We start from the raw sequence: 71,424 nt of genomic DNA, 5'->3' as shown, positions 1-71,424 counted from the left end.
CAGCTGTAGTTCATTACCACCTTAGTCATTACTTTGCAAATATTTGGACTTCTGCCAGAATTCATCAACATATTTCTGGATTCAAAGAGTGTCAAGAATTCATACCAGCTGTTCATTAGTCACTGCTCACCACTCAACTTGCTCATGCAAGGGAATGTTGGTGTTTGCTTAGGGACTCAGAAACCACACTGGCTCGCCCACAAGGCACCCCGGTCACAAAGGTTCATTAGTGGAACATGGTAGACAGCATTTTGTAGGACACCCATAGCTGGAAAATTATTTGCCCAGATATTCAGCTAATATTTAAAAAAAACCCAAATGCTTCAGACTTATTTCCCAAAACTACACACTCTCTGCTGCGTGACTGCCCTGAGTGGTTCTGACCAGGGGATCTGCAGAGGGGATCTGTACTAGTCTCCTGCCTGTCACTTAATTGCTGCTCAAAGCCTTTTTGAGTGGCTACATGGCATTTCAGGGGTACTTCAGGGTCTAAAGTCCACATTGAACAAGACTCTGGAGCAAAGCCCCAGAATCAGCTCCTGCTTCATTGCATTGCTGTATCTGGCTCTGTCTCATGAGGTGACCTGACAGCCTCACCCAGGTTCACTTGTCCCTCCTTGAAGATGAGGCTTATATGCTGAGGTGGCTCTGAGCAGGAGCCAGCTGCTTCTCAGCAAGGACTCCCATTTGATCAGACCAGTGTCAAAGCTTACCATCACCCGGTGATGGGGCCAGCAGTCTTTGAAAGGAGATGGGAGAAGAGGTTATCAATGTGATCAAAACAGGGTTCTCCGTTCGCCACAGAAATACATCAAAGCCCCCAGTATGGGACTCGACGTGCAAGCCTTGCACAGACATATTCCTCAAAGACTTGCACACTCCTGCAAGGCTTTTCTTGGAACCGAAGAGGCTGCAGCAGCTGCTTCTTTCATGTTTTGATCTGAAATGGCCATATCCCAGAGACTGCTGTGTGCAGCTTAGCCAAAGCTGCTGCCTGCCTTGAGTCACCACAGAGTGGTAACATCAGCTTGGACACAGCCTCTCCCATCAACTGGTCCTGATGCATTCCCTGCTCAAAGACAGCCCTTCACTGGCTTTCTTTAGTGGCAGCATCTGCTTTCTCCTGTTTCACATGCTCCTTCAGTGTTACGGATGGAAGTGCACAGCCCTAGCTTGCCACTGAACACTGCCCAGGGGCATAAAACTTTGCAAATGGGCAGGTAGCCCAGCTCAGCTTTGTTACCTTTGCTCTGGGCATCCTTGTGCCAGTGGGATGGCACCTTCTGCCCTGGGCCTCCCGAGGATATACAAGAAGGAGAGTAACATCCAGGAGATCTTTTTGTGTTAGGAGAATCTGCTCCAACAGGCAGCGTTATCTGGTTCTAGTATTTCAGGTTGGAGGTTTGTAGATGTTGGTCATTCACAGGAGGTGGGTTTGGCTCTGAACCAAATGTCCCCAGCATCTAGAAGTCTTTTGCATAAGCTCACTCATGCCCATCTTTGCTAAAAGATCTCAAATGGGAAATTACTGAGGAGAAACTAAATGGTAAATGTGGAGTCCACTGTACTAAATGTTTGTGCAGATGAAAGGAAATTGCTTCTACTACAGTGAGATAAAGAAGATACAAATGTAGAATTTAACTAAATGGTTGATTTTCTCCAGTCAGTCCAAAGGAAAGCTTTACTTTCCCTAGAAAGGACAAAAGAAAGAAAAAAGAACAGCCCAAGGGAAGGGAGGAAAGAAAGACATTAAAAAACATAAGACAGTATTTCCCATTATGAAAGGGGCTTTTTGGAGACATAATGCTCAGAACTACATTATTACAAGATTTCTTGTGATTTATGACAAATCTTATAGTTGACAGAAAATACTTGACATAAATCAGTTAATATTGCAAAAGGTTTTTGGAACAAGCTAGCGCAAGCTTTAAACTTTTAACTTAAGATAAATTAAAATTCTTACACCAAGAGCCCGTAAAGACAGCGCATGTCACAGCAACATCATGAATGTTACAGTTGTTATATGGACATTTGCAAACTGGTTGCTGGGTTTTGGGGATTGTTCTTCAGTCTTCTTTTTTAGAATTATCTTGAAAATTAACTAGCGAAAAGAAACCCAAAGTGTGTTTCATATCTGTTCTTGCTTTCAAAAATACAAGCAATCGCTGTTCACTGAACACTAAAATCTGCTGTCAGACAGTTCAGTGTGAACCCCACCGGACATTGCTTTTCACAGAGCTTCTGTGCGTAGGAGGCCACAGACAAACCCACATAATTACTCACTGAAGAAAAACATTGTACCAAGATAGAAAATATAAATCACTGCACTGAAGATGAAGACTGGGAACTAACCCTCCACAACTGCAATCTAATGAGTCACAGTTGACTTTTCTTCAGGCTCTGTTTTGAACCTGTGCTCTTGGTTCTGCCTCTGCCTTTCTTTGCAGGCTGGGATAATTTCATTGCTTTCATTGTGTCTGTATTCCTGTTCATAAAATGTATAAAAAATAATGTGTTCCACATCTCCCTGCCTTTCAAAGAATAGTGAAGTTTGCTCAGATTTAGTGATGCATTGCTGCAGCAACAGGGAACATGCTATATGTTAAATAAAGCAGCAGATCAAAATGAGTATTACTTTGTGTTGGAACACTTCAAACAGAATTTTTGGTGAAATGGCTTAAAAAACATGGTTTCAGACAAGTATAAAAACTTTTTTGTTTAGCCCTCATAGAAAAAAACCAAGTAAATTTCATTTTTGCCTCTTCCTTTTCTCTGGCCTTCCTACACTAGAAAGGATAAGTAAATACCACAAGGTAAGGGAGATACTTCAGTTTAAATCAGCAAATGTGAAGGCAATATTGCTTTACACATTGGAGGATGGATAGAGAGTGACAGATGACTCCTTTAATTCCATTTAAACCATATCAAAGCCCAAAACTTGTTCTGCTTTCATCCAATCTGGAAGGGAATTCATGGCTTGAAATATGTTTAGAAATTAGAAATTATTTACTTATTAAAATCAGAGACATTTCAAACATGTCAACATCTTCTTATCAAACAAAAAATCCTTTTTCATCTGACCTCATTAGACATTAGTGCTGACATGGCAGTCCTCTGCCAGATACACGTATTGAGCTGGTGGCTTCATGCTTTTTTCCATTCTCCCTTTCATCTCCTTCTTCTCTCCTTTGTTCTTTGGCAGGTTTCTGAACAGCAGCTTGTTTTTCTTGGCTGCCTCTCAGGAACGTCAGTCAACATTGGATCACTGGATCTCATCTTCTTTGATTTCAAACCTATTTTAAACTCATTAAAAATCTGAACCATTTGTCCTGTGGTGTTCTCACTCCTGCCTGATTTCCAGAAGCTCAGACGTATTTAGGCAAGGGCAGTAAGGTGCCAAAACACCTCCCAGTTCGTGGTCTGAGGTTTGTCCTGGCTGGCCCCTCCCTTGCAGGGTGCAGTGCTGCAAGTGCTGTGGTTACACAAGGCTGCTGGAGCCCCTGGCCGGATCCCGGCACAAAAAAAGGACCTGGGGGCACCCCGTGTCCTTGCCAGATTTGTTAAAAACCCCCTCCCCAAAGCAGCAGGTTTCTGGGGGGCATCAGGGATGGATGGGGTTCAGAGCTTTCGTTTCAGTCTGTAGAGTCCTGTAAACGTTTCTGTGCCAGGTACCTATAGGGGGGGGTTAGGATATCACTGGCCTACAGGAACTACAGGAACTTGTTCCCACCACCTGGACCTGCAGTGGTCCATGCAAGACATGGGGAGAATTTTGTTACCCCTGTGTATTGGGAAAATCCTCCCCTATCCAACAGCGAGGTAAAGCCCTGGCGTCCTGCCTGGCTGCCAGACCGTTTCCCGGCTGAACTTCCAATACCTTGTGTCCATGGCTCTGCCTAAGTCTCACAGTCACTCCAGCTGTTAGAAATGTCTAAATTTACCCTTTATGAAATGTGAATAAGTGGTTTCTTATCGGCTTGTATCTCTCCAGATGTTTGGGGATCTCATCTGTCAGGGATGTACTTAGAATTTTGTCTGATGCCAAAATCACAAAGCTGTAAAAAATATTCCCAGCCTTGCTAACTCTGGATCATTCTGAATTTTCTTCTTAAGCATTGCTTATCTCTCGTCATGCTTTTCCGGTGCTTTCTGTTTTTAAACCAAGGAAGAACATTATCTCAGTCATAATTCAGTCATTCAGTGTCCCATCTCTGAGAATGGCCAAGACCTGGTGAAGAGCCAAGTAAGCCCAGAATGGAAAACTATTAAATTATTTGACCATAGTTAGAGATATTCCCCGAAGTTTAGTGTCTGCTCTGTGTCTTTAAAAAGTTTTTGATCCTGCTTGTTGCTACAGACTGTTCATTGATATGCAGCTATGTATGTATTTGCTTCCCTTAAAAATCTTAGCTCTGCAGGTCAGCACATTCTGTTTTATGGTCTGTAAAGATTAAGAAACTGGAAATGGAAAAAGGAGTCTCTCCTCTGTCTCACTCTTTCCATGCTGTGATATTCCTATATTATCCATTAGTAAGTTTTTTAATGGAGCTGGAAATCCCCTAAACTTCTTTCATTTCTTCTTTCATTTCATTTTTCCTGGCATTCAGTTATGATTTTCTTTTGCTCAGCTGCTCTGTGTGCTCTACTGCCTTGAACAACCATACCATGACTCATATACCATCAGTATATCATCAGTATTTCTCTACAGTTGTTCAGCCAGATCAGACTTCTTTGTCTGTCTAGCAGGTCTGTCCTCTCCCTTTGATTCTTCCTGTTCTTGCACGAATCCCTTCAGCATGTCAGCATCTTTCCAACAGTGGGGTTCCCAAAGTGGTGAACAGCCCTCTAGGTCCTGTCTGAGTTCTTCTATTACAGAAAAGATCTTGGGGCATAAGGAACATTAATTCATTGCCTGTGTGGTCAGTGGGCAGTGAGTCCAATCCCCTGGCATCATAAAACTCAAGCTAAAGGACTAGGGTCAAAAGGCTTAGTGGTGCTTCAGTGAGTAGGAATGCAATTTCCACTGGGACTGAGGCCACAAATAGACAGAAGTGTTGCAAATCTGAGCATCTTGTCATCTGCTTTTTAGGCATCTTGCCACCTTCTTGTCCATATTGCCCTGAGTGAGATGTCTGTGCTCCCTGTAAGGAAATGGAGAGCATTAGGTGCCCAGGAATGGGACTACAGGGGCCAGGGCATTAGAGATCTAGGACATGAGCAGATAATTAATCATGCTAGAGAGATCAGTAGATCAAAGCAGCATCTACCCTATGCATGTCCAAGGGTTTTTCTTTGGGCTGTGATGTCCCTATCATGCACGTGGCTTATAGCTGCCCAAAGGACTGGTTGTTCGTGTGATCCTGTATGTGCCCCTGGGTGCTGGAGTGCAGCTGATGCTCACCTGGAGCAGAGCCTCCCGTTTAGCAGCCTTCAAAGGAAATCTTGTTCTCATGTGCCAGAACCACTCTGCAAATCCAACCAGTGAGTAGTAAGTAGAAATTATCAGGGAATTTGTATACAAACTGCATTACTACTCCTGCAGTGCCAAGACTACTCCCATTTTTGTCTTTCAGAGATTTTATGGGCATAATGGTGGAAACATGCCACTGCATTGCTGGACTTTGTTGTTTTCAGATGCTAAGCACAACAGTTACTTTGTCACTGCAGTACTGTGCTTGTCCTGTGGAGAAGGGGTTTCAAGGCTATCAATGGACACTTTCCAAGAGGTCTAGACTCATTTTATAAAGACAGAAAGCACAAAGAGTGATTGTTTCACATTTTTTAGTTCCACAGATCACTTGGCCTTTGGATTCATGCTTTATAGCACAAAGTAAGGAATGTTATAATGACCTAGAAAAGTACGGTCTGTCATGCTTGAGCATTTCCTTTATTATTTGATTGTCTCATATTCTTTAAGGGTAATTTCTTACACACAATCTTATACTAATTTGGTAAAAAAAATACCAGCACAAGGGGAATGAGGGAAGAGAAGGAGATGGGGATGCAGAGGGCAGATATGAATTAAAGATCAGGGATGAGAAGACAGATACCAAGTGTAGGCTACAGAGGTAGGGTTGGTTTTGTGAACAGGAGTGAATTAAAGACCATGATGGCAAGAAGTAAAGGATGGATCTAGGCTGCAACACGGAAAAGCAGAGAAAGTTTGAGAGTCAAGAAGTGATGGTAAGGAAAAAACCAAGAAGAGGAGATAACAAAAAGACACAACAGAAATGAAAAGTCATTTATTTTATTTTCAAAGAGACCAAAATTTTTCTCCTTAAAGTATATTGTGTGTGTTTCAGCTGATCAGTTCAGGACAAGGAGAAAAACAGTCTCTGTCAAAGCTATCATTCACTGAAAGAGGGAGTTCGGAGTAGCTGAAAATATTGTGGATTAAGCGCATAGATTTGGCTATAACAAGAAACAATGATTTGGAAATGCTGGAATAAACCTTTTCATAATAAACCTTTTCATAATATCCACAGCAACTTTTATTACTCATTTGTGATAAAGGCAAAGTTTAAATTCAAGCAGTAATAGTATCAACGCTGACTGCTACTGGTGCCATCCCAGTTGAAATAGCAGTGCATCTAGGATTCAGGATGCAGAAGACCCTGGTTCAAGCTCTTCCTCTACCTGCAGACTTTTGCACCCCATATCTCCTACCACACTGCTCTGGGTTTTGGTGAGTGTTTTGGGGTATGCTGCTTTTGCTTGCTTCTGCTGACACTGTGACTCTGTACATACATTTAGTTTGCACTTGGATATATATCACTGTAGAGGTGGGCCATTCTTCCTAGTGTGGTGCCCAAAACACCAGGTGATAAAGCCATCCTCTCATGCACAATCTCTCTGCTGCAGGCTGTGAAATTTGGTAAGGAAATCTAAATGAGCAAGAAAAAAACACTGAGAACAATTCAGTCTACAATAGCTGATTGGTTAGGATGCTTTCCTGAGAAGTAGGTTTAACTGTGCCCAGGACTCAAACCAGTACTTTACTGCGGGTGAGATCATCTTTCACTCCTTCAGCTGCTTTGGGAACTTGGCATTTCAGAATGCTGAAAATGGCAAATAGCAAAACTTTCAGGGACCATAGCCAGTAATAACATCTAAGGAGATGAAAAAAGGTGCTCCAAAAATCAATGTTGTTCAGATTTTCATTTCAGGAATAAGAAACTGGTATGATTAGCATTGTTCCTTTTGTTTAATGTGAGGTTGTCCAAGAAGAAAACAACCACATTTCTAATCAGATGGTGAACTGAAAAAAACAGCTAATGACTCAGTCCTAGGTAGTGGCTTTGATTTACTTGAAAATGATGCTTCCATGGACTTGAAGTGCTACAGAAGCACCCTGAACCTCAGTGATTTCAGGGGCCCATCATGGATACAGCTTGGAAAGCCATGAGGATTGACAGTGTAATGTCTGCCAGGGACCTTCAGCAGCCTCAGTAAATGAACGAGCTCAATCTCCCCAACATAAGCATCAAAAGCAATCATACCTTAAAGTGCAGCTGTGCCAGCTGACCCCAAGCAGACATCCCACCTCAGGCTTAACAGCAAACCTGGCAGGGAACCAAGTCAAGAGCAACAGCAAAAAGAGAGCACACCCCCCTGCTATTTTTGGCATGTCCCAGTCTAAGCATACTATCAACTCATACTCCTTCTTCAAAAATACTGTAAAAATGTCCCAGTTCCCTGCTGAATAACATACCCTTGTGAGCAAGAGCATCAGGGCTGTTTATAGAGTGGTCTCATTTGTACAAACTAAGTAGTGTCTGGCTGGTATCTGTCCTTTTTGTGTGTGCTTTTTCCTCCCCTTCCAAGCACAGTCACAGCATCAAGCAGTGGTTCTTGAAGGAGGTTCCAGTTGCCCACTAAAGGTGATCTTCAGCCACCAGCTATCAAAATTACCCTGCAAATTTCAGGCAGAGTTTAAAGCAATCACTTAAAGCAGGCTTGCATATTGAAATGTCTTTGTATGAGTCCACAGGTCCCTGCTGAAAGACCTAGGTGAAGAGTTGCACCTGGTTGCATGCAGATGTGGCAGTCTCTTCTGTTTTTATGTAGGACCCAAGCAAAATGGGTGACTTCTCAGTAGGGCCCAAAGCCCATTTGTGGAAGTGACTTGGGCATTTAAGACCTCCCAGCCCTATAGCAGCTATGCTCTCTGTTCCTCCTGTGAATTTACCAGGTCAGCCTGGGTCTATGCTGGGTGAGAAGAGGCTGTGCAGAGTGAAGCTGGTTCAAATTCTCTTTCTTCTCTGAGAGCTCCTCCTAAACCTCTTGGTTAAAGGCACGTGGCTAGCATGTCCTCTGGTAACAATCTGTCGTTTTGCTGGTATGTACTGCAAAATGTCTCCAGATCCCCATGTTCCTGCTGGATGTTGTGGAATCAGAGGCACACACACCAGGGCCTGGAAATCTGAGCTGCTTTGAAGAGGATGGAGATCCCCCAGAGGACTCTTTCAGAGGAGATTTGGCTTCTTTCTGGCCATGCTGATATTTCATGTCTTCACTGATGCCTGCAGCATGGTTTAAAGGTACCAAAACTAGCTGTAAGCAAGAGCTTAATACAAGCTAATTTAGCTTAATTGCTCAATTATCAACCAGCGCAAAAGTCATGAGGCCCCTGGCATCTTTAACATATGCCGGAATAAGGCAGCTGGGAATAGTGTTACTTAGGCTGGTTCCCTGGCTGTCTTCCCACTCTGTGCATGTCCTACATCCATGGATACACTGAACAACCAGGTCTGTCGTATTTAACTACCTATAAAAAAAAAGACATTTAAAAGCTCCCTAGTGATCCAATCTTGAAAGCAGCCAGAGGGTGACTGGACTAAATGCAGACTCACATGCCTGAGCTACGTGAATCCATAGCTCTGCTACATTATGCTGCCACAAGAGCACAGACACAGCACGTTCCACATTTATGAAGCTCTTTCAGTTTAAAGAGCTAAGTGGTCTTCCATTTCCACTTACAAGAAGCTAATTCATTTGACTACGTGATGTACTCCAGATAATTTGCTAGATGTATGTTAGATGTACAGAAAAAGAAATTCCCTTTTTAAGCTGTATTTTCCACAATGCACTATGCCGGCATTCAGTGATATTCACACCCAGTAACCTGCAGCATGTCTGTAATGAGTGCATGAGCTCTTTGTGGCACCAAGCGTGCATCCTAATGTGATGGGTCTTACTGTACACATTTTCCTGCACATCAGTCTCATATGGGTCAAGGAATTGTAAATATGAAATGGCTTTGTCCTCTGCCTATCAAAAGAGAGGAGATTACTGTCAGAGACCAGAAATAGCCATGATGTCACCCTGCATGTACATCCAGCAGAAAGCAAAACAATGTCTAGAGCGGGTGGAAGGGCTGCCAAGACCCCATAGCAAAAGCAACATCTGAGCTGAGATTTTGATACTAAGGAAAGGAACAGGGACATAGACAGATTTCTCTGACATGCTGGAGGTCAAGATTTTAAAGACAACCTTGTAGTTTGCTCAAGAGCGTCATCTGTTTACCCTGTATATTATTCACACTCTCCTTAGTATGTACAATCTCAGATGTTTAATTCTGGTGGGGATACTTAAGTCCACTCACATCTAAAGATCATAGTAAGCACTAATGATGCCACTGTATCACATGCATTATGTTCTGCAATTTACCTGCACAGATGTTAATAAATTGACACAGGGAGAAATAGAAGTGTAGCCAAATTCAGTCCCAGTCTGTGCCATAAGAACTCTAGCTCTCCAGATACATAGCATGACTTACCTGAGCCCAAAAACAGTCATGACCAGCACACCAGGGTTTCTCTGTGCCTATGTGCCTGCATGGGTATCCTCTTCTGTGCCCGAGAGGTTCCAGCACATCTCCAGGCTACATTTTCCTGGTTCTCAGCATGCCCACTCTGCCTTGCAAATACATAAACGTTGGCTGTAAAAGCAGCATTTTGGAACAAAAGATGATGTGGAGCCAGCAGGACAAATTACACCTTTTTGCATCTTCCACTAGCACAAAAGGCATAGCCTGAACCCACCGTCAGATCCAGTGCCTGGTACCCCACCATATCTGTGCTGCCACATTCCCTTTCTCTTAGCAACACTACATGGCACTTTCACTCACAAGTGGACAAAAGGATAAAGCCACACAACACTGAATTAAGACTTTGTGTGTCTGGGGATAATGCAGGGATCTTTCTTAGAGTCTCATGGAAAGGAAGCCACCTAGCAATGGGCACCTTCCACCATGCTGGGGCTCACCAGACTGCACACCTAACAAGGCTGGAATTTGTAAAAGTGACTGTGTGGCCAAACTGGTGCCCCGAAGAGAGATTCAAAAGCAAAGAAATCATCACACAATTCTTGCTAGTAAAAAACAAAGCAGGCAAGGAGTGGGCAAAGACAAAGGCGAAGGTTTTCCAGCTTGGACAACCATGTAACCCTCCCCAAGTTTGCCAGGAAACCACCGCCAAATGCTTCTTTGAGCATTTCTAAATTCAGTGTGTCAGATTTTTACTGCTTGTCCTGTTGACTGGGCAGTCAGAGGCACATTTTTCCAGTCTTGGTTTCGACTAATACCATCTTTCCTCCACATGAGTAATGATTGTAACTGAAGGCTATTAAACTTCATTTAATTCAAATGTAATGTGGTTCTCAAACAGTCCCACTGGGGAGGCAGGTTCAACAGCGAGTCACTGCCCTGGAGGAAGCCCTGACTATCCAGTGCCTACTCCTGACTTATGAAGTTACATTTTAAGCCCATTTTCTAAATGCATTCTGTGTTTGTATCAGAGCGTCCCTGAAGGTGTGTCTCTGCTTTATTACCTTTCTGTAAGGTACGCTGCAATAGGCTTGTGCATGTGCTTCAGAACCAAATTCCCATTGATCGGGTCACTCTGAAAGAGATGGATGCCGTAACAGTCCCCAGGGTCTGTCTCAGCAGCCCAGGGGTGAGGAGGATTATGGAAGGATGATGCTCAGGGACTGAACCAAACGGCAAAGAGTGGATGCCAAAGGGGGTGGCACGGCCCCACCAGCATCTGTATCCCCAGAAACCTGAGCTCCTGCAAATGGGTCCTGGTGGCAGATGCTCTGGTTGAGAGGCAGGAGCAAACGCAGCTGCCCTGCCCTCCCTTCCTGCTGGAGAAGGGCACAGAGGGAAGCATGGCACGGTGGTTTCTGTCTCCACGCACGTATTCACACCAGCCAGTAGAGGACACCTCCCCCAGTCACCCTGAACCCCGGTGTTGGGGGTTTGGCTCACCTTACATCAGTGGTGAGGCAGAGCAATGCTGAGCATTATTCCCTCATCAGGAATTGAGAAACAGGCTGTAGTATGCCGTGGCCAGCCAGGCGTTTCTCAGAGACGAAAGATGTGCTGACCCTGCTGCACTTGGTGGCTTTCCAGCACAAGGCAGCTTCCGGATCAGATCCCCATATGGCTTGGAGGGTGGTGGAGAGGCAATGGCAGGCGTCCTCGCTTAACCCCTCTCCCTCTGCCCCCAGCTCACTCCTCCCGGCACCATATCCCGCCGCTGTGGCTGCTGCTGGCTGCTGGGCTGCCCTCCGGCACCCTGCTCCCCGCTTTCGGGCCGGGTGCCAGGGCTGAAACAAGAGTCAGCGAGGGGCTGGGAGGGCTGTGCCCGCCCTCGTCCCACTGCCAGCCCCAACGCTGCCGGCGATGGCCTGTTGCCTCACTGCCCCCGCCACCTCTTGTCACCCCAGCTGCTCTTCCTGGCTGCCAGGAGCGTTTTGGAGGCTTTCTGCCGACTAGATGCTGAAGTTGGCAGAGGTGGCATGCAAGAAGCAGCCAGCAGGTTAATCGTCCTAATAATTTGTAGCATGCAGGATGAAGAACTGACGTAGAAAGCGTCAGTGCTGTGGGTTTCTATGGCATTTAAATTTCATCCCTGTCTTGATATCTGCATATCAATTACCCAGGAAAAGGGGGAAGGAGGAGGGGCAGAGGTTAAGTGGGAGCTAAGAAAACTGATGGCAATAATCCGGCAAGCGCGGGTCTTATTGCAAAAAATTACGCCGCCTGTCTACCAACACTTTTCTTTCTTTAGCAAGTCCTCCCTGTCTCTTTCTCTATTTGGCTTTGCTTTTTTTTCCTCCTGAATTCCCCTATAAATGGCACACGGGAAGATTAGCTGGTTCCCCTTCATTCCTGCTTGTCCAGAATGGATGGTAAGAAGAGAGGTAGAGAGAAAGGAAAAAAAAAAGAACAAACTCAAAATGCCTGGAGCTGTGGCTTGTGGACAAAAACCAGCTGCACGCGATAAATAATTGATGTGGTTTTCAAGCTGCTACAGTTTGGAGAATAAAACACCAACTCACCCCTTACTTCCAGAAAGATGGCAGAACCTTTAAAAAGTATTGTTGAAAACAGGGTTCTGGGTTGGTTATTTTTAGCAGTGGATGCCCAGAACCTAATGCACCTGGATCCAGCCCTGTGTGCTGCCAGGCAATCCCCTGAAGGCATTTTGGTGCTGTTAGTCAGGGAAGTGTAGCAACTATTGGACCTCCCGGACACCTGAACGAGCCATAACCCTCTTGTCCCTCCCATGAATCCCAAGAAAGGACTGTAAGTGGAAGCGATACCTGATTTCATGACCAGGTGATGAACCCTTGCTGGAGCACAGGGGCCCCTTTGAGTGGTGTGGAGAGACCCTTTTGTGTACTAAAAGGACCGATGCTATAACCAGAGGGAAAAGGATTCAAATCTTTACCAGCCTGCATAGTAAATGGGTTTGTCTGTGCTCAATAAAGGGATTTATCATTATGTGCAATGTGCGGAAGTCTACCCAAAGACTGCAATGGTCTCAGCTTTGCCCCCATATAAAATGAATCACAGTGAGTAACTCCAGGTTTTCTTCTTCCTCTCTTTTCCAGGTTCCCTACCGACCTTTTGCATTTTTCCCTGTGGTGGGCAGAAATAAGGTCCTTTCCACCCTCATTACAGACTTCTGAAGAGCAGCGCTATCATTGCCATAATGCTTCCGTGACTTGACTTCCAATTACTAAATCCCATGAAAGGGCTCCCATTCTTGTATGCACACTGGTCCAGCATGCAAAATACTTGGCTCCAAAAAGTTGATCACTGACTACTGGGAAAAGTAAGGGCACTTTGGTTCCTTCATTTTCTCCAGTTGTCTGTAGGGTGATGCCTTATAACAGAACTCAGCTCTAACAAGAGCTTGAACAAGGAAATGTGAAGCTTTAATCAGTAATTATTGCTCCGGATTATCCTTTGGTTTATTTTCATACAGAAAACTTAGGAATCAAGCTGTTTCAAAATACAGTGAGTCAGGGAAATGTTTTCATTGCTCATTTGATGACGGTTGGAAGATTTTCAGTGATTTGCAGAAAAATGGAAAAGTGCAAGACTTAACGAGGGGTTTTAATAGAAAGGATTAAAGACGTGGTACCAAAACAGACAAGAGGGAGGTGGCTTCAGACCCCATCCAAAATCCACCGATCAGATGTCAAGTGCCATTGACTTCGGTGCACTTTGAATCAAGACCATATTTTTTGTTGAAACAAATTTCTATTCCTTTCCACAAAGCCCCTTTAATGTGCTTAAATTTGTATCTGGTCCATTAACCTATGTTTGTGGCTGGAGGAGTGGGTTATCTTCTGAGAACACCCACCAAATTTTCTCTGAAGTCAAAAGGACACTTTCTGCTGATCCAGTAGGCCCCTCGTAGACACAGTAGCATTACCATCTCCCACACGGTAGAGCAAAGGACCAGTACCATATCCCTTGATATTTTATGTTGATCACCCAAAATATTGGGAAAAAGCAAAATAGGTCAGTGAAAACGATACAGAGCAAGGCGCAGCTTCCATGGGGAAGGACTCTACACAGCACAACACAACACACTTTGCACTAGTGTGTGTGGGGGGGGATCGTTTTGTCCCCTGTCTCTCCCACCAGCAACCTACTGCTGAGCTGTGTGTGAGACACATCCAGTCCTGCCCAGAGGACACCTGAAAGGCCCCCTCAATAACTAACAAACTAAAAATAAGCGTCTCTAGAGCTAAAGCATGTAGGTAACTGTTCAGCTGGAATTGCTGCCCTGCAGTTATGCTGCTTGGCAGGGAGCGCTCCGATCTGGCCTCTCATCTTCCCACCAAAGTGTGATGCTCCATTTGGGTATCACCTCAGCTCCCCACACAGAACCGAGCAGGCCATGCCCAGTCTGTGGAGGAGCAGTGAGCGCATGGGCAGGTGCAAGATGGCACATGTGACACCACTTAAAATAGTCAGCTGTGTCTGTAAGACTGCATCGGCCCCAAGGGCCTCCTGTTAAACTGTAACAGGAGTTCTGCATACTTAGACGGATGCCAATAGAGAAAACGGTGATCTTTGAACAAGCCTCTAGTTAAAAGTAAATCTGATCTTTTGAATTTTTGAGATTTTTATGACAAAAGTCTAAGCCAGACGGCTCTGACTGGGTGGTAGGTGAGGTTTCCTTCTAAAATTAGCTTCACACACTGACTTGAAAATTTTATTCCCAACTCATCCCTACCCTTGGCAGGGGGCTTGGGAGAAGGGATTTGCAGAGGACCCCATCTGAAGGGCTTCTGCTGCCTCTCCCCAGGGACAGCATCACGCCCTTAGTGACCTCTGCCAAAGCAGCAGGCCCTGATCCAGGTTACCTCCTCAGAACCTCTGAGGCCATCCCCTGGGCCTGTCACCCCTGCTTATTCCCCTCTAACTTACTGGGACACATACATTCAGGGAACATCATCACTCTGTAAAGACTTCTTAAGTGTAATCAAGAAATGCAAACACCAGACAAAGACAGGTGATCTTCACATTTCTGGGCCTTTTCGTCTACCTGGCTACCTACAACCATTCTGCAGGAATGACAGCTGGAAACATCTCTTGCTCTTCCTTAACCATCAGTACAGTATGAACCCAAAAGCCACTGATCCTGAAGAAAGTTTGGGGAGAGGTGAACACTCTCTTCCTCGTAACTACGTGATTTTCTCCTCCAGCACATCAAGAGGCAACGCTGACAGACAAAGAAAATAAAACTGTGCTGAAATGTCGCTCCATTTCCTACTCTCTGCTGAACTCCCACCAGCCCTGCGAAGCAGCAGGCAGCCACGCCTGTCATGGGAAGACACCCACAGCTTGTGGTTGTGCACAGCTCTGCAGGGAGTATTCACCGAGCCACTGCGTTGGGTGCACTCATGGGTGCATGTCTGTGCAGGTCCCATGGGGCAGCCAAGAGCCAGGAAGGGGGTGTCAGGAGGATCTGAGCTACCCGTGGCCAGAGTGGCAGATTGTGTGGCCTCCAACAATTAAAACAAATTAATCTAGGAAGAGGAAACAGGTTTTATCAGGATGCAGAACTGCTAGGCAGGAAAGAAAATTAAACTCAATTATTTGTCTTACAAGGACCAAGGCATGCGAGCCAGCAGCATCCCGAAGAAGTAGGCTTATGCTACCAAGGTGAGGGCAGTTCATCAGCTCTCTCAAATTTTTGGATACTCAGGATAACTTTTAAATGTCCTACCTGGAGTTATCTGGAAATTGTCCTTTATTTTCTCCAGTTTCCTATGCAATGGATCAGTTTCAGCAATATCAGACCTTCTGCCCCTGTCACTGGTGTAAGCATGTCCTTTCCACACACTCTTTCTCTCTCTTATACCCGCCATTCCATACCCACTGTGGAGCCTCCCTCCTCCCATTTACCCTCGCTGGCCAGTGCTCTTCCCTCTCATTTCTAGCTCAAGCCTGAGCCTGGTTGCACTATCCCTCTCCAGCCATTGATACCACTGTCCATCTCCCTCAAGATTTTGTTCTGCAATATTTCAGTTCAGATCATCTTCCCTCCTGCCCCAGGGATTTCTCCAGAGCCATCCTCTGCCCCAGTCTGCCCTGTCTTCTCCTTTCAGGACAATTAATTACTCCTCCTGCTCATGGACCTCAACCTGCCCTATGCTCCTGACGCCAAATGGGTTGACACAGTAGTGCGACCTCTTGCCCAGGTCCACCCAGACTTATCACCCTACGGCAGACTTATCACCTGGCAATTTTGACGTAGGAGGAACTATGAAGGATGAGTTACAATGGAGATAAATTCCTCACCTGTGGCTTTCACTTTTCCTTTCCCAGCCCTGCATGATGTGACTGCTGCAACCTGGCTGTAACACCACAAACCCCCATGTGATTCCTCAAAAACACATCACCCTTTAGCGAGACATGAAGCAGAAACCCTCCAGAACATCTTTTCCTCCACGGCCACCACCGTGAGGAGGCTCAGAAGGGTGCGTGCAGCCCTCGCCGTGACGGGCAGGCTGCAGGACAAGCCCCTGAGCAGCTCGCAAGCAGCCGGGGGGCAAACAGGTGCCCAGGGGCTGGAAGTCCCTGTCCAGATGCGCTCATCTGGAGGACAGAGAAAATGGCAGCGGCAACATGAGCAAAATGCTTCTCTGTGGTATGTAAGTCAGAACTGAAAAATGAGAAAGATGACAAAGATCAGCCCACCTGTACCTTTTAAGGTATAGATACAGAGATAACACCGCCCCGTGAGTCAGATGTTTGACTGCGATCGGTCAATTAGGGACTAAATACCTCTCAGGGAGCATTTCTGGTGATATAACCCTGAGCAGCCCCAAATGTGCAGCATTTTTGGAACACATTGCAGAAGGCAGGATGGTGGTCTTAAGATATCATCATGCTGGTTTTTAAAACAGAGTTGTTATTAAGCTATCCAAGTTCAAAGTGCAGAGAAAGAAGTACGAAACATTTTGAAATGCTTGCAACACGCTCACCTCCAGGTTAGGTTCAGGTAAGTAAAAAAGTGATTGCTCAGAAGCGCTCTACCCTTGTTCTCCTAATGTCCCTCTGCTGGGACCTGAGAAGGTAATGGTCTGGGGGTGAAAAATAGATGGAACTGTGTCCTTTCCTATTTTCAGAGCCCGACACTTCTGTTGAGGTACGCTGGCCGGTGCTGTTGAACCGATCAGACTATATGGGACTTTACGGCTCTTTAAAACTGTGAGCTAAACCACGGATTGTCAAGTCCCGCGAAAGAAGGGAAAACCCCTTACGGTTACGTGGCTCCATCGCTCAGTCCTTCAGAGAAGAGCCCGTAAGCCAAGGAACGTCTCCAAAGTTTTGAGCCACTCGGGTTTAGTTCGCGGCGAGTTGGGTCGCTCCGTTACAACCGAGCCCGGCCGGCGGAGGGCTGGTGCCGCTCAGGGCTTAGCTCCCACCCGCCCCGCCCTGGCAGCGCGACCGGGCTCGGGAGCCGGCGCCCCCGGGGGCTGATGCGGGGCAGGGCCCTGCCCCGGGGCGCCGGTTGCTGTCCCGGGCACCGGCCCTCCCGCCTCGGGCTGCCGCGGCGGGGCTTGGGGGGTGCCCTCCGCTGCAGTACCGCGCCTCGCCGCGCACCGGCAACCGCCCCCCGCGGCGTGGGCCGCCCCGGCGGGGGTGGTGGGGGGGCGCAGAGCGGCGGGACGGGGCGGGGCGCGGGGGGCGGGCGGCGGCGGGGCGCTGCGCGGCGCGGCGCGGGGCGGCGCGGGCGCGGCGGGCGGCGGGGCGGCGCGCGCCCGCCGGTGCCGCGCGGGGCGCTGATGCCGCGCGGGGCCGGTCGCGCCGCGGGGCGGCGGGGCGCGCCGGGCGGGCGGCGGGGCGCGCGGCCATGGGGCGCGGGATGCGGCTGGCGCCGCCGCTGCCGCTGCTGCCGCCGCTGCCGGTGCTGCTGGTGCTGCTGGTGCTGCTGGTGCTGGGCGCCGCTGCCGCCGCAGGTGGGTCGCGCCCGCCCGGCGCTCGGCGCTCGCCGTCCTCCGCAGGCGTACGAGGTAGATACGGGGCCGTCTGCGCGTCCGGACGCGTGTGTGTACGTACCCGTGTGCCCGCGGGCGCGCGTGTGTACGCGGGCGCGCGCGTGCATCGGGCGTCCCGTCCGCGTGTGCGCGCTGTATACGGACGGCTGCGGCTGTGCATGCGCGTATATGTCTGCACGCACTTACGCACGTATATATGCGTGTATGTAGGTACGTGCTGTGCACGCGTGTGTCCGCACACGCCGCGCGTGTGGGTACGGGGTGTGAGCGGAAGGGCAGGAGCGCTGGTAGGGGCCGGGGCTGCGCTCCCAGCCCCTCGCCGCAGACAAAGAGGGGTCCGGGCGCGCCGCGCTGCGCGGGGCCGCCTCTGCCCGCCGGGGCTCCGCCGGGGCCGGGCGGGCTCGGCGCGGGGTGGGGGGGGGGGGGATGCCGCGGGAGCGGGGCCCGGCTGCGAGGGGCAGCGGCGGGACGCGGAGGAGAGAGAGGCTCTGGAATCCGTCGGCGCTTGCGGGCGGCGATGCCCCGAGCCGTCGGGGGGCGGGCAGGGTAGGCAAAGCGGGCAGCGCAGGTAAGGCGGGCAGCGCAGGCAAGGCGGGCAGGGTAGGCAAAGCGGGCAGCGCAGGCAAAGCGGGCAGCGCAGGCCAGGCGGGCGGGGTTTTCAAAGCCCCTTCCCGTAGCATAAACACTTTGCGCTCAGATCTGCCCGCAGCGGGGTCCTGCCGCGCCGCAGCAGAGACAATTGGGCATAAACAGTTTGCATAACGCTTCCTCGGCCGGTCGCAAGCCGAGTGCCAATTTTGTTCTTTAAAAAGAAGTAAAAGCCCCGATGCGAAACAAACATTTAATCAGGCACAAGATATAAATGAAACATCACAAGGCAAGTGTTGCTAAAATGCTTAAGCAGGAAGCATATGATTTTCCATGGATGTTTTACAGGTGAGTCATGGTATTCGCTGCATGCTCTTACTCATTACTGAAGATCCCAGCCCGGTGGCATGTGCAGTATATAGAATGGGAGTATTTCCTTGGGCAGATGCATTAAATGCAAGAAAGGAAAAGCACCTTTTCCAGGGCTGTGGCAGAGCAGCCATGAGCTTGTGGCTGACAGCGTGGAAATCTTTATGCTCTCATTTGTCCTTTTACTGAATCCTTGTGGCAGCCAGCATTACACTAGAAAGCTGTCACTTTTCATAACATGCAGTGCTCCGCATCCGTCATGCAACGCTTTCCAATTCAAGTGAAAACAAACACCCTTTCAAAGGGGGTTTCCTCTCCCCCCTTCCCACCCCTGGGATGGGAAATGGGGTATGTGTGCCAGCAGCACTTCTCAAATCCTACTGAAGCCAAAGTCCCTGGCCCCAGGTGAGGAAAGGACCCTCCATGCCTGGCCCAAAGACAAATGCAGTCAGTGACCATCTGTGACCGGGACTGGAGCATACTAGGAGCTGAGAGCAACTGAATGCACTCAGCTCCCAGGGTCTCACATGGGAATTTGGTAGTCAACTCCTCCTGGCTAGGCTCAGGCAGAGCCTCCCCCCGCCCCAGGGACAGCTACGCAGAGCCCTGCCGTCACCACCACAGTCACCAGTCACTGGGAAACCTCCCACTGACCAGGTCCTCCTCCACTACCTCCCCGGGGACAGTAATTGGTGGTGCACAAAAAACAAAAGGACTTGATGAACACAGACAGTAATTTCGACCTGTCTCAGGGTGCTGACTGAGCCCCGCTCTTTTTACCTCTTCCCGAATCTGCTTTGAAATCCTGTAACTGAGGGAACCGCAGTAAATGTTCATCTATTTGTTTAGCGACTAACTGCGCTGTGTTACATGTAGCCAAAGAATCCAGGAAAGCAGCCAAAGACATAAATTAGGCCAACTTGCGGCAAGCCTAACTGATAATATGATAATAGCAGTTACTTACCTACCCCTCAGGAGAGCTGTGTAGGTTAGTTAATGTTTATACAATGCTTTGAAAAGGATGTTCAGGAGTCATAAGTGATATTACATTAATTTTACAGTGATATTTGTTTACTTTTCTAGAGTAAACGTGTTCTGCAGTTAGTATAGATCATCTCAGACACAGTTTTACCAGGTCCCTTGAGGAAGCCACTTGACTGAACATTTCTTTTCCACTAAAAATTTCCCAAGACTGTTTACCCCATGAAATCCAGAGAGTACATTCAGAAGTGCTTTGCCAGGGGTGCATAACAAGCAGTCGTCCACATCTGTTCTGAATAATCGGTATAGAATACTTGCATAGACCTTTGGAGGTAGAAATTATTTCTTTCCAGGGGTGTTTCTTGAGGAGCAGAAGGAGTGGGGAACACTGTCAGGTTCTGAAGGCTCAGCCTCTGCTAGTGTGTAATATAGCTTAATTGCAACTATGATACTGTAGACAAAAGCTGAAAAAAACCCAGATAAAGGATTTATTGGATGCTAAGCTGGAACAAGCTTTGGACATAATGAAAATGCCAAGAATAAGCCATATTGGTGCACAACGCTGACTATGTATGACTGGCCTGGTGATAAAGATGTTTTGGCCTTCCCCCATCCAAGTCATCAGAGCTTTTTTTTTAATGTTAAACAGTTATGGTTCGTCAAATACAGCCTTGACCTACTGTTACATTTATTAATAAAGAGGTGGAGAGCCCCTAATCAAACATTCCTGCAGCAGGAGGGTTACATTGCAGATGGTTTCACACCAAACCCCATGGTGATTTTATTTTTCTTTGACACTTTAACTGTGGATTTTTAAATCGACAAGGCTTCCAGAGAAACTTGAACAAAAACCACAGAGCCTCAGCTGCGAGGCAGCTTGCCAGCATCATTTCAACCAAGTATTATTTATTTTTTTTCCCCCTTTACACACATCAGTGACAGCCTTCCCAAAATTAAGCATTGCTTTGATTGAACCCTGACCTCAGCAGTAGTTTGGGACTGCGGGGAGATCTGGGGTACGGATGGAGGGGTGGGAAAGGAGGTGAAGATTTGAGGTCACTGGTGGCAGGAGATATTCCTACCAGCTCTCACACCCCTGACACCCAATCTACCGCATGGTGATCTGGGATGCAGCGAGGCTGTCCCCTGTGGCCATCTAGCCTCCTGCCAACATGCCGCCTTGGCTGCCCAATGTCGACGGCAGCCCGTCTTTCTTGTGCTTTTCTCCCCTTCCCCAGGACCACCTGAATCCCCTTGGAGGCCTCAGGACAGGGGTGGCATGGCCACCGTCACTGCCCCCTAAGCCTCAGCCCTCTCTGGCTCCCTCAGGGCTGGAGGGTGAGGTGGAGCCATCTCTCTGCCTGCCTGCTGCCTGCTCTGCTCTACAGCTCTTGGTAGGGATTTTCCCAAGTGCAGGGAAGCCCTGAGGGGTTTTTGGTGTGTTTTGCTCTTATAGACACACTGAGCTCCGTGGAGAGGAGCGCTGAGCATCACGCCGTGCTCTCCCTCGGCTCCTCTGGGGCTTGGCGGGTATCAGCAGCCCACGGTCTCGGCAGGGGCAGTGTCCCCAAAAAGCGTGTGCGAGCCACATCTGCTTCCGACAGGGTGGGGTGCACCCACCTCAGGAGCTGGCTTCATCTCCCCACTCTCTGCCTTGCAGGTCTGGGCGGTGTGGTGGGAGCGGGCAGCCCCTGCGAAAAGGCCTGCAACCCCCGGATGGGCAACCTGGCGCACGGGCGGGTGCTGCGGACGGAGACGGCCTGTGGGCGCCATGTCACCGAGTCCTTCTGTGCCTACACCGAGGATGCCCAGCGCCGCTGCAAGCGCCCCGCCTGCGGCCAGTGCAGCGCAGCCCATGCGGGGCTGGCCCACCCCCCTGCCGCCATGGCCGACTCGCCGTTCCGCCTGCCCCGAACCTGGTGGCAGGCGGCCCAGGATGCCCCCCACGAGACCATCCAGCTGGACCTGGAAGCTGCCTTCTACTTCACTCACTTGATTTTGGTCTTCAAGTCACCCAGGCCAGCCGCCATGGTGCTGGAGCGCTCCCAGGACTTTGGCGAGACGTGGAAGCCTTACAAATACTTTGCTGCTAACTGCTCAGCCACCTTTGGGCTGGAGGATGATGTGAGGCAGAGAGGAGCCATTTGCACTTCCAGATATTCAAGTCCCTTCCCCTGCACTGGAGGAGAGGTAGGTCTGCCAGGGTCAAGAAGAGAAAGCCCTCGCTCCAGCCCCCTTTCCCTCTGCAATCTCTGCTCCAGTGTTTATGCTTCTTATTTTACTGCACTGGCATCCCTTGCCATTACATTTATATCACAAGGTGAATTAACACAATTCGTTCCTAGGTGATGTAGGCACCACCCTGCCCCTCTCTTTGCTGAGCTCGTAATCCCCCTCTTTTCCAAAAACTCTTCTTCCCTCACCCAGTGAAACACCCCTGCACAACTGCTGCTAATTCCTCAGGAAAACCAAAGGGAACATGGCTCTTGACGGTCTTCTCCAGATCTGGCAGTCGTGTGGTTTTGGGGTGATGCAAATCAGTCCAACTTAGACCAAAATGCAACTACATTAAAATTAATGGTCACCAAATTCACTTTTAATAGGGACCACCTTCACTGAGAAGTAAACGTGTAACCATTCAAAATAGCTACACTGAAGTACCATTCCCATAGGCCGCATTAGCCAGGCAATTAAGAAACCTTATACCACATCTTTTTTTCCTCTGTGCACACTTATTCTCATGTGAAATGAGCATGAAAAAATTAAGAAAAACATCACGTTTGCTAAGAGGAAAAATATATGTGAACAATAGATGTGAAAAAGATTTTCAGTATCAGAAACAGCAGATCATGCACTTGGAGGTGCTACCAATAATACTCTTCCCTTTGGTGCCTAAGCCTGTCCCATTGCGCTGGAGACCCTCCACTGGGAGCCACGGCTGCAGGGCTGCCTCCAGGGTCCCCACCCGTGGGGATGTGTCCCCAGTGGCCAGCTCTGGACTTTAAAGGCTGCTCCCTCTAGTGGCCTAATTTAATGAGCTTGCCTGAAAGTTTAATCAAAATTCCCCCTTGACCTAACACAGAGAAAGGAGCAAATCTGATTAGTGAATCAGAGGGTCAGTTATACCATTGTAGTTTCTGCTGAGAACTGACTTTGAGGTGAAAGCCTGGTCCTTGGAGACCAGCATTCATGTCAGAGAAGAATCACCTGTTCAGACCTCTTTGCAGTCATTCAGGGTCACCTCTAGCCATGCTCTGTCTAGGAAGCCACTCTCTGCAGAAATACCGAGAGCTGTTTGTTCACCAAAGTGCAACTCTTAGCTGTGTCTTGGGAAGCAGCCCGTGTCCTGCTCTAGGGGAAGCTGCTCCATGCTCTTGTCAGCTCAGAAGCAAGGATCTCCAGACCTGCCAGACAGACCCAGGATGGTTATTTCATTAGCCCAGCAAAGGGTTTAGCTCAGATGTCTGGTGAGAGAAACTGCTACCTTCCTCTCTTCTCCTGCCTTCCTTTGCTCATGCCGTCAAAAAGCTGCCTGAACTTCCTTTCACAGTGAAATATGTAAAGGGGCTTTTAAGAAAGATGGAGAAATACATTTCACCAGGGCCTGTTCTGACAGGACAAGCGGCAATGGTTTTAAACTGAAATTGATTTAGATTGGGTATAAGGAAGACATATTTTACAATGCAGGTGGTGAGACACTGGAACAGGTTGCCCAGAGAAGTTGTGGCTGCCCCCTCCCTGGAAGTGTTCAAGGCCAGGTTGGACGGTGCTTTGAGCAACCTGGTCTAGTGAAAGGTGTCCCTGCCCATGGCAGGGGAGTTGGAACTAGGTGATCTTTGAAGGTCTCTTCCAACCCAGACCATTCTGTGGTTCTGAATCAGGGCTAACTACAAGGTGGGACCTACAAAAGAAAGGATGGATGTACCCCACTGGGAATTTTCCAGGCCCTCAGCACTTCTGCCAGCCTCTGCGTCCCACCGCCTGAATCATAAAGGTATGCCAGCCTGTGATACAGGGCATGGACTGAAATCTGTAGCTCTCAGGCCAGCCAGCAGGACATGTCTGGGTACTCTGACTTGCGTTCTCCTTTTTCAGCTTTGCCAGGGATCGTTCTCGGGGATGAGAAATGCACGGTGTCATTCGGGGCAGCATCTGCCCTGTTTGTGCTGTGTCCCATGTAGGTAGCACCCCGGTGCAGTTTTCACTGTGGTCATGCCAGTGATGCACCAGGGTGGGGGCTGTGCCTGGCGAGAACCTGTGCAAATCCCAACCTCGGGCCAGCTCCTCTGCAGGTTGGTGCAATGCGTGGGGACAGTAGGATCGAGGTCTTTTAGAAACCAATGCCCATCTCAAGAAGGAGAGGAATGTGGTGGTGTTTGATGCATCTGCAGTAGCATGCTGCAGAAACAGGCTATTTACTGAGCTTGCTCCTGTGGGATCTCTTCTTTTGGCATTGCTTCAGTCTGTGTTGTTGCAAAGAAGGTGTAAAAGTCAAGATCATCTAATTATTCCAGGGTTTAAACAAACGTTGAGTCCAAGGTGCTGGAGCTTATAAGATTTTATTTATATGGCAAACTTCAGTTCCCTGCACTTAAACACCACTTTTTACCTGCAAAGTAATAACAGCAGCTCTCTGGTGACCAGATGGCAAGTCTGCATGCTTAGCAAATATCACATTTAATTTATTACAGTGTGCTACATTCCAGCAATTACTTGTAACTGCCAATAGCAGCATGTATCTCACCTAAAGAAACATCAGAGTTTTGTGTTCTGTTTGGAGTTATGTTGTGCTTTACTCCACTTCTGGTAGCACCTAATTTCAGACATATGGAAACAGTAATTTCACTTGAAACAGTGGTTTCAAATATGCAGTCATCTGAAATGTCCAAGTCTGAAGGGTGTTATTTAATTGGAGCTCAGCTGCCGCAGTTTTCTTTAAAGCACAAACATAAATTCTGCGAGTGCTACTGGATTTCTTTTTTAACTTTTTAGAGTTTTTTAACTGCAGTGTAACAACTGTAACTGTAACAAACTGTGTATCAGTCACACCGTCTGTATACCACTTTCTCCCACTTCAAACATTTCAAGGCCACATGTGCATTTCCAGACACAGTCAGGGCTTGCAGGATTTTGTGTGGAGTCTCTGCACACCGCTGGCAGCTCGGTCACTGCCGCCCATCCCCTTGGATAAGAAATTTGCTTCAGAGGAAGCCTCAAGAGATGGCAGCTCACACCAAACAGCATCAGAGCTTGTCACAGACCTGCGGCTGTTTGGGTTGGTGGTTTCTGGCTTTAGCCCTCTGCAAAGAGCAGGTGGTGCTGATCCACCTGCATTTCTGCTGATCGTTACGGTGCCTGCAAGCCCTGTTTCAAGGCACTGGCATACAGAAGCTCATAGTACTTAGGGGCTTATGGCCTCTTTTTAATAAAACACCTGTTTTAATTTGGAACAAAGGTGTATTTGCTTCAGTTTTTATTGAAAAGAAAGATAAATCTTTTTACATTTCTTCTGCCCTCATCATCATGAGTCATTCCTTAGATGCCTAGTTCAACTCTTGTGACAAAAATACTCCCTCATCACAACTTGCCATGATGTTGATCTTGAGAAGATTTATAATAGCACAGAAAGCAAGCTGCCAAGAATCTGGGTTCATTTCAAAGATCCAGAGCTCAGAGCTGCTGGAGAAATGAGAGATGCTGAAATGGCTCTGGGAGACGCCTTTCATCTTTCTTCTGTAGTAGAGCGGCTCTGGGCTTCCCTTTGGGGTGGTGGTACTGGACTGGTGGAGAGCACTGGGAGACCAATCTGTGCTCAGAGGGTGGCACCGTGCTGCAGTCACCCAAGCGGTGGGAGCCAGAACAGGTAATGTCACATGCCATGTGTGACACTTGGCAGGTCAACTGCTGGGTAGAGTCACCTCAGCAGGGACTTGGTATGTCTCTGCTCTTCTTTGCTACCAGTCCCTGATGCTGCAAAACCACCAGGTATGGTTATCCTCTGCTTTGGATGCATGAGTCCTCCCCTCTGAAGCAGGCGTGAGCTGGAGGATCAACAGCCCAATGGTGTGATTAGGAAGGAAAGGACAGAACTAGACAAAACTGTAGAAGAAAGAGGTTGAAGGCTGCATGACATGGTAGTGATGCCAAGAACACTGCATTGATGCCCTGGGTTTAGTCTTAAAGACTTTCTTGGTGGAAGTAAGCATGAGTTCACAGGTCAGCACGTGCTCAGAGACTTTGCCCAGCTGAGCCCCATGCCGGAGCAGCCTGGCTGTAGTCTGGGCTCATGCAAAGAAGAACCACCCTTTCAGCAGCCAGGAAAGCAATGACTTATCTGCAAGGATCCAAGAGCCAAACAAAACAACTGAGCCCTTTCTCGGTAGGGAACAGAGGAAAAGAGGCAAGTGGTGGGTACCCACCTCCTGCCCTGGCACCCGCAGGCACTCACTGCATCCTGTGTAGAAATCCACCGGCAGGCTGGCACTGCTTTCAGGGTCCTAGGGCCAGGCTGTCCCCCATCATGGGGCCTGTCCAGTAAGGTGAAGGAGAAGTTGGAAGGAGGTGGAAGCCTCAGTACAACCAACCCGGATTTCCAGCAAGCTTCAAGCATCTGCCAATTTGAGGGGTTGGATTTGCAACACTGTGAAGGGGACAAGAAGCTCCTTCCCTGTCAGGGAATAATTTCAGATCAGCTGCAGGCAGAAGGGTCACAAAAGACTTTCCACATTCTTAATTTAGTGAATTAATTGTTTCACAGCAGCAGTTTATTTAGCATAGGCAGAAACCTCTAAATGCTGACCTTATATCATCAGTGTTTTAAGAGAAAGGCTAAGGCCAAGTTTTAGCCTGGATCATACAAATGTGCTACAAATCCAGAGTATTTCCACTTTTTTCCAGGGTGTAACCCTTCAGCCACATTATTGCAAGGAAAATCAGAACTGGATTCACCAGCCAAATGTAATTCAATCTAAGTAAACAAGATGCAGAAATAAACTCTTTCAGCTTCATGCTCAGACAGGAATGCCAATTTTATTAGTATGCATAAAAGGCTATCTTCCCTCCCGTAATTCAGATCATAATAATATTTCTTCTTTTACACTCTAATCTTAAAATTGTCCTCGGCTGCAGATCACTGTTAAGAGCTCATCGACACGGGGCCCTTAGCAGATGTTAATTCTTTAACTGTGAGTGAGAGTGACTGTCCACTCTGCAATGCCATTATGTCATTCACTTTACATTCCCATCTGTGGTCAATTCAGATTAGCTTACCTGAATGTCCCCATTTAGACAAGCTCCAGGATAAAAGGACTTACTGAAGCAGAGTCTCCTTGACAAGATTTTAGTAAATTAGTAACTTATTTGAGTGTTCATCTATTCAGAATACTGCTAATAAATCACTTGGACACCTCAGCTATTGTTGCTGCTTGCTATTAATAGGAGAGGCGTATTTGCAGCTTGACTATATTCCAGCAACAAATTCTAACGTGCTTTTAACTTTTGAAACATCACATACCACTGTTTTACTGTGGGGTGTATGTCTTACTGAGCATTTTATTGATCTCATATGTCTTCTCTAGCAGAAGAACCTTCAAATGTTTGCCTTGCATGGTTACTGCAGCAGCCTGCCTCTGTTCCTTAAGGATCTGGACACCAGTCCTACTGGTTGTACCTGAAATTAGCAGTGTAGAGGAGAAGTAAGTTGTGTCCTGCTACTCACAAGTTTGGCCCTGATAAACAGTGAGGAATTGTAACACTTGCTGACATAAACAGGAGTTAAACATGCTCAGTGGTTTTTGTCTTGGAGCCCTAATTTTGAGTTGTAGAAACACTCTGTTGCAGCCTAGAAGATTTTGCCCACTTTTTGCCTGACTTTTAGGCCTCAACAAGCTTAGTTTTTAAGCTTATCATTGCTGTCCTTAACAGAAGCTACATCTTTATTGCTCCAAGATCCTCCAAAGACCTTGTGGGTTAGGGGAGATTTGAGTTGCAGGACTTGGGATTCTGCTAAGAACCTGGGCAAATATGTAAGAAAAACCTCAAAACAACCTGGGACATGAGCCCATTAGAGAGGTGCAAATGGCTTTTTTAATTGTCCTGTGCCACTGATGTCTGCACAGAGAGAAAACAAAGGCCCAAACTGACCAGAAGGAAAGAGAGATTCTGGCTGGTGTTCAGCAGTGCTCAGGACATGTGAGGACATGGCTAGGGAAGTATGTCTTCAAGTCCCATCTTAACACTTTGTAGAAGTGCATTTTGTAGAACAAAAACCTCTTTAACAGCATCTTCCTGATCATTCTGTCTTTGGGAAAATGCAAGCTGTCAGGCTCTGTACAGAAATGCCACATGCAAAGGAGGGTCTGTTCAGCTGGGGGACAGGGGTGATGGGGGTGATGGCCAGATCCAGCCCAGCTCTTTGCATTGTATCAGTGAATTTAGCAAGACATGGGGGGCATTATTTCATGAGCACAAGAATAATGATTTCTAGGGGAATAGTTAATGAGATGAAGTAAATGAAATCAGGCTGGTGTCAATGAAATTATGTAGAAACGTAGAAATCCCAGGCTGTGGCAGCTGGCCATTCAGCGTGGGGTGGCTGGGGAGGGTTTATGAGAGCCAAGGGGGATCCGTGCCTGCCGGCCAGTGCGCACAAGCAATGATGGCAGCAGTGGCACACCAGTGGGACACCATCCCCCCACTGGCCATCTTGCTGACAGCTGTGGTGAGGTGCATGTCTTGGCTTTGCCCCTGAGCTTTCCCTCCTGTCAGGGAAGCCCATCTTCCCAAGCCCTGTGCGGGGTTTCCACTGGTTTTAACATAGTGGGGTAGGGGGAAGCTTCTCCCTTTAAATAATGGGGCAGCAAAAAGAGGATTCAGGGAAAAAGGGGAAACCCGTGCTGATTTTTTAGCTGTGCCTGGGAGGACAGCAGATGAGAGCTGTTCTGGGCACACGTGGAGACAAACCTTTGGTCTCCAGAGAATTTTACCATGAAAGATACTTTCCCTCTAGAGTTCAGTCACCATCAGGGCTGAGCAATAGAACCGCTGTTTTCTGGGCACCGGGACCTGTTTTTTAAGTTTTCTGTACGTGGAGTACCAGCGATGATACTGCCAGATCTCTGGGCCTGATTGTGACTAATCCCTCCCTCTCTCCTGCGGGCAGTCCTGGAGGAGTGACGTGTCCCTTTGCTGGGCCTCCCAGGTGCTCAGCATCTCTGGAGGACCAGGGCAAGTGAGGAGTAAGATGCTTCTCCAACCTGCCTGGTGATCCTCCACATGATTTCCCCCATTGCAGCTAGCCCACAGAAAGGCCTCATCGTCTCCTTTTCTCCCTGGCTTTCCCACTGCTTTTGGCACTTGGAGGTTAGCCCTCTGCTTGGCCAGCTCTTGAAATGCAGCCGCCTCTGGGATGGAGCATAGCCAGTGTTTAACTGTGCGTATCGACAGTCCCCCATTTAGAACAGCAAGTTTCTAACAACTGTGGATCAGGGCTTCTGGAGTGGCCTCCAGTTATGGCTAAAACAAATTATTCCTCAGAGGGAGCTTGACCAGTCTGTGAAAGGGGGTATATTGTAGGCTGCCAACAACTGGAGGGAAGGGGTCCCAGGGCTCCAGGAGACCCTTTCCAAACTTCTTATGTAGGAAGAGCACTGTATCCACATGAAACAAGAGGAATTTGGGTAGGCAGAATTTAATTCTCTAAATTGGCATCTGGCCTTGTTAGTGGGACTATTGCTTCCCTTGAGAAAAGTGCCACAGCATTTTAGTGGTGCAGCCAGAGCCTCTCTTCAGGCACTGCACCCCACTGCTTCATTTCACAGTTCATTTCTGGCATGAAGGGAGGACTGGCTCACTTATTCAGCTCCCAGTTCACTGTCTGGAAAGTAGGGCTGCCATGTTCTCTTTGGGATTCCTGGATACGACCGGTTACACGGGAAGTGTGTAACCTAAAGCAGTGAATTGACACATCTCAGAACTTTTGGATCAAAAGCTCATGGGGACTTAATCTGAGATTAATCTCCATGCACAATGGGTGTCAGTGTGAGATATCCAGTCTACCAGCATTCAAAATCCTACACAAATGGTGAAGTCCTCAAATTCTCCCTGGGCAACATTTCCAGGAAGAAAAGAAGTTAATGTCCAAAAACAAACTTACTAGACACAAATGCCATTCCTCTCTATCACTAGTCTCTCTGCAGTGTCCCTCATTGCCGTGGTCAAAATCTATAGCCATGGGTTGAAAGGGTGGTGCTGTTTCTCATGACCTTTTGATGGTGCGTATTTGCATATAATTCAGACAGGTGTTCTTTTTCCTAAAATTAAGTTTAGCTCATGGTAACTAGATGGTTTAAGCAGGCAGTTCTATAGACACAAAGCCTTTTCACTATAGACAACTGAAAAATATTCATGAAATTGGGTTACTCTTAGGCTGAAAGAAATCCCCTTGATCCTTAGTACTGTTGCAGTTACTGAAATGCTAACCTGCTGCCTTGCAGGCTTTTGCAGTGGTGCGTCGCACTCAGAAACTGTGAAAGGGGTTATTCTGCAGCTCTGGGGAGTGAGCCAGCTTTTCTTACAGCCCTGCCTATGAACAAGCAAGTCCAGTTCTCTGTCTGGCTCTTTGGAGGTAGCTCCAGGTTTTCTTGGTCTTCCATACGCACAACAGGTACTGCCATCAGGCCAGGGCTGAGAACATAAATCTTTGTGGGGATAGGGAAAGGAGGGAAATTGCTGGAGGGAAGAGTATTTAAATACCATCTTTCTTGCTGATGGGTCAAAGGACATCATATCATCAGCTGAAATGTGTTGGTTCATTTTCCTACGCAGGATAGCACAGCCTGGGAAACGTGATTCTGAAGATGAGAAAAAAACAGTAATTATTTTCCTTGATAGTGCATAGCTGTTGATATTATGCATCTGGATGATGCTTTGTGAGCCAAGAAACGGTGTTTCCATCTATTTGATGAGTGAAAGTAGTGATTAGGCAAAATAAAGCCATTGTGGAATAAACTATCTATTCTTGGAGGAGCACTGTTAGCTAGAGGTGAAGAAATCCAAATGCTTTGAGCTGTTTTGAACTGGAGAGAAATTTTTCTGGTAAGAATATTAATTCTGTGATCATTGTCTGCATGAAGGCAGGCATGACCTAGCAGTGTTTCATTTTCATCTAATGAAATTGTGAGGCAGAATGTTGAAGGGAAGCTGAGAAAATGGCTCTTGTCTGATTGATTGTTGCCAGAGATGTCAAGGATCCTGGAGAAATCCTGAGGCTCTTGCCTAGCTTTCCTCGTGCCTTTTCCAGCCCACCACCAGCCAGCTGCTTCATGTGAGTAGGAGTGCTTCCCATATACTTCTTGCTTTTGAGAATGGCAGAATGCCATGAGTTTCCCAAAAGATAAAAGTTGTCCTGGTATAAATTAATTTGCCAAGGCCCCCACAAGGGCCAATTATTTGAAATAGCTGGATTTTCCTCCTGAAATCTTTGTAAGACTGTATAACTTGTGGATGGTGAGACAAGACACTGTGGCATGTTGACATTATAGATAGTCCCAGTGGGCACACACTGTTGCATCATTATTATTATTTTTTCGTTTACTCATTTCTACAAATCAGCCTTATTGCCCCCTGTGAGCTTTCTGTAATGCTTACCAAGTGAAATTACTACTTTTGACTTTTACATCTACTGAGAAGGAAAGCTTAATTGGCCTAATAAAATTTCCCAGCTAAGATTCTCTGAACAAGACCAACCAAGGCTGAAAGCAGTTGCCACTTTTGGGTAGTCCCTATGGGAGAGGGCCTGGGCTGTTGGACAGGCTGGGCTGGCTATGGAGGGAGGCATGGAGGAATGGGGCACAGGCATGCAGTGGCTGGGGGTGGCAGAGGTGTACTGGGCAGCAGGTATAGCACCAAGCACCTCAGCTTCCTCTGCAGCTGTGTGCAGCTGTGAGCAACAGCTGGAGCCTGTGGGCACAAGCAGATGTGCTAGGTGATGCTGGGCACACAGCTGGAAATCCCGGAGCTGGGAAGTGGGAGACGAGGGCTCCCCTTCACCTTAGCTCCAGTGCCAGGCAGGCAGTGCCTAACCTTGGTTGCTTGCTGGGCTCAAGGGGAATTTTTCAGGAGGCAAAGGGATGAGGTCCTGGATGTGCTGGCAGAGCTCCACCACCGCCTTAACTGACTACATTTTCAGAGCATTGTCCAGGCACTAAATAAACCAGATCGCTTCCAGTGATGTGGAGATTCAGCAGGGCCCCATAATACAGGCCAGTTAGCCACATTTATTTAGTGCCTGCATACCAAGAGACACTGCAGACTCCTAGTGCAAACCTTAAATTTTTGTTAAACACTTACCTAGACATCACATGCCCTTTTGTAAGGTGGTGCATGTACCCTGTTGCTTTCGCTGTCTCTCTATTTGGAGAAGACAGCAAACCTTACATTCTTTTTATTCTTATTTTTTCCTGTGTTCCTGTAAAATACATTGAAAGGAATAAAATCACCAGCAAAAACCAAATAAATCAGTACTGAATTTATGAAATGCCCATGAGCCGAACAGGTGAATCACTAATACGGATAGGTCATTATTCTAGAGTGCTTATAGATAGATTTTCATGCATCCAGGTTGAATGATTCAGGTAGAGTCCATCAATCTCTTTTGGAAAGAAACCACAGACCACTTCATGCAGTGTTACCATCTTGGTTTTCATTTACAACCCAATAAAAATGTAGTTATGTTTTTAATATTTGTTTATTGCTTTTATTTCTGCTGTATTCCCATTTGTTGGCTTGTTCCCATGTGTATACACTTCTTGAGTCTCCCATACATTTATTCCCTCTGTTTATAATTTTCTGGTGTTGTCATTTTGTGAACCATCTTCTAATGCCTTCCAGTCTCAGGGAGAGAAACTCTGGCTGAGGCCAGGCTCCCCGTTGGAGGTTGGAGCATGGCACCTCTAGCCGGGTGTGGGGACCCAGGGAAGGGTCACATGCATGGGAGCTGCGGGTCCTTGTCCATGGCCTCTGTAGCTGTGCCTATTTCTGAAGGTCTGTGAGGCAGAAGCTGTTTGTAGATCAAGCATGTCTCTTCAATGTCGTGGGCATTTGCATCCCAAAGGGCACCATTTTATTGCTGTTGACACTTGTATCTTGACAAAGGTCCGGGCCCTTACAGCTGTGGTGAGTGGAGGCTGCAGTGGTCCAAGATGCACCATGAGTCATTGAGAAGGCTTTGCTGGTGGCAAATCTTTCACTGGTTTTGTTGACTTCCTCAGGCAACTTTGACTTCAGAGCCTATTTTGTTGCTCTCAGCATCATTCATTAGCATTTTCCTTCCTACTGTGGAGATATATATAAAGATGTCCTTTCATTGCCTCTTGCGTGTAAACATACTAGGGTACTTCTTGCAAAGGGACTTTTATGTATTTATAAATTGAGGTCATTGTGGTGCAGGCGGTTACTTGAGTGCACCATGTTCATGGCTGCTGCTTTATTTATATACAGGGCTACATTACTGCATCTGCAGAATGGCAAGTAGCTGAGGCTTCTTGTGCCGCTAAGACAAAAAACATGTGAAGTAATCAGCAGAGCAAGAGTTGCTCATGGCAGCCCATAAGGAAATAGAAATGCTGTGGAAATTTATTAGAGGGTGTCTATGTAATTATGTGCCCAAACTGCAGACATCCAGAGCGGTTTGGCTGAAGAGCAGAGTATTTTTACCCCATGGCATGTGCAAGGCACTGCAGAGCAGCTTCTCCACTCCTGCACCCCTGGGAGCAGAGTGGGCTCCCTCCTGCCACTGCCAGGCATCCCACTGGGAGGATCAGGTGAACCCAACCCTCTCAAGACATAGCAGTGACATTCCTCACTCAGGGATTGCAGTCTACAGTTCCTATTTGGCTGTGTAGGGAGACTTCTCCCCCACCAAAAAAAAAATCCCTGTGCAACTTTTAAGTCACTCCTCTATTGATATTGCTTCATGCAAATGTTGCATTTATAGGACATCGGATCCAATAGCATAATTCCCTGTGACATGGAAGGAACATTACCCCAAATACTAGACATTTTGTTTTAAAGACAGAGGTTCTTTTTATTTGCCTCTTGGTTAGTCACATTTGCTGCTCAGATATGAGATATTGCTAGATACTTAGTTTCAAAAGGAAGCTGAGATAAAGATTCAGTTCCTGGGACTGTGTTTAAGAAGAATCCTAAATATCATAAAATTTATAGTGAGCTAGCAACACTGGGAATGGAAACATCTTTCTGATAGGATATATTATGGCATGTCTAGCATAGAAGTGCCATGGGTTTTCAATTTATTACTTCCTACTTGTTCTACAAAATAGAAAATTTGGATTAGTGCATGCACTAAAGAGCTGCTGATGTAAAGATCCAGGCCTCCCACTCTTTGCTGTCATACATGGTGCTGACTACTGGGGAAGTCACATTGTCTGCCCAACACTGTATCTCTGGGTTTTGACATATTGTCAGTGAGACGCCTCCATGCAGACAGACGAGTGGGAAAGCCAGAGGTCTGGTCACTGTGGTGTGCTTTCTGGTGAGTCTCGCTGCAGGAGAAATGGCCAGATTTTGCTGCTGTTGCTCCTTTACCAAGGGGCTGGGTGCATTCCTCTGCATGTGGTGGAGCTTTCTCCTGGCAGAGGCCATGCTCTGTGAAAACAGAAACGGCATCATCCATCAAAAAGTATGTTCTCCCTTACCTCACATTTATCTCCCTTGTGTAATGACAACACAGCTCTCTTTGGCAGGACCCTTGGGCACGATTTCTTCCAGTGTTTTTGGGATAGGAAGACTAACGGTCTTGATTGCTCTGCAGGCAGCGATTTCTCTGGGGGCTGGGAGGGAACAGCCATCCCCCAGTTGTGTCTGGCAGAGGGACTGCCCCAACAGCTAGAAAGCTGACATGACATATGCCCGTGTCAGCCAAGACCATGACTGTGGTGGCAGAGCCGCCGGGGAGAGTTTCTGTCCCTGAGTTGAGCCAGGCATGCATGTTTTCTGTGTGGCTTTAGCAGGATAAACCTGGAGGGCTACCGGAATCTGTTGGGAAGAGAAAATGATGGCTGTGGATTGGGCACATCACCATGAGTGTCCCAGGGTGGCTGAGGAGCGCTGGTTCAACAAAGGTCATCAGAGGAGCCAGCAGCGCCCAGCTGGGCAGTGGGACTGAAGTCCTGCCTGGTGACATCAGGGAGATGACGGGCTTGCAAAATCCCGTCGTCAGATACGCGCATGTATGTTGGCAGTACGTACTTCTCAAATCCTGCCTACGTGCTTGCCCTGCGCTGTTAAAACTAAACAATATTTTGGTTGAGGAGACCTCTGCAGTGGCTGGGGGCTGCCACCAGAACTGTATGTGTGAAAATCCAATCAGGTTTGCTGTGCAAACCATGGTCTGTTTGTAGATGGGATGCTGGAAACTGGGGCTGGTCCTATCAGTGGAATTTGCACAGAAAAGTCCAAAGAGAGGTAAGAGCAGGAAATCTGGCACCCGTTCATGTGTGTATGTGGGGCTGGGGTGCTAGACAGCACAGGGGTGCAGACCCATAACAGCTGTATGAGGGCAGTGTGGCCCCAGTGATGTGCTGACTCCCGAGATGGGCTGGGATAAACCAATGAGGTTAATGACTGAACAGGGAAATCCTGCTGGGAAACGTGCCCTTGACCTTATTAAACAGCCTCTGGGGGCTCCAGCTCAATCTGCTGGGGCAGAGCAGAGAATTGCTATTTGTATGGTGTCCTACATGTTATAATGACTGGTTTGTATTTTATTAAAGTAGAGCTACTAGCATCTGGGACGGAGGGATGAGGGTGTTTACTGTCTTGGCAGCGCTGAGACCAGGCTCACCCCGTTACGTTGCACTGCTGCAGGGTGCAGCGCGGCTCTGAAACAGGGACGGGGGCTGCTGGGCACAGCCAGAGCAATATGGGGCAGCCGGGGAGGGCAGCTGAGAGCCTGCAGCCCCGGGGAATTACAGATAGGGCTCATGTTTAGCATCACTGTTCTCAAGTAGCCATAAAAAGAAATGTTTGTAAAGTTTTAGGGCCTGAGCAGGAATATTGGCTCCATTGAAATCAGCAGCATAACTCCCCCTGAATTCCACACAGGCAAGATTTAACTCTCTCAGCATGAAGGCTCTCAGGGTTATTGATTTCCTTGCTGCAACTGTCTTTACTAGAACTACGAGCATCAGTCATGTGCATTAAATGGGGGTAGATAAACAAGAAAAACTGAAAATGATGAGAAGAAAGTCTGCAGCTGCATCTAGCATACATTTTTTCCATTTATTTCCTTCGCTACTCTGATCTGAATCAGGACGAACAAAGAATTGTCTGAGATGCAATTTATGTAATCACAAGGAACCCAAAATGCTAGTTTTTATTGAAAATTCTCAGCCCAGTGTTTTCCATCATCTCCACTAAAAGGAAATTGATATCTCCAATTTGGATGTTTCCCAAGGAATTTTCTTTCCATATCTGAAAGCATCTTGTGTTCACAAAGCCACTAATGAGTAAACATGATCAGAATGACATTGATTTAAATTTGGATAAATAAAAAACCTTGGGGGGAGGTGCAGGGCCTGATAGTTGGGTCCACTTGGGTTTCTGTTCATATCTGCTTGATATTTTTATTTTAGGAAAGCAGAAGAAAACTCTGTATGTTCATGAAAGAGATAGGGAACAAAACACCACTTCTGAAATGTGTTGCTATTTATTAATATCCCTCATCAGACTCAACACTTCCGCACAAGGGGTGCCCTTGCCCTCTGACCACGTCTCCTGGTTGACCTTCTCCCTTATTGATGTCTTTCTGGCAGAAGATGCTGGAATACCTTTGGGAGGGAGCATCTTCAGGGCGGTGGTGCAGGGCTGCAGCCATGACGTGCTTGACAGCACGCAGCACCTGGCACCAGCATGCCAGAGCCCCGCTGTCACCAGCACGTTGGTTGCAACCATGCTTGGCAGGCCAGCAGCCATTCAGCTCCTAAATGAGCTCTAAATCTCCTTCCAGGCCAGAACAAAGCTTATTCCAGCTGGATCCTGGCAGCTCTGGAGAAACACCAGGTCCCAACCAGGAGCGGTGCCAGCAGTGGTGGGGCTGGTGGAGGCGGCAGCCGGCAGCCAAAGCCTGTGGGCAGGGGAGCTGGCAAGACCAGGTCATTATTTCCAGGATCTGTGAATCCTGGTGAAATAAAAGGAAGCCTTCATCAGCTGAAGTGCATCAGCTGCATCCTTTGGGAGGAGAGGATTTAGGGAGAGGAGGCTGTGATGACCGTAAGCACTGCTGGCAGGCTCATACACTGCCTCTTGCCTGGCACCCTGCAGCACCTCCTGGCAAAAAAAGATGGTCTCCCTTCACTGCCACGTACTTCCTTGCTGTCTATAGCAGGCTGGCTGGCGTTTTGGGTGGCATGGGTGGTTATAAGCGGGGCAGCAGGGTGGTTTGAGGAGGTTTTAAGCCACTGTTGGGAGTAGTGCATCGAGATGTGAGGCTGCATCACACCCTCAAACACTCGTCAAGTGACAGATTGAGTGGTGCTTATAAATACTGTAGTTCATTAAGCCTTCAGTGGCTATTCAGTGAAGAAAGGGTCGCTGTCAGTTGAATGTACCAGTAACTAATACATGTGTCATAAATGTGTCATTTTATGCCAATGGTAGTTATATGAAGTATATGCTGTTTCTGATGTCTCACTGTGGGCAGCTAGACCAACAACCTTAAAATAAACCTCTTCAAGAAAATTGGTTATTTTTATTTAGCGCTCTCAATTTTCAGCTTGAGCCAATATTTACCTATTCAGTTGGACCAAAGTTAAAATAAAGACTGACTGATAAGTATTTGTTTAAACTTCAGAAGCCCCCACTTTTCTTTCTTTCTTATCTCAGTTTTCTTGCCTATCAGCTTGCTGTCACTAGTTGCCACACCTAATCACTTTTCCACTAGGAAACAGCCTGGGACTGATAGGAGCCAAATATTTGGAAATCTGAGCTTTATTTGTTAAAAAATACACCCATTCTGGGGGAGGGAAGGTTAATGAAGAGTCCTCCACCTGAGCATCACCTGCAGGACTGCCGATCCCTGTGCTGGGCCACGCTGCGTACCAGCAGCACCGACCTCTGCTTTAAGATAATGGTGAAATGTCACTTGACACCCCTAGGGTCTGGGCTTTGTGTGGAAAGGGACATAGGGGATCACAGGGGAGTCACTTTGCACACACCAGGGTCGAGGTGGATTTGCTACTCCCACCGCTTGCAGAGAGGAAGAGCATCACGAGAGCCTGGTGCATGCTCCCAGAGGATGCTCCCGTTGCTATCCCACCCCCTGGCCCACTGTGGGGCTGACTGACATCCTCCTTTCTGCTTCCCTTGCCATGTTTCTCTACCCAGGTGATATACCGAGCCCTGTCGCCACCTTACACCACAGAGGACCCATACAGCGCGGAAGCCCAGGCGCAGCTGAAGATCACCAACCTGCGGGTGCAGCTGCTGGAGCGGCAGGGCTGCCCCTGCCTTCCGGCCAGCCCAGCCCCCTGGCCCCCGCAGCCCCCGCCGCCCTTGCACTACGCCGTCTACGACTTCATTGTGAAGGGCAGCTGCTTCTGCAACGGCCATGCTGACCACTGCATCCCTGTCAACGGATTCAAGCCTATCAAGGCGGCTGGCATTTTCCACGTGGTATGTACATGCACCCAACAACGTCTGCACTGCAGGAAAAGAGAGTTTTAAAAGTAGTAGGGATGGTATGGAGTATGGTATAGGTCCAAGTATGCGGTATTTGACATGTGATGTGAATTCCAAACACAGTGAGCAAAAGTGCTCTTTACAAAGGAGGTAGTCTCCGTGTCAGACTGAAAGGCTGGGCTTCCCTTGTGCCTTGGTGTGGGGTCCGCCAGCACTCTCATCCTTCAAGGGTGCTCCACAGTAATTTATTTGTTTATTTCAGGTGGATCCTTAAAAAAACCCGACATTGCTGACTCCCTTCTTCCCCGAAATGCTAATTTGCAGTAACACAATATCTAAAAGATAATAAATGCAGGATATTCTGATGACAAAGAAGGACGAGAGCTTCTCTGAAGGTACTAGGCATCTTGTGATTGCCATTGCTTCTGGAGGATCCTCAGATATTGAATTGGGTCCTGAACTGAGGAGCCAGAGAACTGGGTTTTGGCTGCCACGCCCAGGCTTTCCATTGCACTTTGCAATGTCTTTCTCTGGATAAAAACCCTGTGCTCCTGTTTCAAGAGGACTTCCATCACAAGAGCTCTGAGTTCAAATCCCTTGGGACCCACAAAGACCTAAAACCCAGTGCTCCCGTGTCCCAGAGAAGTGAGAGCCATTAACCTGTTGGGGAGGCGATGGGCTCAGCAGTGGCCGACGCGTTGAATGCCTGCCAGTCCAGGGACACTGACTGCCCCCAACACATCCTGTCCTTTCTGCCCATCTTGTCTGGCTCTGAAAGTCCTGGCTTTGCTGGCAGAGGAGCAGTAGGGAAAGCCAGGGCAGTCAAATATATTGTGCTGAATAATGTTAGAAAGGGAAAGATCATAAAAAACGCATAAGGTAGTTTCTAGAGGTAAGGAGGTCTAGCATCTGTCCAGCTCTTCAGGGAACTCTCATTTCACTTAAATTATGGTCTCAGACATAAAGCAGACAGCAAGTTTTCCTTCTAATAGAGGTAGTCTTGCAACATCTTGAAAATATACCAATTTGAAGGCATGCAGTGCTACGATTGATAAGGGTGTTTCAAGTAGCACTGCTTTGCTTTCCACAGATGTTCCCTGAGCGAAAGTCTTAGAAAAGCTCAGGATTATTTATGTGGGATACAATTGCACGGGAGTGTGCCCCAGCACACAGCTGAGAGTTGTAACAGAGCTTGCAGGCAAATACCCTTCTGATGCGGCTGTAGCCTATGGAAACCATAGTGTGCAGGTGACAGGCAGTGCTGTGGGAAGAATCAAGTGCCAAAATCGCACTGGAAGCCAAAGCAAGAAATAGCAACAAGCCCCTGCGCTGGCCCCGAGGGGACTGGAAATTCAACTCCAGTTTTAAGTGTGTATGTGGCAGGAGTCCCAAAGGTGACGTTTCTGTCTCATTTTACTATGCCTTACAGCTTATTCCGCATGTCTCATAAGGGATGCGCCACTGTAGGGGTGACATAGCCCCATGGTTTGCAGGGAGAAGCAGGGAGTGGTAAGATGTTTCCTGTCCCAATACCACATTTTCCATCATGGCACCGGGGCAGCTGGGGCCGAGCCCGGTCTGTGCCAGGCTCCTGCCTGGCGTGAGGCTGCTGCGATTCAGGGACTGCACTGGCACCCCACTCATGCACACAAGGCTGGGGTTTGCTAGTCCATTGCTTCAAGGTGGGAAGAGAGGATTATATCCAAGATGATAACAAGAGACGTGTCTGTGAATGAACAGAAAAAGGACAAAAGATTGTGGGGTCTGTGGCTGCTTAGCTGGGAGATGTCAGAGAAACTTCTGAAAAGAGAGTAGGATTTCAGAGAGGGAGCATTTTGTACATTTCACCTGAAAAAGTCATATAAAAGATAATTCTGAAAAATTACCATCAGTCGTTCAAGTGTGAGATGGGGATTTCAGTCTTGTCTTTTTGTAACATTATCTATATATGGTTTTAGCAGAACCTTCACTGTAAAACCGAGGAAGGCAAAAGCCAGGAAGCACATTACCATTTTACAATATGATCACAAAATCTGTCTCTGGTTTTATGCTTGTTTAGACCAGAGCACTCCTGAAGAATATCCCCTAAGTTAGAGAGTTAACATCAAAATTTAAGCAAGTTTAAGATCCTTTAAAAAAACCAAAACTTTTCTGAAAAATGCATGTGCAAGTTTTCTTAAACCCCTACTTGGTCTCAGCCCACAGGCAAAATCCTAACTGCAGGCTTAGTTTTACTCCCTGCTTGGCCACTGGAAGACCCGGATGTGATATATTTGTTTTTCTCTTGGACTGCTCTGGGCAGTAAGCTGGGGTGTCCTGGCAGCAGTGGGCATAGCTGCTGGGTCTTGGGCAGATCTCACAAAGCAACCAGAAGCATTTTTGGCCATCTCACCCAGAGAGGATCTGGAAAAGCCACACAGGGATGCTGGTGGCTGCTGCGCAAACAGGTGTGGTGCAGGGACCTGACCCAGGGGGCAGGATGCTGCATTCAGCTTGGGACATCAGCCCAGCTCACTGCTGTGGGATTCCTCCCGTCAGATGCATTTTTTCTCAAGGGCTGGGCTATCATGTGCTGGGAAGCTGACAGTTTTGAAGGTAAAGATTCTGAGTAGCTGAAGGGAGGCTAGAAGTCCAGCTTGGCCACACTGACCTGGGACATCCTCAGGGCATGGGGGTGGGACGTGAACAGGGTAGCTTCATGGATGAAGAGGGGCTCCTTCCACCCCAGCAGAAGCAGCTCTAGTTCTGTTCACTGGGGTGGGATAACCTCCTTTTGCAATCCCTCTGAATAGAGTCAAAGCAAGGGTGGACTTCACAGTGTCCAAACATTCACTGTGAGAAAAAATATTTCACATTACCCTCAAACAGCAAAAAGCAATACCCTGATAAGAGAAGGGGTTTGTTTCTGTGCCCTCACCAGCATCCAGCTGTGAAACTCTCTGTGATGCTCCTCTCTGTGGCAGTCACTCCTAAAGGAGAAGGGATTTATGTAGGAAATCTCTGGGTTTGTTTGAGCATCAGAATGCCATGCCAGCCTTTAGGTGAATTCTGAGTATACCAGTAGGGCTCATGCTCTAGGGGAGAGTATGAGCTGCAGGGGAAGACTACAAAGAAGACCTGGCTGTCTTTCAATGATGGCAAGGGTGGCTCCTCGTGGGTAGTATGATCCTGACTGTCCCTTGTTATACACTTGCATACAGCAGGCAGCTTTCCGGGTGATACAGATACACTTCCTTCTCTTCCCTGGTCTTCCCAAATTTATTCAAAGGGTCACTACCCAAATCCCATCAACAACAGCCCAATGCATGCCTAGGAAAAAAATGTGCATGGAAAAACGCACCTCATGCCATACCATGCAAAGCAGTTGGATCAGTCTGTGAGCTGCATTACATGGCGAACCACCAATGCGAGTAGAGAAATAGATTCACGTACACAGGAGATCCCTCGTGATCTTCAGTGGCCATGAAAGGACTGTTTTTTCAGCTGATCTGTAGCATAGGAGCCTCTCACCCCTTGCCAGTACCTCTGCACATGGAGCGATTGCAGTGCATACTCGTCCCCTTACAAGCTAACGCATCCCCATGGCCTGCTTGCAACTATGGTAAGGGTTGTGAAAGAGATCAGCCTGGAGATAAGTAGAATCTTGCAATTTAGCACTCCAAAGTGGGGAAGGCAAACCCGGCGATATCTCACCTGGGCTGTGCAGTTCTGTCTCATGGTGAGAGTTCATCCATCTCAGAGACACCTTGGCCCTCCCTGACTGCAGTATCCTGCAACAGCTAAGTGGTTTTCACAGTTGGCCCGAGCTATCAGTCTTAGAGGTCTGTGTCCTTGCTGGGGTTTCCCTGCTTTTACTCCTATGAGATGAGATCCCACTGTCAACTGATGACTTCATTGTATCATTGATAATCCAATATTATCAACTATCTAATGTTTCCCACTCTGTTTGTCCTTTCCTCTCCTGCACTCCTGCTAGTGCAGCCCTGTCTGCACATCTTTCATGTGCATTGAACAGAGTGAGAACAAATGAAGCAGTCTGGTTTTGTTCATCCTCTTGTTTTCTTTTTCCATTAATGACAGTTTTAATAACATGATACAGCAGCTATCTTTGCTCTGAAGAAGGGAAGTGGGAAACTAGAACTTAGGGATGAAGAAGCTTCAGTGGACTTAAGACATGTGCCCAAAGCAGTTTGGTGTGGTGCTGCTGCCATACCAAAATAGTACTGCTGCAATTATGCTTATACACTTCTTTAGTAGTCCAAGGTGCTGCATCAGTGTGAGTCAATGACTTTTCCAGGAACTGTGCTTTAATTTCTAGACTGAACAAACCAACCAGTTCGGGAACCTGATCAGTGAATGCATCTGAACTTGCTTTCTGGCAGCTGCCCAACAACTAGGCACCAAACCCCAGATATACCTCACCTAATTTTAGGTATGCATTTGATGTACCCGGGTTAGCCAGCTGATCTCTCCAGGTTCCTTCCACAGTTATGAAGGGGTGGGGGGATACAGTATGGTTGAGGTCCCGGGTAGACTGAGCTACTGTGCTAAAGCACTTCTGTATAGTCGGGCAGGGTGAATATTCCTCCCCCTTCCCATGTAGCCAACCCCGTGGCTGTTATAAATTGTTACCGTGCTGCTGACATCAAAAGATGCAGAAGGTCTTCTCCAGCAGCACTGACAGAAGCCTATTGTACAAGGAATTACAAAAACCCACCAGACAGCCCCCACGCCCTGGACAACAAGCTTTGTTTTCTTTCACAAGAATGAGATAGGATATGAGAATTTTCTCATGCATAAATTTGGTTGTCTGGTGCTTTGGGAAAGAATACCTCCCCGCGTGCTGACAGCAGCCAGTAGGCATCGGTTCTAAAATTGGCACAGTGGCTCAAGCACAACACAGTATAAAAGCTATGGTTACAGACTCAGCGTGAATGCCGTGATTTTCCTTTAGGCTGATATCGTAACCATTTTCCATGAAAGTAAAAAAAAAAAATAAGTAGAGAAAATACAATTTTAGCAGTTCCAAGAAAGAAACTCTATTAAAAGCAGTTGTCCCTCCCAGCTATTTAGCCTATTACTCTGTCTTTGGAACACTGATTTTCTTTTAGTGTGCATTTGTGTTGGACTCTATATAGTGGGTGAGTTCTTGCAATATAAATCAATTCATAACAGGGGACTGAAAGCATTTTTCCCTCAACACAGCATTTCTTTCTCACTGCCCAACATTTTAGAACATGATAAATAGGGGGAAAAGTATTTTGTAGGATTCAACTAAAGAAAAAACCCTATGTATTTGCAATCTGAAAGGAAGTGCTGGAAGGTTATAATTCAGCAACAAAAGGCTCTGGAAGGAAGCATGCCCTAGCAACTGTCTTTGTATAGAGAAATCAGTCGCTCGTTTATCTTACAGAAGTCAACTTTTGTAACACTGTTTGCATTGTGCCCTCTAATGACTGACGTTGCGACGGGGCTGTCGAGCTAAGAAGGGAAACAGTGTGAAAGTGAACTGGGATGTAAAGACCCCATGACAAAATGAAAAATGGTGTGAGAAGGCTTTGCTGCTTAAATGAATCAAGAGCCGTGTGAATGCTTAAAGGAGTGAGACGTACTGGGAATTGTGTTTGTGTACTTAGCAATGCTCCAGAATGACCCAAGTGGGTACGCCTTACAGTTAAATGTAAATCAAGGTGAATGAAAAGCAAGGAAAAAAATGTCCCCTTTCCCCTATTGATGTGGGGGGGTCACATCCTGCCTTCAGAAAGGTGCTGAGATGCTGAAGAAATCCCTGTGGCTGGGTACATAATTTCCCCACTCTACCTGGGGTTCCAGCAGAGATGCTGGACTGGTTTCTCAGCCCTGGCTCCCAGCCGCTCTGTGGCATGATGGGGAGTTTACAGGGCACAGCAGTCTTGCATCTGGCCCTCCTACAGCTCTTAGAGGCATTAATTTTGCACGGTGTAGACCGTCTGTTGGCTGTTTTTCACCTGTCACCACTTCTCTTTTCCTTCTGTTACCTCTTCTTGTCCTGTCTTTCTCCTGTTTTCAGCTGTCACGATATTTCTTTATAACTAAAAAAAATACCTGTCTGCTTATGGGCTGCAAGAAATGGCTTGCTAATATTCACCTTCTTTTGTTGTTTCCAACACGTAAAAATCTTTTCTGTCATGATGGAATTATGTAGAAGAAAAAAGAGATTTTCTTCAATGGGATAAAGCTAGGATGGAGAGATTTTTTAAAGCAGAGCTGTTCTGGGGGGTAATCGTTATAATGCTATTGAAAGAGAATAGATACATCAGCCTGAGGCAAGGTTTTTGAAGCACTTAGATCTGACTTTCATTACATTTCTGGAAAAAAGGAATTTGGAAAAAAAGGTATTACCTAAGTGGTTGCACTGAGAAACAAGTTATTAAAGACCCCATTTCCCTTCCCTCACTCGGTTGAGACTGGCCATTTAGTTGTTCAGCTTGTTCATTAGAGGGTCTGCACCCTGCTCTGCCTGGCCAAGAGGCATCAGGGCCACCATGGGACCTGGGGGGACCTCGGAGAGGCAGAGTTTTCTCAAGGTCCAGCCTGTTTGCTGTAAAGGCTTGACACCGTGGGAATTGGGAAGCTTGCTGCCTTCTCCAAAGCTTGCTCCTGAAGACCGGCACCTGGGTGGCTGCATCTGATGCAGAAGCAGAGCCAGCTGGACCATCACATCCCGTGCCTCTGTGGGTGCTCACCCAGATGTGAATGCCATTGAGATTACGAGTCCCTGACCCCGCAACAAGCAGGGGTGCACAGGTTTGCAAAGCACGCATGGCAGGCTGGGCTACTGAATGGCCATCCCAGCCCATGCTGAGGTGAGCAGAGGGAGCACAGGATCCAACAGTGCGATCTGGGCTTGGGAGAGAGCATCTGATGAAGACACTAACACATCTGATTGTGATAAACCCTGGAGGAAAGGAGACTGCAAAGCAGCACTCTTATGATAAGAACAGGGAACATGTGGTTCCTCCTGACCCAGGCTGCAACAGCACCCACCGAGTCTGGAGCACATGTCTTATGAGGAGCGGCTGAGGGAACTGTGGTTGTTTAGTCTAGAGAAGAGGAGGCTGAGGGGAGACCTCGTTGCCCTCTACAACTACCTGAAAGGAGGTTGCAGAGAGATGGGTGTGGAGGTTTGAACTCACCTCCCCCTCCCGGCTCTGGTGAAATAGGGGAGGGACAAAAGAAGAGAATTCGTAGGTTGAATAAAAAGAAAGAATTTACTAACTATAACAAGAGAACAACAGTAACAATAGTGAGTCCAAAAAGAAAATGGGTAAAATGCAGCAGTGGCTTACCTAGCACTGCGATGAGAAGAGAGAGAGAGAGAGAGCGCCCGTCCACCTAAATCCCTGGGCATGACATCCCATGGTATGAAATACTCCAATGAAAATTAACTCCATCCTGGTCAAAACCAGAACAATGGGGATGAGTCTCTTTAACAAAGTAACAAGCAATAGAACAAGAGGTAATGGCCTCATGTTGCACCAGGGAAGGTTTAGACTGGATATTAGGAAGCATTTCTTTACAGAACGGGTTGTTAGGTGTTGGAATGGGCTGCCCAGGGAGGTGTTGGAGTCCCCATCCCTGGAGGTGTTTAAGAGTCAGGTTGACATAGCGCTGAGGGATATGGTGTAGCTGGGAGCTGTCAATGTCAGGTTAATGGTTGGACTGGATGATCTTCAAGGTCTTTTCGAACCTAGATGATTCTGTGATTCTGAGTCAGCTGGGGAGTCCAAACCTATGGACCTCTGTGCTGGTCCTGCACTTGCCTTTACACAGAAGTCAGAATCATGCTATTCTGTTATTTTTTAAGCTTTTCAGCCAGACCATTTGTTTCCTTCTCCACCAGGTGCATCATACCTTTACAAGCAATTAATACCAGGAGCAGCATGCCCTGCTCTGCCTCGATGTCTATCTAAACACCATCTGGCTTGATTTTCACCATCTCCAAATTAGACTCTTTTGTAGCGCTGCTTGCCACAGCATCTGAGAGCCCACAAGCCTGCCATTGGTGCAGCAGTTTTTTAAGTTTATAAAACCTTTCTTCAGAGTTCATATACAGATTAATAAATTGGCTATTCAGTGGTTTACTTATTAGCTCTGTGTGCCAAATTAATGGCTGCACATCAGGTTCTTGGGATACCCATCCTCTTCTGATTTATTTTCACCCACCTCCCCCTATTCTGGCAACGTGGCATGCTCTGTTACACAGTACTTGGGCTTTCAGAAAATGCAGGCTCTTAAGCCTTGGGACTATGAATGCTCCTCAGTGGGGAGTTTTGCCTCACTCTCTGCTGGTGTCTTGGGATGCTTAATCCTTTGAGGGTTTCTTAGGTGCTGCTGAGTTTTGAAGTCATACATTATTAATGCTGAGCAGCCACTGACTGTTTGACTGAGTCCCCACTGATTCTTTGTGTGGCTTTGGCAAGGGGGGAGCTGAATTTGAGGGTGAGGCTGCAGACTGCGGGCACAGGCAGAGGGAGCACGCATCCTTGCAGTAATCCCAAGAGTCCCTGTGTCTGAAATATATCCCTGTTTGCAAGTCTTCTTCCATGTTCTTCTTACTTTGACATCATGATCACCAAAGCACTAGGGGACCACCTGGTTTTGACCATGACACTGTCTGGCTCCCTTAGGTTGCCTTCCCCTCCTGATCACACATGTCCCAGGTCTGGTGGGTCCCTCTACCCTAACAGCTGTGACAGTCTGTGAGGAACAAGCTGAAGGATTTCACTGCCCACAGATGTGGTTCAGGCTACTACAACCTGTTTAGCCCTCTCCACTCGATGGCCAAAGGGCTTGCAAGAAACCCCTACCAAAAATGGCATCAAAGAGTTAGGGCTCCATCAAAACCACCAGAAGATGACCACATGACCAATACAGGTTTAACCAATTTCTGCTTCCATGCAGATGGATGCTTTTAAATGTGTGTGAAGTAACTCTGTAACACTGGTTTGTTTGTGTGTGGACTTTGCCTAAAAAATGTATGAGAAAGAGATATTTTATTGAAGAGTGATAATTTAGGAAAGTGAGGCATCTGAGACCTTGAAGAACATTTTCCAGGTGGTAGCAAAAATTAAATTATGAAAACACAAGACACAGTTTGAGAACTAGATATTCCCTCTGCAAATTTGGTTTGTTTCTTTTCTGTATTTGCTTCTCATTCTTTTCAAACATTAGCACACATTTAAGCATATATCAATACGATAAGCCAGACAGACCAACTAGTATCTGCAGTGAGACCAACTGATATCTGCGACGAGGCCTAATAGCACAGAAAGCGATGTTATCTTAGTATTTGCACTTTAGCTTAGATGCTTGCGCATTCTGTCTGACTCTGTCTGTATCTGTCCATTGCTTACACAGTCCAGTCACTGTACTGTATTTTTCTTATTCCTGCTTTCATGATCCAGTCATTTTAATAAGGCAGGAAAGGATCACTTGAAAACTTTTTGAGAGATTTTGCTATTTACATTGCTGCTGAAAAGTCTTTTAAGGACTTTCAAGGTAATTTTTGAAGTTTTATCTGTTCAGGTTACATCTGACCCCTGTGAGATAGCAGCTGAAATCTGTTCATTAAAAATAAGTAAATCAGAAAGTCATCATTAGCCAAGAGTGTGTGTGGTGTGTGTGTGTACCTACGTAACAAGCAGGAGCTGTTTACAACGTGTTCAAGGTCCTCCTCTGTTTTGTTTACTCTTCGGATTTTTCACAGAAACCTTTTTCGTGGCAGGTCTCAGCAGCAAGTCGTACAGTTAGGATCAGCACTCTTGTAAAACCACAAGTTAAACAGAGTGGACGGCGGCATCTTCCAGTAGCAGTTAAAGCCATGCCCCAGCACTGGGCTGGATGACCACGCACCCCAACCTCCCTGTGTCACTCCTGATGCCAAAAGCAGCCAGCGGCTGGTGCAGCTCCCCAGCTCCATTGGTTTTATGGTCAGCCTGTGGCATGAGTGTGGGGCCACGCTGGCAGGGCAGGCTGAGGTCTCCAGCTCATTACTGAGCAGCAGGAGAAGCCAAAGCATGCTCAGTTTATTGCCTTCCTTTCTCTATCACTTTCCTGGCGACTGATGAAGGAAGGGGCACCAGGGTGGCGAGGCACCGCTCAGCTCATGTTTCAGCAAACACAGGATGCTGATGGTGCCTTGAGCCTGGCCACACATCAGACATCTGGAGAGACTTGCGCTGAAATGCTCTTAGTAAAACTGTATTTAAAAGCAAAATGTCGAGCAGAGTAAAGCTGCAAACACAGGCAGCCACCAAAATAGCTACGGTAGGTAGCTGCCTGACACAGTCCATGGGAAGAGGCAGGGCCTTCAGCCTTGCCGGCAGAGCTGTGCTGCTTCAGAGCTTGATTTCATTGCATCTAGGGGCTGCCGGGCTGCTCTTGCCCTCTGGCTATGTCTTGTTTTCTTTGCATTTGCCAACAGTGTGAGTAATGCCAGCAGCTGGCACCAAGCGTGCTACGCTGGCTTTTCATCTTTAATTACCCCTTTACACTAGGCTGTCTAGATGTTAAATTACCTATCTGTCATGAACATATCTGAGTACAGTCACTCATGGTCCTTGTGCTATTCTTGGTTCTTCCTTTGTGGGGCAAAATTTCTTCCTAGGATGAATAGATATCTATGTTTCAGGGGTTTGAATTTCTTTTTTTCTCATTTATGTTGGTGATGGCTGTGCACAGAGTTGGGTGCTGAGGTTGTGTTCCTGCAGTACTGCAAAGGTGTATTCACGTCTGGGAGGGAGAAAAAGACAAAGGTTTTACAGTGTTTCCCAAAGATGCTTTGAATGTTGGCTTTCATTAATCTCTTCTGGAGATTCATGCTGCAGCTGGAAACTCTCTGCTAAAGATCCTTTTAGATCTCAAAAAAATAAAAAAGTTATAATTATACAATACCATGACATGCAGATTCACAAATACTAATCTAATTGAAAGTGTAACTGCAGAATATTTGCCTTTGACTGAACTGGACATCAAGGCAGACATCATGCTAGCCCTCTTTCTAGTCCATGTAATACCGTCTAGCTGGCACGATATCTTCTGTACATGGGCATTGCTTGTGCTCCAGAGACTCTCTGGGCTTTGCTGTGGGTGATCCTTGCTCTCTTTCCCCTGCTAGGTCCATGGGAAATGCATGTGCAAGCACAACACAGCAGGGTCCCACTGCCAGCACTGCGCCCCGCTCTACAACAACCAGCCTTGGCAGGCTGCCGACGGCAAAACCGGAGCCCCCAGGGAGTGTCAGTGTAAGTAGCCAGCCGGGAACAGTGTCTCCAGAGCCTCTGCTGGAGCAAAATACTTCCTCCTTTTGTGCCTTTCTCCTGTGTTTCCAAGAGGCAGCAGATACTGGGCTGGTGGGCAGGTGCTTGTGGAGCAGCTCAATGCGTGGAGAGCCAGTGCCACGCTCCTGCCCAGTGCCCACCGCATGTGTGTATGGGGGGGATGGCCCTTTTTGCACAGCCCCTCACTTGGAAATCCTCACAAGACTGTGTTGTCTGTTGGTTTGGCCTTTCTGTGGGACACAAGCGCATCTCCTTGAGATATGGTTTTCTTCTGCAGGCAGACTGCAGTCTGCCAGGGTGCCTTGGAAGTGACAAGGGGGCCAGTATTGTCACCTCCATGGGCACCACTGACAAACACGTTTGCAGGAGGTATGGTCTTCTGCTGCTGGACGTGGGCTCTGCTCACCCCCTGGGCGCTGGGGACAAGAGGAGCCGCGGGTTCCTCCCGGGAGGTTTGGGGATTACTTCTGTGGTGCTGGGGAGGGATGCTCGGGGTGAGTGCAGGCTGCAGGGGACTACAGAGGTCATGGGACAATCTTTTTCAGTAACAGCAGCAGTCTAGCCAGAAGGGCACTGAGGATTAACTGCACCACGCCAGGAAGGTTTCCAGCATGCTGAGTGCCATCCTGCCATGGCTATGATGCTATCAACACTTAAGCTAGCATCAGCCTGCCTGTGTGGGCTGCAGTCACACTCACTGCAGTATGGATATTCTCCAAAGGAATGACAGTGAATCCCTGTTTCCACCAGCAGCATTTGGAATAGATCTCACTTGGATACTGATTTCAGGCCTGTGGGCATCCAGACTTCCTCCACTGCCAACGCAGGGAAAGGGGGATGCTCGCCCTCTCTCACACCTCCCTTCCACCTGTCTTTTCCCTCCATCAGACACAAGGAGCATCCTGGCAGCACCCACGTGGCAGATGCAGTATGGGGCACTGCTGATTCCTAAACAGGGAGGGAAGGATCCTGCCCCACCAGGACCAGTGAATGGGGGAGCTCTCCCTATGCCGGCCTGACAATGTTACTGTCCTTGTACTGGGAAACCCATACTGGAAATAAAAGAGTTGCTAGATGTCACCTCTAGAGGTTGGGAAGCATGGATGAAAATGTGATACTTCATGCGTTTGAATGAATAATGGGTTCCATAGGTCAGGTCTCCCATTCCAAAACCTGATTTGGGGTTTTGTGTCTCTTTTCTATAAATCAACATCTTTCACTGCCTTAATGAGTCTTTCTGTTCCCTTTGGCTTCATCTCAGCATGCAAGTGTAATGGGCATGCTGACACTTGTCATTTTGACATGGATGCGTGGCTGGCGTCGGGCAATCGCAGCGGCGGTGTCTGCGACAACTGTCAGCACAACACGGAAGGGCAGCACTGCCAGCGCTGCAAGCCAGGCTTCTACCGGGACCTCAGGAAGCCCTTCTCTGCCCCAGACGCCTGCAAACGTAAGTCAGCAACCTTTTACTTCTCAAGTGGGAGGGTGTCAAAGAAAGGGTGAGATCCTTTGCCCCTCCTTGGAGCAATCTTCTTGCTTCAGTGAAGGACAGGAAGCTCTTCTGAATTCCCTTTTTGATGCTGTTTCCAAAAAGCAGGGTAAAAGCCTGCAGATGCTGTTGACAAATCTGTCCCAAGGATCCCTGTAGCCTGGGGGCAGGAGAAGGGAGATGATTCATTGACTTTCTCCTGCTATTTTTGGAGAGCAAAAGCTGCATCATGTTTTCATGTTCTCCTTGTTTGGTGATTGTCACAACCTCAGAAGCGGGGTGCCTCAGCCAACAGGGCTGCAGCTGATAAATAGCATTGCCCACCAGTGCATGTTTGCAGCAACAGCAGGTGCGTATGGAGTGAGGGACTGGAACACGAGTTAAGTGATATTCCAGAAGGTGTGACACCGAGGAGGTCAGGCCAAAGTCAATGACTCAGCCACATGTGAAGTTAAATATTTCCCAAGCAAAAGCAGCGATCCAAAAGCCATGCTCCCCAGGGACCACTGTGAGGATGGTGACTCACCGTGGGGGACTCCGGATCCCCAAATAATGCTGAGCACATTACACTGGTCAGCTAAATATAGGGTGCAGGAATGCTCTCCGCTCTGCACCTATGGCCACCCACTGGCTTCACCAGATTTCTCCTCACTGATCCAAATCTGGAGGAGGACCTCCATGGGTGGCAGAAAAAAATCTGACTGACACCCTGCTTCTGTCATTTGAGAGGACAGTGAGCACATCTCCCTCCTCCAAAGGAGAGGTACCTGTTTTTAAAGGAATAGAAGCCCTTCTGGGGTGGGGAGCTGCACCCCAGCCTGGGAGGGTTGTGCGGTTTCACTTTCATCTGCAGGGTCGGGCGGGGAACAACCGCTTTCATCCTGCTCCTTCACTGCGCATCATCCTCATGAGACTCTCAGCAGCCTCACCAGCCTGTCGCAGAAGTCCTTCTTCTCTCCACCTTTCACTTGTTGCAAGGAGGAGCAGCAACAGCTGAACCGCCTGTTTTACAACTCTAATTCTCCTTACAAAAACAGAATTGACCACAGTTCTCCATTACTTGTGTAAATAATTATTTCACTGCTGTAGTATGTACACAAATTTGGTTTTTTAGACAGTGTATTTAATGACTTTTTAAAGTTCCTTTACCTACTTGTGTACATTGAAGTTCCAAGTCTACTTCTCTGAAACATCAGATACTTTCCCTCCATAATTATTGCCAGAACCTAGGCAACAAACTTTAGTTTTGGAGTCTCATGAGTAAAAAGACAGGTTTAAATATTGCGCTTAGACCCAAAGTAGGGGCTTGAGGGTTTTTTCCTAACTCATAGATTCAGGCTTGCTGATTAAAAAACCCAAACAATTGGATTAATTGGTAGATTGGTAGATAACAGAGGATGAAAGACTGCAGCAAATTCTGTATGGGACCCTCAAGCTCCAAAATGTGCTTTTACTGGAATTGTGCTACCTTCACTAGGATTGTAATTCCTGATGCTTTTTACATGCTAGCTCCCATCAGGGAAGAGCACACACTTTTCCAAGGCCATTGAAGCCGAGTCAAGCTTTGTCACTGATTTGAGTGCGGGCTTCTGGAACCTAAAAATAATGCCCTTCACCTTGAAGGTGGTAGGAGTGGCTGCCATCTCCTGTGACATCTCATGCAGCTCATTGAGGAGATGGAATTTCACAAGAGACCCATCGTAGGGTTTTCCTGGTGCCAAAACGCCCAGTCAAAATCCTGTGGCTGTTTGGAGTGTCCAAGAGGAAGTCAAATGGCACCTCCTGGGCTGGCCAGCATGGACCCTGCTTCCTCGCAAACCCGGATGGAAATAGAGGTCTCGGGACATACTGCTGCAAAACAGCCACAGCTCAAAGGGAAGGCTGCCAACAGTGTGCGTGTGCCTGTGCGCAAGTTAGACCAGCGCTAATGAATTCAGGCATTATATCACGTCATTAGCTATATGTTAGCCAAATCCCAAGAGACTCGATTAAAAAGTTTCTCCCAGCCCTTCTAGGCAGGAGAAAGCTGTGGAGATGAGGTGATTAATGGGTATTTTTGTTGACATATGCTGGTGCTCAGTTCTCTCGGCTTTCTGCATTCATCTCTAAATCGCTGGCCTCTGGCATTCCACTTTCCACATTTTTTCCCCCCCCAAAAAGTGTGCCTGGTATAAAGTCTATAAATTTGTTTCTGTTACTCTTTAATGCAACAATTCAACCTCTTTACGGACCACTATGTATTCATGAGCCCTGGTATTTAAAGACCAAAGATAACATATATTTGGCAAGAACTGTAAGATAGCTTTGAGTACAGTGAGAAGTCTACATTTATTTATCTTCTGCATTAAGTACATCTACTTTGTTGCTTTTTATGTTTTTTTGTATTTATGAATACTGAGCATGAAGTACTCAAGTATCTCAGGGACACAACTTTCGCCGGCATAAACTGCGTTCCACAAAAGTGTAGGGATTATCTGAGTGGTTTCCTTTCAGAGACCCTATTGCTACAAACACACAGATTATTTCTCTCTGAGCTTTTCAAACCCTCCCTCAGACCCCTTCACCATTTCCTTTCTGATCTCTGGCTGCAGGGGCTGCTCCCTGCACCTGGGGACTCCAAATCTCACGGGGGAGCCCAGCAGCTTGCAGGGCCGTAGCAAATGACTAATGACTGCTAAGTTAAATTATATAAGATGAATTGCAGCCTATGCCTGGCACATTTCCAAGGACCGTGCCACAGTCTTCAGTAACAAGGGACACGTGTGTAATGCCCAGCTATTCTTTCAGGGAAGGCCACAGCATTGCCTGCTTGCTTCTGGCTCAAGGCACTGCAATTGCTCAACCATGGGATAGCATTGAAAATTTAAAAATACCAAGGTCAAAGTAAATAAAGGAGTTGTTAAGCCATAATCTTTAAGGATACTTTAAAGATTCTTGTAGGCAAAGTGTATATAATATTTGCTCAGGAGTAGGTGTGTACCCAATAAAACGAGACATTCTGCTGTTTAAAACAGCAATCTGATGACTCTTTCCCCCGACCATACCAATCGGTCCTTTTCTTTACATCCCTCATGAATTTTTAAGCCTCAGCTACAGTATAATTGCAGACAATAAATTGGGTTTTATAATTGCTGAGTTTATTTTTGCTCTTCAACTGTAGGTTTTTGAGGGTAAATATTTGTCATTTCCAAAGGTTGGCTGGCAGCTGAAGAAACCACAACAGTATCACCAATCAAGGGCAGAGAAATTCAGCTCCACTGGAGTCCCACTTACTGGGTTTCGATCCCAATCAGCACATGCAACACTGGGACAGGCGGCTGTTGATTCATGTGTGCGTGGAAGTCATGCGCAAAATATTGCTATGTAGTACAGGGTGGTAAACTGGCATTTTAATGATGCTGCTTACAAATTGAAAAGAACGAAAAAAGATCAAGCTTGCAGAAAGTTTCTCTTGGTCCCAAGCTAGTGGTGCCCAGCCAGCCCTTCTCTCACTGGAGCTCCCTTGGCTGTGGAAACGCCTGGCCTCCCCGGTGGGGTGCCCATGCCACATGAGACAGGCACTGTCCCGAAGCCTCGCGCTGAGAGTCTCACACTCTGCGCCCCTGTATCCACCACGAAGTGCCATCCAAACACTGTCTATACCTGCTTTATCTGCTGCTTGGCTGCTCTTCTCACCTTCCTGGAGGAGACTCCCCTACTACCTGTGCTACAGTGAGGTGCAGATTGGGTGGAAGGAGGAAAATGGGGTCTAAACGCAACACTCAGTGCAGCAGCAGCCCATGAGGGAGCAGTAGCTGCAGCTGCCTAACATTGTATAATCAGTCCTGCAGTCCTTTTCTTCCTGCCATTGCCATAGTATGGACTCACTTGGTCCTATTTTTGTGCATTTCTTTAAAAATTGGTACAACATGTTCACATTTAGGCTCCAGTCTCATTTCTGTGCTTGGTGCATAGTGATGGGCTGCACTTTATGTCTCTGTATTGCTCAGCGTGTTCCCACTGCAGCGCTTCTCTTTGCAGCGTTCATTGAAAAGTGTAGCCAACTACGTTCTCATTTTTAATTGCCATTTTCATTGCCTGTCAGTTTACTGCTCTATTTTTCGTAACACCCTCTGTAAATTTAATATTCTTGCCTCACCATGGTGTTGCCACTGCTATTAAATTTCCATTAGGAAAAAAATTGTGCAAAAGCTTTGTCTAAAACATAAAAAGCTCCAATGCCAGTAGGGTTGGGTGTAAAACTCAGCTGAAACCCAACCGAAACAGGACTCTCTCTGAGCAGTGGGTTTAGCTCACTGACTGAGAGGAGGATAGAAGAGCTTTAAGTGCTTGATATTTCCCCTGAAGGGGCTGAGGAATGCCAGAAATACCCACCACATCTAGTTGGAAAAGAGAGCATTTGGCTACATGTGTCAGGTGTAAAACACTTCACAGACTTCAGGAGAAAGGTATGCGAGTCTGTGAGCGCTGTTGAAAACTATGCTATTAAAGGTACCAGAGTTCACTGCCTGCAGCTAGTTATGCAGCTTGTGGAGAGCCTTTCTAATCTTTTAATTTTATTTAATTATATTTGTTTGGGAATGGAAAGGGTGGGGAAAATTTGGGGATTACTTTGGCAAAGGTTTTGGAATCATAGTCGCCTCTAAGTTACCTGCCAATATTAATCTATCCTTTACTATTTTGAAATTACATTCCAGGTATGTCAAATCCCTGAAACCACAAAAATGTTGTCAGAGCAAACTTAAATATATGTGCACAGCAATAAGCATTTTAAGAGAAAGAAAGGTTTTGTTGCATGCAGTGTTTTTTCTGCTTTATTGCCTTTATGGTTGCAAAATAAAAATACTTATATTAGAATTTGGTGAAAATTTTCTCTCCAAACAAAATTTTCTCAGGAAATCCAGTTTTTATGTAAATGGAATTTTAGACAAAAGTCTTTCAGCAGAGAATTTTTTACCATAATTCACAAGGCTGACTGTAACATGTCCTGGTCAGAAAACCAAACCCTGAGGGAAGGAGTGCACAAGTCACCCAACTACTGGTCCTGTGGGGCACCATGTTGCCTTCTGACCAGGCCAAATGGTCAGAGGTTTGGCTCACACTTTTGATAACTGTATTTCTGATCTTTGAAAAGATTAAAATCTTTTGGGGAAAAAAGATCTAGTCTTGCAACAGACACAAATTACAGTTATGCAAAAAAAACCTCCTAAGAAGCAGGCAAGGAAAACTTCACCTATTTTAGGGCACCCTTTCTGATTTTTGAGAAAATGACTATTTCTCCCAGTGTGTCCCAGTATGCTTCCAGTGCATCATTCTGCTGCAACAGGCTGTGGGAGAGGAAGAAAGAGCAGCCAGTGTTTCTAACATGCACTCTGCAAAGCTGTGTCCCAGTCTATATGCAAAAGCATATATCTGAGCTGTCCAGGTCCGAATTCTTTTTTTTAATGTTTTGAAATGATGGCTTTAAAAGAAAGTCAGACAGAGATAGAGAGGTACTTTTTGCTCAGCCTCCACTTTAATTAAAATGACCATTCTGAGGGGTTTTTTTAGTCTCCTGGATGCAAGACAGTTGTTATTACTTTAGAAACCAATTATGCTCTGATTCGTTTTTGCAGTGAAGCACCCACAGCTGCTTAAAGATCACTGTGAGCCAGGCACGTCCCTGGGTACTTTGCTGGATTGGAGTCCAGATGCTGTAAGGAAAGTAATAAAGGGCTGTTTGACAAAACAAAACACGACACCAGAGTAGGTTGACTAATTAAGATAGCTCACAAAAGTTAAAATCATATAGAGTCCAAAGGGAGACTCTGCTCAGATTTATATGGGTGAGGAAAAAAAAGCCCAGAAACCCCACCGGTGTCCCTAGGCAGAGTGGCGGTTTCACAGGCATCTCCTGCACCTTTGTCCCGAAGAGCTTTTTCACTCACAGATGCTCTCTCTCCTGCCACGGTATCTCCCGCAGCTTGCTCCTGCCACCCCCTGGGATCGGCTGCACTCCCCCTGGGCCCCCACACCTTCTGTGACCCCAGCACCGGTGACTGCCCCTGCAAGCCCGGCGTGGCAGGGCCCCACTGCGACCACTGCCTCCCTGGCTACTGGGGCTTCGGTGCCTACGGCTGCCGCCCCTGCGACTGCGCCCGCAGCTGTGACCCCCGCACCGGCGACTGCCACAGCAGCAGGTGAGTTGGGAGGTCCTGGCCACCCTCTCCCAGCCTCACCATACCCCCGCAGTCTCCATCCTAGGGAAGGCACTGCACCGACCTTATTTATGCATGGTGTGCAGGCTGAAAAATACCCGTTATATAAAATATTTGGGGTATGGTCAAGAACTGGACTTAGAGTGGGAGCTGAGGCTGTGGTTCACCTGGGTGCCTGGCACACCGCGGTAGGGCACTGGTGAGGTTGGATTATTGGCTCTCGGTGCTGGTGTTAATGTATCAGGTGTTTTCCATAACCTTCACAGTTGCTTCTTCTTCACAAGCAAAATATGGGCCTCAGGGCATCTGAGTGAGAGGAGACCAAACTCAGCTTGCATTGACTGTGTTGGACTTAGAGTCAAGCTCTGACTTTGAGAAGACAGCACATTTTAATAATATCCCACTATCTGGATCTTATTTTTTTTTTACCACACTGGGGATATTCATAGCATATAAATCCCTATAATGTATTTTAAACCCCAAATGGATTCATGACCCACTCTGACAACACTCAACCTGTTCACTTTCCAAAACTGCCCCTCGCATTGAACATCACCAAGATGTGCAGTCACATTGCACCCAGACGACAGGTTGGTATTGGCCCGGCTTTCCGCTGGCTCCAGGAGGAAGGCTGACCGTCTCCCTTTCCCCCCAACAGCTCAGACGTGACCTGGCACAACGAAGCACCTCCTTTCCAGGTGGTGTTCAATGAGAGCGAGCCCACCTGGGGCTGGGAGGACGAGCAGGGTTTCTCGGCGCTCCGGCACTCTGGTAGGATGGCGGCTTCACACGTGTTTCCCTGCTCCATCCCTCCTGCCAGCAGCCCGTATGGATACAGTCTTCTGCACTGGCTTGTAATTAGTGGCCTGGCAGTTGCAGGAGGGGATGGACATTCCCCCATTAACATCCTGTGTGACCAGCTCCTTCCCCTTCATGAGACAGAGGAGCCTTATGGCTCGTCCCATCAATGTGAGGACATGCAAACCCTTTAGGCAGGTGCTCCACAATGAAAGCCTGCACCCAGCATTTAGCTGTCAGCAAGGCAAGAGTTGCCTGCCTGAATTTGCAGTCCCAGCTATGAATGTCAAGGCTAAATACTCTTATGTTATACTTGGCCATCATGTTTTGAATGTGTCTTTGTATTCACTAGAACTACTACATGTTGGACAAACCAGCAACATTATTTAGAGGGTGGGGTTTGCCACTTCATTGGCAAGTAACTAGGAAATTTCTCAGAATTTATTTCCCCAATACCCACAACAATTTTAGCATCAATTGCAGCTTATGATGCGATTCAAGATGGCCTAGCATTTCAGCTATGGCTTCAGCTGGTGAAGTTATTTCCCTCCTGTCCCTCCGGTCTGGAGGAATTGGGTGCAGTGTGATGTTGCTGCGAGACAGGTTGGCCCCACAGTGCAGTATCGAGCTGTCCTCCCTTGCAATCACTGCATGCAAACAGGCATGCGTCATTTCCTCCATTTTCAGAAAGCAGCATGATAAAATCTCGAAGATACAATAATTGAGTTAATTGAAGGGAAAGCTCCATCATTTGTCTGGGCAACTTCATTTTAAATGTAAATAAGTATATCATGTTATTCTTTGTTCTAAGATCACGGAAGTCATTAATCTGCCTTAACCTCTGCAACGTTTCCTTTTAAAATTTTGTCTGGTACATTACAGTGTGGAAAATACCACAGAGAAAGACATGCGTGTTATTTGCATCCCAAGGCAAGATAATAAGGCCTTTGTTTCCCCTCTCTTCAAATTGTAAACAAGGAATAATTTCCCTTGGACTAAGATTGCATATTCAGCCTGGATCTGAAAATAGGGCTTTTTTCGCATGGGGCTTGTGGACCATGTGAAAACCTCTGGCAGGTCCTGGGCTCTGCCAGTGAATGCTCCTGTCTTTTAAGTACAATCCACAGCCGTTTGCTTCCTTCTCTTTCCCCAGGTAAATGCGAATGTAAAGAGCAAGTTTTAGGGAATCCCAAGGTCTTCTGTGGGATGAAGTACACCTATGGTGAGTTGTGGGTGAGGTGGCAGGTGTGTAAAGGGAGGTGCTGTGAGGTGGTGGAAGAGTGTAAAGCATGAGAGGTGCTCCTGTGTGCACTGCTCCGTCCCAGCAAACCCATGGGCTGCTTAGTCTGAGGGCAGATCTTTGACTTTTCGAAAATGTATAGATATCATGGTGCCAAAAGGTGGGTGAAGCATCTTGCTCTGTTACCCACCTGTCTCAGTACCAAAATACCTTTGTGCCAAAATCGTGGGAGGACAAGAGCTGGAAGTGTCCCTGAGAGGTTGTCTAGGTCCAAGACAGACAGTTAAGCACTGTTACCAAAAATGGGTCACCAAAACTGTCTGTAGACCAGGGGCCCCAAGCACAGTCTAGAAATCACTAAATCTGAATTATGCTGAATGTAAGGAGGGACGGTGATGACCACAAGAGACACTACATGGAGAAAACAGCTCCAGCAGCCACCAGGAACTTCCCCCTGTCAACAAAGTTCAGCTGTTGCAATGGGGTGATGTATATTGTCTATGTGTCTGTTGGATTTAAATGAATGAGAGGAGGCACTTTGTTTCCCAAGACCTCTCTGGTGTGTGCCAGTGAAATGCCTCCTTCATACCGCAGCAGAGCAAGGAATGCTCTGTGTAGCACTCCCTTCCTTCACAGTCTTCCAGGGGTCTCCTACACCTGTTTCATCTCACACTGAAATTGAAAATGCACAGAGGGAGAACCAATACTTCTACAGGCTGTGGAGCAACCCACAAAGGGAAGTTCAAGGGGCCACCAGCTATTGAAATATAGCTCTGGCTTAGCGACATTAGGAAAAAATCTGCTTCTACTTTGCTTTGCTCCCTGGCTGCGATAGTGACTGTGTTTAATCTTGCCAAAGATAAGAAATTTTTTAAAAAGTCACAAAACCACCAAGTTCAGAAATCTTATCTAAAGTGCACTCAGGCTTCCCACCCTTTCATCACTCAACATGAAAGGTGTCAGCTAAACTGGAGAGACAGATGAATTGTGAGGCTCATCATGAGCTTCAGGAGGCCATACTGTAGGAGGAGAGGTTTCCCTGAGCTTCCTAACATGCAGTGCTGAATAAAACACCACCATATGGTGCTATGTACCAGTGTAGGCATCAGCACGGTACAGGGGAGGTTCACACATGAGACTTGAGCCCTGAACCTCCACATGCAGACGCTCAGCAGGTGGGATACCAGGTGGCAGGAGTGTGGGTATCTATGAGCTCAAAACACTCTGTGATTTGCCTCAGTTCCCAACAACGTTTTTGGATTTGGCAGTTCTGCAAAGTGGGAGGACCAGCAGCAGGAGTGTTCACCAGGGTGGTATGAGGGCAGCTCCTCATGCCCCTGCCTGCTGCCTGGGCTGAGGCCAGCAAAGCCCCCAGGTCAATCCCTAAAACCGAGGCTTTCCACTTGATTTCCAAAAATGCTAAGAGAGACAAAGTCTTTGCTGATGTCTGGGGGAAAATAGGGCCCTCACAAGTTTTGAAAATCAGGTCACTGGACCTCTCCTGCTGCCCACGTGGCAGGTCCAGGGGCTGTGGCCAAACCAACCGGCAGCATTCCTGCCCACAGATATGGGGACACAGGCACTCCCCCACCAGCTGTGCTGACTCCAGGCTCCCCAGCAAGAAGCATCAGGCTAACTCCACTGTAACAAAGTAATTGTCCTCACTGCTTCACCCAGACACTTGAATTAGACCAACAACAAAAAAAAAAAAGCGAGCACTGTAAATAGTTTATATATTCCTGGTCTTGAATTCATGTCTTCCCAGTGATCAAGACAAAGATCTTGTCAGCTCATGACAAAGGCTCCCATGCAGAAGTCAATGTGAAGATCAAGAAAGTCTTGAAATCTACAAAGCTGAAAGTCCTCCGGGGCAAGAGGACACTCTACCCTGAATCCTGGACTAACAGAGGCTGCACTTGTCCCATCCTCAATCCTGGTAGGTTTGACTCCCTGAGCAGTACATCCCCAACACGTTTACACAGATTTCCTTCCCACTTCTCTGTCCCCTCATGCCAGTGAGCTGAGATTGCAGCCCAGTGTTGATACAGCATTTGGAGTCCAACAGCAATCTCCATCAAATTTGGATTTTGTAGAGGAAAAACTCTGTTCATTCTATAGACTTTCAAACGTACAATTCTCTTTATGAAGCATAGTAACAGTCTTACAGCTTTACCAATTTCAGTCTGTTCCCAGAGGGAGGGAGGTGCACATCATGCCATGATTACATGACATATTTTTTCAAAACTAATGCTAATTTGAATCCATAAAAACACATTTAAATCTAATTTCACTCATGATATTGTACTGAAGTTCTAATCTAAACTCAAGGGAAGATATCTCTTTGAAAGTAACACTAATTTGCATCTACATGATTTGGAAGAGATTCTCTTACACAGTGAGAGGAGAGCTTTGACTTCCCAGGTTTTTCTCATCATCTTTCACTGAAATGGAGTATAACCAGTGGTGGCTAAACAGTGCATGCAGTCTCCAGTATGGACAAGGAGATGCAGACTCTGGATTTTCTTCAATAGAGCAAAACTAATCTGCAGCTGACACACCTTTCTTTACAACTCCAAGATAAACCAACAGTTACCAACTAATTCAGATGAAGGATTTTCTTTCCGTAAGGCACACACATCACTTGGAAATCACCAATGAAAATGTTGACTTCAGTGCTGAGACATCCCTTGTGCGTGCAGCACTAGGAACTTCCTTTGGGGGAAAGGGCTGTCTGCGAGGCTGGATCATGCAGAAAGGTTATTCATTGATGAGGTGTTTGCAGTTGTCTTTCATCTCCACCAAAGTGAGTGTCTTTGGCTTTGAAGGCAAGCTGCCATGATAGCACAGCTGTAGTCAGGAAGTCTTGTCAGGTGCAAGGGTCAGATGAATCAGCAGCATTAGGCAGGACTTTACTGTTTAAGTGCAGTAAGACTTTGGATATTGGTAAAACACCATAAATCTATAAATAAATAGATACAGCTGTTTTATTTTTCCATATGCAATGCAAATGCAAGCAAGAAAGCCCAGATGTGTCTGCCTTAATATAAACCTGGAGGAATGCCATGGAAGCTGTCAGACACTGAGTGTGGCAGGGCAGCCTCGCACCTGACACCCAGCTTTGTGACTCCACTAATTTCAGAGGAGCTTCACTGATTTTTCCCCAGCAGAGGAGAAGACAGCAGTAATCACATAATCAATGAAGATCACTTGGACACCAGCAGAAGGGTGGAGGTGAAATTGTCTTTAGAGACAATCCAGGTGTCTGACACGTCAGGTATTACTCCCTTGCCAGCTCTCATGATTTACACTGCAAAGTTTAGTATTGTCTTGAAATGCAACTGCTGGCATCCCATGAGTATAAATTAATCTCAGCTTTCATGTTAGAAAGAAGTTGTAAAGTTTGGTCCTAATGAAAAACTTGAAAACATCAACAGAGCACATCTTTAAGATTCAATGATTTCAAAGTGGAAAAAAAAGGATTCCAGATATTTTTTTAAATCTCATGATTTTCTTTAGCTACCACATTCATTTCTGAATGGTTGTCAATGCTATATTAGCAGATTCAACCCTCTCTCGGGGTAAGAGTTTCTGATCTCCAGATGTATAAACCAAAAACAGCCGGATAAAAAGACAAGTTGACATAAAACAAATTCCTGAAATATGGCTGTAATGGAGATCACATCTCCCAAAACCATAGAGGAGATCAAAGATAAAAATAGAAGAAATAAAGACATATTTTTATTCTGTTTCACAGTGCTAAAGAGATACCAAAAGGAGAGTGGGCTCTTAAAGGCTCTGACAAGAAATAAAAATTCCAACCATTTGTCAAATATCCATGGGCTGTTTTCAGATAATAAATGTGCTTAAATTCCTATGAGAGGATATTCGCTACCTTTGCACGCCTCCACACACCCCCACACAGGCAGGTTGGACTTCTGGGGGGACACTGAGCTGAAAGGTTTAAAGGTCTCAGCTGTTCACAGGGGAACATGAGCCCCTTCCCCTCCTTGGCTCTGCCAAGCATAGACACAAATAAGCATGGAGCTGCCTGCCAGCAACACAGGGCAAAACGCACAGCCTCAAGTCCTGGCTGGTGGCATCTCAGTCATCTGATTCATTTTAATTTTACACTTCTGTAACATCAGGTTGAAAATCTAGAAAGCCCTACCAAATCATCAACCATGGCAATATTTGTTTGCTTTCTGAGGGTGCATGCCATGTTTTTCTCTCAAGAGAGAGAGTTTTAGAAGCCCTTGAAAAGTGATGTTTATAACAGCAGGATTGACATGGCAAAAATTATTGTCTTGCAAAGGGTGATATTGCCATACGCATATCCTGTGTTTACTTGGCAGAAGAGAGGGGGGGTGTGCCCAAAAACTCAGATGAAGTAGATAACAAATTGTATTGAATTAAAGAAAAACATGCTTGACCTTTAACTAGGGGACAGTCTCCCTTTATTCTGAACTACAAAATGAAAACCCAAGAAAACACTAGCAGACTCCCTGCTGTGTCCAGGATGGAGCCAGACCACTGAGAGCACTGGGAGAGACTGATCTCCGATCTCCCCCAGGCTAGTTTGTACCACCACGTGGTGCTCCCCAGACTGGTGCAAGGAGGAGAGGGTACAGGCGGGGCCTCAGGCTTGCCGTACCCGAGATGTGCTGCAGCAGGATGCTGGCCCTGGCAGGGAGCTCCTCCTGCCATGGGAGGAATGATCCTCCTAGTTATCCCCATTCATGGCATATTCGTGGCCCATTTAGGCTGTTGGGATCTGTGGCAGTGTTTCTTTAGCTAATTCAAAGCAAATGCTTCACTCCATCCCCTCGCTTAGCAGTTATTGCCTGGCTCCAAGCGCTCGTTGAGTCGTGCCCTGAAAGCCAAGCGCAGACCCAGATGCCCAGGGTGAGCCCTGTGGCAGGGCACTGCAGGGCCATGCTCCAGCCCTTTCTGGCAGCTTCTGGACACCAGGCAAGGCTTTGCCAGATGCTGCTGTCATGTCTCTAAACATCTGGCAGAGGCAGAAATTAATGCAGCTCATTTCAGTATGACTGCCACCCCCTCAGGCTCTTCTGGGGTGCTCATGCCAGCAAATCTAGTATTGCCTCTCATCAGGGTCTGGCATGCCTTTGCCTGCAAGGGGGCACTGGGCATTTTGAGCAAGACACCAGCACTGGGCCCTCCTGCACTGTCACTACTGGAATGCAACTGATTTCTGGGCCCAGGTGTATTCAGGGAGGGGTGAGGCCAGTGGCTGTCAAATGAAGGTAATAGCAGTTCCCAAACAAGGTATAAAAACTTGCAATGCAGTCCCCAGGGTTCAGCTTCCATTTATATTTAGAAGCTAGCAAAATCAAAGCTAGTATACTGCATCTCACTGACAGATGCGCCACAGGGGTCTTTTTTCCATAGGTATAGATAGAGGTATAGATATACAGATATATGAGAGAAACAATATGTATAAATATTTCTTTGTATAAGTGCTTTTTGACATGGGACTAGATATCCAGGCTGACTTTGCAATGTCAATAGGCCTCTTATGTGTAGTGCTGTGAAGTCCCTGACAGCTTTGCTGGTTTGCAGGCTTGGAGTACCTCGTGGCAGGACACGAGGACATCCGAACGGGCAGACTCATAGTCAACATGAAAAGTTTTGTCCATCAGTGGAAGTCGGCTCTTGGAAGAAAGGTCCTTGAGATTTTGAAGAGAGACTGCAACTAGAGGTACATGACTGCCTAGGGCATTTCTTCATGCACAAAATGCAACAGCCTTCACAGAGAGAAGACCTCTAGGATGAAAACTGGAATGTAAGGAAATAGTGCCAAAATGTGTAGCGAGACATTCAGAGTTGTAGGCGCTGTCTAATTTAACCCTTCCTGGTCAACGTTCATTCACTCCCCTGTAGCTTCCTTGCCAGGGGCTCACCTGAGCCCAGCTCATCATTATGTTGAGGGAAACAAAGGGGCAGACGCTTGTCTCACTCCAGTGTGATGTTGGAGCAACTCCTATGAAGCCACTGATCACCCCAGATGAAATTGTCACCCTAGAGAGGGAAAGCATGTCCATGAGCTACAGCTGAGAAGCAAAACACCACTGCCAGTGCTGCCAGCATGGATCCTGAGTGACTTCCAGAGGCTCCCAGAGAATGCTGTGGGGAAGGCGGTGGCTGCAGCAGAGGGCAGGCGCTGACAGCAGCATGGCAGTGACAACTGCTCTTTAGAAACACCCCCTCGGGTTAAGACACGGCATCCGTCAAAGAGAATAAGATACCGCTTACTTTTAACCTGGTCACCCCACTGAAGGTTTCGGGGGCTAAATTCTCTGCTGGTGCTGGCGAGGACAGAGCTGCCAGAGTGAATCAAACCCCTCTGCCTTGACACAAGCGCAACGCAGGGCCGGGGCCAGCTGTCCACCCACCACACAGCTGCAGAGAAGAGCCAGCTCCAGAGGGTGCAGCGTCTCTGAGCTTTTGTCCTTGAAGCGTTAAAAAACGAACCTAGCCCTAGTGTAAATATTTCATTGTATAAAGCACTTTACTACCTGCCACTTCACGGTGCGGGAAGTCTAATTGTGTTGGGGAAAGAAGAGGTTGAAGATGGAATATGAAAAGAACTCACTGAAACAGAAGCACTCCTGAAGATCCCCCCAGTTGGACGGCGTTAACAGTATAAAGGGAATGGCCAGCCTGGCACTGGCCACTCAGAGTATCTGAGGATGCAATTTGAAAGAGAAAGTATTTGCACTGAAGTCCCAGCTTCAGACCAGCACTTGGACCCCGTGGGCAGGACTCCAGCGAGACTTCGCAAACAGTGCGAGAAGAAGAGACTTTGAGATAAAAAATGCAATTGCCAGAGGAGAAAAACTCTGCCTGCAGGAAGAGGAGTGGATGCAGAGAACAGAGAGGACTCGCATTCGCATGTCACAACCCAGCGATTCATGGTGGGCCTGGAGTTTATTTTATTTTTATGTTAGTATTTAAAACTGAACATTTTATTTGTTTTCCTCTGTGTTATTGTTTGCAATATACATGGCCATTATACTTCCTCATTAACACCAGTATGGAATATAGCACAGTTTACTGCAGTTTTCAGCACTAAAATATATCTTTTCTATAAAGCAACTTTAAACCACATTGCATAGAGTGTATTTTGTTCATGAGTGTGAGGGGAAAGAAAAGGAAGACATGCAACACCAGAAAAGTCACGAGTCTACCAATCTGCTTTACTTATGTATTTTTCTTTCAAGGTCCTGTGGACTCACAAAAAAATGATACTATTTTGGTAATTTGTTTTTATATCTCATGTATGTAATAAATATAATATGATCTCAACATCTTCATCTCCTGTTACTGCTTACACCACTGGCAATATGGTCTTCGTGCCTGTGCTAAAGAGTGCAGTGAAGATGGCTCTGGGTGCAGAGAAGCTGCCATGGGGGCTATTTTCCTCTCTGGGGAAGGTAGCATTCACCATGTGGTAAAAAGCCAAGCAGCATGGATGGCTCACAGAAATCCCGTTTCACCTCTATTTTGGGAGGCTTATAAGCTCTTCTCATAAGGGGAATTGTACCTAAGTATTTTCAAAGCTGTCCAGATCCTTGTATCCACAGAGGCCTGATGGCTGAGCTGCAGAGCAGTTACCCATAAAAAGCAAGCCAGGGATGGCAGAAATCAGGCCCTACATTTGAAACATTTGAAACTGTAAAGGGGGAAAAATAGGCTGTGGGAAATGAGCACTGTGGCAAAAGGTCTATAAAAACACTGCAGAGTGAAGTCAAGCATCAGAAATGAGTGGCCAGGGGGCCAAGGCGTAACCTGCGGCGTGGGCAGCAGCACCCGAGGCGGGCGGTTAATCAGTAGCTGCCAGGGCACCACGCTGCAGCAGCACCCATCTCCCCGGCAGAGGAGACTCCTCCTATGGAGACACTTGGAGACTAAGAGCCTCCAACATCTCTCTTCTGATTTAAAACTTTGCTGTTTTACCTGCCTGACATATTTTTAGCCTTACTTTATTTTAATGCCATTAAAACTATGTTTGCAACGACTGACTGATTAACGTGAAAGCTGGAGGGTGTGAGCAGAGAGTCCCACAGTCACAGCCAGCTAGAGCACTGCAGGGAATCGGGACAGCTCTGGCGGCAGACACTGCTTATGGCACCTTGTCTGACCCCCGCCTAGCCTTGGATCTGGACACTGATGGTTTTATGAAGGAAAGGGATTAGCTTCCATAGGGCAAATCTGTCCATGAGAGATTTCTGTGAGGGGAATTTTGGCTGGAAGGAGAAGTGTCCCTTTACCAAGAGCAGGAGAGCTGGATATCCTTCTGTCCATATGAGATCACCTCACAGTGACAAAGTGGCCAGCTAAATCCTTCTCAGTGAGAAAAGTTTGTTTGGACAGTAAATCTTTGCAACTGAATGAGTTCATGGAAGCAGCCTGCCTGGTTTATCTATTTAATCCCAACTGTTACATATACTAGTAGTTTCCTTCGGGATGGTTCTGACATACTCTCTCCATTTCTGACAGAGTTGTAGGTCGATAATTCTTCGGATTTGCAGAAGTGGTGCAAGATGTGTGACCAGCAGAAGCAGGGAGGTTATAGTCCCCCTGTACTCTGCACTGGTGAGGCCACAGCTGGAGTATTGTGTCCAGTTTTGGGCACCTCAATACGAGAGAGATATCGAGGTGCTGGAGTGAGTACAGGGGAGGGCAATGAAGCTGGTGAAGGGCCTGGAGAATAAATCCTATGAGGAGTGATTGAAGGAGCTGGGACTGTTCAGTTTGAGGAAGAGAAGGCTGAGGGGAGACCTCATCACTCTCTACAACTACCTGAAAGGACGTTGTAGAGAGGTTGGTGCTGGTCTCTTCTCACAGGGAATTAGTGACAGAACAAGAGGGAATGTCTTTAAACTGCAACAGGGGAGGTTCAGACTGGACATTAGGAAAAAATTTTTCACAGAAAGAGTGGTCAGACAGTGCAATAGGCTTCCCAGGGAGGTGGTGGAGTCACCATCCCTGGATGTGGGAGTCATTTAGATGAGATGTCGGGGGATATGGTGTAGGGGAGAACTTTGTAGAGTAGGCTGATGGTTGGACTTGATGATCCCAAGGGTCTTTTCTAACCTGAATGATTCTGTGATTCTGTGATTCTGTGATATGAGAACAGGATGCCTGTCCCTGCCCACCTGAAGAGTAGATTTATTGCTTGACGACTCCAGCAGTAGCAATGCCTTGACCAGTCCTGCTGTGTGACAAAAATCAGCAGCAGGAAAACCAGCCCAGTCATAATCAGAGTTGGCAGCAGCATCCACAAAAGGGCCTTTTCTTCCAGAAATACCCTTCTGGCCTTACAGACAAGAGCTGCTGATGCAGGCAAAACTGGCAGCTTCCCAGAGGCCAAGCTGCCCCTCTCTGGACTGTGCTGCTCCTGGCAAGAGGAGAGCAGAGGTGAGTGCCACGGTTTCAGGGACCAAAGTGGTGACAGTGGCACCGGGAACTGCAGCAGCTCTCCCCAGAGCATCCCCATGCTGTACGCATGCCTCACCTGCACCTAAAGAGCAAGTACCCCCCTGCCACTGAAGGAAACATGGTGAACTCTTCATCCATCCCTGTTTCCAATGTAGGAGGCTAGATGTAAGCATTGGCCAGGGATCAGTGATAGGTGCTAGGGCTGGCTGCCAGAGACCCCATGCTCCTCTCTGTCAGCATTGCAAGTGTGACTCTCAGTTGGTGATAGGAACTTGGGTTGGAGGAGGTAAAGCGGGTGTGTTGGAGCCAGCTGCCACCACAACACAGACTCTTAAGTATACATGGCAATACAGCCCCTCCAGTGTATCTACATATGTTCCAAACCTGTATTCTCCCGAAGCACTCACAGGAGACCTCTTTCACTCTTTCTGGTGGATTTGCACACGAGGTCTCAGCAGATGCTTTGGCACAGAGGAAGGAACACCCAGCCCCAACAACAAGTTTTCAGTCCCTCCTTGACTCTCCAAGCCATATCATGTCCCATAAGAGTTGTCAGGACCAGGCACTAAGCCAAATACATACACTGCTGTGCAAGTGTTTCTTCACTGTCCTCTGCCATCACTGCTACTTGTGGAAGAAAGCAGGACAAGCCACCTGGATCTACCCAATAATTTTCACTTACCTGAAGCCAAGTGCTTGGAGGAGCCTGTACTCAGAGATGTCCCACATCCTCCTTCAGAGACGTCACCTTACACATCCGACAGCTCACTAGTAAACATCTGCAAATGGGGTGAGCACTCTCCAGCTCTGCAGGGCCTGCAGGATGGGTACCTCTGCCCAGCCCATTCATCTGGAAGCAGGAGGTGACCGAACAGAGGTGTTTAGGTGAAACATCTGCTTTTATTCTGTTAAAGAGCATTTTTCTCTTTGGACCACCTCAACAGACACCAACCATGCCTACAGGCTATGAGTGCAAGGAGGGACAGGGGAGAAGCTCCTTCAGCCTCAGCCACATCCTTCCCCACAGCAGCAGCTGGCTGTAGGGCAGCTGGTCAGCCCATGGACCCCAGCAGCATGTCTCCCACCTCCCAGGATGTGCTACTGATGGGCTCTCCTCCATCCTCAACACCTCCCAGACCAAGCCCCAGCCAGCTGCAGAAGTGGTGTCCCCTCCTGCCACGGCAAGAGCCTGGAGAGGGCTCAGGGCTGTGCCAGCTACACACGCGTGGAGCCTGTCTGGCCAGCCATTGCTTGCCCCAGAGGAATGTGATCTTCCAGTCACAGTGGAAAATTACAGGCATGTTTAATATAGTTGCTCTGGACAGCTAAATCTTCTGGGATATGACTGTGTTGCTGAAAATGACTGAACATCTGGTACTAGTGGCCTGCCTAAATGGAAAGCTGAGATGGTATGGGTAAACATAACAACTTGGGAACAAATATCTGCAGTGTATTTCGTTTTTTTTTTAATCTTTATTTTTAGTTATTGTATTGACTTCAGTATCAACACTGGCTAGAATAAACATCTCAAAAATGTCCGGTGGCTGCTGCCCCAGCATCCAGAGGAGCCCTCTCTCTGATAAGGCAGGAGAAGATCGGCTGCCTGTGGGCCTTCTGGGCTGATGTGTTGATGTTTCGATGACGGTGTTTCCAAAGCATGCCCTTGCCCAGGGGTCACAGCTTCTTTTCCCACAGTTCAGCACAGAAACATCACGAATGCCTTTTATTGCTTCAAGGGAAGGCAATGAGCCTTCAGCAAGGCTCACAAGCTGGGAAATATACTATATATGGGAAACTTGTTGGCATGTTGAAAATGTTAGCATGGCCTAGAGGCCAACATGCTGTGGCAGGCATCAGGAGAGCCGCTCTCTGTGCTCAGCCCAGCTCCAGGCTGTGCCCATCTCCTCATTTCTCCATCACTCCAGTGGGTCCTTTGGAGCAAAAATAATTCTGGGCTGCTTGCAGATGTGATGTGCTCATGGTTGTGATGTGCTCACAGGTGTGATGCACTCATGGATATACTTAAGCCCAACTGATGCACGTAGCCCAGGGAAAATTTTATCACGCCCAAGCCTTGATCTCTGCAATGCAATCTGCAGTTCAAGGCATCTCCAAGCTCTGCCTGGACACTTTCTCAGCAGTAGAAGATGTGTAAAAAAAGTTTATCAGGCTACTGGGAGGTCTAGGGGGGGTGTAGGTGTGGGTGCGAGTGCGGGTGAGGGTGTGTGTATGTGCATCCCGACGGGACTGCTCGCTGCTTCATTTCCCAGATGGTGTTTTCTCTGCTCACGTCTCTGAGCTCCCCCTGACCGGACAGGTTTCTCACACTGCCGGAATTTCTTTTTTGGCCTCTTCTCACAGTCTTGTACATAGAAGTTATATACACTTATTCAGCACAGGACATGGATTTTAAGCCATCTGGAAATCAGGGCTGGAAAAAGGCCCTCAGATCTGTGTGAAAATTGCTGA

At 47.3% G+C, this 71,424-nt stretch overlaps 1 protein-coding gene across 2 annotated transcripts; it reads left to right on the top strand.

Annotated features, from left to right (window-relative positions):
• Positions 1–17,645: 17,645 nt before the first annotated feature.
• Positions 17,646–66,819, top strand: NTN4 (netrin 4). Of its 2 annotated transcripts, none has more exons than XM_074870790.1 (10): positions 17,646–17,775; positions 21,413–21,942; positions 38,155–38,442; positions 49,607–49,733; positions 51,031–51,219; positions 57,221–57,437; positions 58,114–58,226; positions 59,407–59,475; positions 61,259–61,429; positions 65,074–66,819. In XM_074870790.1, the coding sequence occupies exons 1-10, from the start codon at positions 17,670–17,672 to the stop codon at positions 65,208–65,210; spliced, it is 1,947 nt and encodes a 648-aa protein (XP_074726891.1). In that variant the 5' UTR covers positions 17,646–17,669; the 3' UTR covers positions 65,211–66,819. The 2 variants fall into 2 exon arrangements, with proteins under 2 accessions (XP_074726891.1, XP_074726890.1); XM_074870789.1 differs by having other exon boundaries at positions 17,655–17,829.
• Positions 66,820–71,424: the final 4,605 nt, after the last annotated feature.

The sequence above is a fragment of the Strix uralensis genome, chromosome 5, assembly GCF_047716275.1.
Source record: "Strix uralensis isolate ZFMK-TIS-50842 chromosome 5, bStrUra1, whole genome shotgun sequence".
Lineage (NCBI taxonomy): Eukaryota > Metazoa > Chordata > Aves > Strigiformes > Strigidae > Strix > Strix uralensis.
This window is presented reverse-complemented; position numbering and strand designations above follow the sequence as displayed.

Excerpts from the sequence above, each read along its gene's own strand:
- NTN4 (XM_074870789.1), top strand. The coding sequence starts at position 17,670 with ATGGGGCGCGGGATGCGGCTGGCGCCGCCGCTGCCGCTGCTGCCGCCG. Across the intron at positions 17,830-21,412 it reads GTCCTCCGCAGGCGTACGAG|GTCTGGGCGGTGTGGTGGGA; the intron begins GTAGATACGGGG and ends TCTGCCTTGCAG. Across the intron at positions 38,443-49,606 it reads CGGCTGGCATTTTCCACGTG|GTCCATGGGAAATGCATGTG; the intron begins GTATGTACATGC and ends TTCCCCTGCTAG.